This window comes from Peromyscus maniculatus, chromosome 6 (assembly GCF_049852395.1).
Source record: "Peromyscus maniculatus bairdii isolate BWxNUB_F1_BW_parent chromosome 6, HU_Pman_BW_mat_3.1, whole genome shotgun sequence".
NCBI classification, from domain to species: Eukaryota; Metazoa; Chordata; class Mammalia; order Rodentia; family Cricetidae; genus Peromyscus; species Peromyscus maniculatus.
In genome coordinates this window covers 65,465,661-65,537,749 of record NC_134857.1, presented here as the reverse complement: position 1 = coordinate 65,537,749, position 72,089 = coordinate 65,465,661, and the positions used below count along the sequence as shown (strand labels likewise).

The window sequence follows — 72,089 nt, the reverse complement described above, 5'->3', positions numbered from 1 at the left end:
AACACCGCCAGACTGCGCTACACCTTTCCCAGACCCTGTAACCTATCCCTTCACTTATAAGTTACCCCACAAAATAAACCTCCCTTTTAACTACGTGGAGTGGCCTTAACAATTTCACCAATGATAGTGGTTTCAGAATTAGCTTCATTTCTGCAGGAGGAAGTCACAGTGAGGTGGCCAACAAGTTGGAGAAGAGCTGACGTCTTCATCCTGGGGAAGCTCCCTGTCTGTAGACACAGTGGCTCTCTCATCTTCTTCTTCAGCTTTCTTTCATCAAGATTTTACAGTTAAAAAACACAGATCTTACACACAACTCACAACTTTTAAGACACATTTAATGCTCTGAGATGCTATTATAAAATGACACTTTAATCGAGAGTGCGTTTATTGAATTTCAATGGTAAATGTTGATTGCTTTCACACAGAAATGATCCTGCTTTGCTGTACTGCTTGCTCCTAAATGTGAGATTTCTATGTGGATTGGTATGCCGATACAAGTAGAGACTGCTTTACTTTTTGCTTTCTAAACTACATGTAATTTTTTCTTGTCTTACCCCATACTGTCTAGGACAATTTAAATAGTGGGAACCAGCTTTCCACGCTTGTTCTCTGTCTTGGGGGAACTTGCTTAGTCATTCACCACTAAGCATCCTGTTGGCTGCAGGCTTTTTCACCACGCCTATACAGATGGAGAAATCTAGTCTATTGACGATTTTATTTACTCTACTATTTTTATCATGTGTGGATTTTTAAATGCTCTCTGTCTGCTGAGATGATCACAGAGTTTTTCTTCTATAGTCTGCTTATATGGAGAATTACACTGACTTATTCTTAAAATGTTTAGTCAACATCGGGTCCCCAGAGTACAGAATGGTCCATCTTGTCTGTGTTCTAAGTGTATTTGATGAGAATGGATGGTATGCTATTGCTGGGTGGAACAGCCTGTGGAGATCACTCAGGACAAGGTGGCTTGTGTCTCCTCACTGATTTTGCTGTGTATTTGTCTGACCTAGTTGATGCTGAGATAGGAGTGTTGAAATCTCTAATTACAATTATTTATTTCTCTTTTCAATTTTACTAGTTTTTGCTTCTTGTGTTGTGAAGTGGTATTCCTAAGTATGTGTTTCTTTTCTTTTTTTTGGTGGGGGGGGTGGTGGCTTTTTTTGAGATAAGGTTTCTCTGTATAGCCTTGGCTGTCCTGGAACTTGCTTTATAGACCAGGCCAGCTTAGAACTCAGAGAGCCTTCTGCCTCTGTCTCCCAAGTGCTGGGATTAAAGGTTTGTGCCACCACCGCCAAGCTAAGTGGGTATTTCTTTAGGGTTGTTAGGCCACCTTCTTCTGGAGTCAAGGTTTTGCTATGTGGCCTAGGCTGGACTAAAATTCACAATCCTCCTGCCTCAGTATCTTGAACACTACTATCATAGTTATGTGTCACCTGACTCATGATACATCATCTTAAACCTCCCCTATATAAAACCTACTTTTATATAAATATATTTGGATCATGGTCTTTTCATTGGCATTTATCTAGTGTGTCTATTTTAGTTATTTTATTAAGTCTAATGCCTTGCACTCTTCTTATTGTAAATTTGTTTTATCAGATGTATCAAGTTGGATCTTATGTTTTAGCCATTTCAACAATTTCTGCCATTCAATGTTCAACTGAATATGTTTAAATTGAATACAATGTGTAGTTGTTTAACTAATGATCTGGTTGAACCTAAAACTCTCTGTTTCCTCTTGCTCTGTCTGTTGTGTCTTTGCCCCCTTTATTTCCTGCCAATGGATTGTTTTTATTCTATCTTATTCTCTAGCATTGACTTATTTTACTTTTAAAAATTTTAATGGACGCTTCAGAATTTATAGTACCATAATTAATTACAGTCTACCCTCAAATAGTATAAGGCTTTATGCATAAATGTCACAAGAGTAAAATTTCAGACCCTCTAGACCTTTGTCCCATTGTCCTATGCATTTTTAAATATATTAAATACATAACACATTCCTATTATTTTGTTTTGGGTAACTATCTTTTGTTTTACAGATTGACTAAAAATTATTTTTTGATATCTTGACCTCCATTTTAACCATTTCCAGAGATCCTTATTTTGTGTGTGCAGAACTAAGTTTCCGTGGACGTCACCTCCCCTCTGCCAAGGAGCTCTCTAACGTTTCTTCGGGTGGACAGTTGTGGTCATGAATTCTCTCAACTTTCACTTATCTCCCGCTGCATTTTCTTCCTCCATTTGGAAATACGTTCTGGCTGAGCTGACAGTTTTGTTTTCACATTTTCACTTTGCTGTCTTCTAGATGGTTCAGGTTCAGAATAGAAATCAGTTACACTTTTTTGCCGTTTTCTTGTGTCTCCTCTTTTTTTTTTTTTTTTTTGGTTTTTCGAGACAGGGTTTCTCTGTGTAGCTTTGCGCCTTTCCTGGAATTCACTTGGTAGCCCAGGCTGGCCTCGAACTCTCAGAGATCGGCCTGCCTCTGCCTCCCGAGTGCTGGGATTAAAGGTGTTCGCCACCACCGCCCGGCCTTCTCTTCTGTTTCTAGAAGTGTGGAGTGTGTGCAGCTCCTGTCCTCATCATCTCCCTGCCTTGTTCTCTAGGACCTTTACCTTCACATAGTTCCACCCGCCCATTCTCTCTCCTACCATGGAGGATTTCAATTCCAGGTACATTCGAGCATTTGATATCGCCCTGCACCTCTGAATTAATTTCTTTCTTTCTTTCTTTCTTTCTTTCTTTCTTTCTTTCTTTCTTTCTTTCTTTCTTTCTTCCTTCCTTCCTTCCTTCCTTCCTTCCTTCCTTTCTTTCTTTCTTTCTTTCTTTCTTTTTTTCTTTCTTTCTTTCTTTCTGTCTTTCTGTCTTTCTTTCCTTCTTTATTTATTTATTTATTTATTTATTTATTTATTTATTTATTTATTTATTTATTTATTTATTTATTATACACCATGTATGCCTGCAGGCCAGAAGAGGGTACCAGATCTCATTATAGATGATTGTGAGCCACCATGTGGTTGCTGGGAATTGAACTCAGGACCTCTGGAAGAGCAGCAACCAGTGCTCTTAACCTCTGATCCATCTCTCCAGCCCCCTCTTTTTATATTTCAGTTGCAGTACTTTTTCCTGTGTTGGTGGAAAAAACCAGAGCCTTGCACACAATGGGCAAGTGTTCTACCACTGAGCTACGTCCTCAGCCCCACAGTTTGAATAATCCGTGTTGACTTGTTTCCAAGTTCACTGACTGTCAGCGGTGTTAATTCTAGTTGTGAGTCCTCACAGCCTCCCCTTTTCCCATCTCCTCCCTTCCACTCCCCTCTCTTCCTCTCATCTCCTTTCCCTCCTTCTCCTCTTCTCTCTCTACTTCCTGGTTTTTGACACAGGATCTCACTCACTGTAGAGCCCAGCCTGGCCTCAAACTGGCTTCTCTCTCCTCCACTTCCTGTGAGCCAGGATTACACTATGCCTTTGTCTCTGTTACCTTGTTCTTGTTGAACTCTTGGTGTTTTGTTTGAGTTCCACTCATGGTTTCCATCTCTTTGATCAGCTCTCCCATCTATTCACGCACACTATCTACTGACTGACACTTTGATGTTCACAACAGTTATTTACTGTGTGTGTCTACTCATTTCCAGGTCCTCCTGGAGTTTGGTTCTATTCCAAATCTCACCTGTTTAGCTTTCCTTTTCTCCTCCCAGCGCTAAGGATTGCTGACCTTGAACATGCGGTCCTCCTTCCTCGGCCTCTCAAGCAGCTGAGGCTGACAAGAACCAGCTGGTGACTTCACCCTTAACAACCAGTTTGCTTCTCTTGCTTCTTTGTTTTATAATTTTTGTTTGTTTGTCTGTTTTGTGGAGCAACAGGCATTGTGTGAAGAATAGTAGAGCCCAAGACAAATGTTACTTAGGATTGGAAACAAGCATGCCAGGCCTTTAGGTGGAGATATAGTTGATCAGAAACAGAAGTTGAATTTGGTTTTACTATTCTTACAACATGGTTTAGTTCACAACTGCCTTCAGATTCCTATGATGTACCTGGACATTTGACAATGACTGGAGACATTTTTTGTTTCACACCTGAGAAGAAAGGGATGCTAGAATCTAGTGGGAAGAGACGGGGGCTGTTGTTCTGGGTTACTGATGATCATATCACAATGTACCAGGAGCCCTACAGCAAATAATCATATGGTCCAATGCATTACCATGACAAGGCCTGAGAAGGCATTGTCTATTGAATTATGTCTGCATAGGGGGTGGACTCAGCTAATAGGACTCTAGAGGTTGATTCTCAACGATCCTGACCCTCCATCATTTCTCAGCCTATGCATCTAGGAATATATTTGAATAGAAACTGTCTGTAAAAAGGAAGCCACCAATGGTTGCTGGAGACAGAGAAACTTCCTCTGTCATCTGGCATGGGGTGTACATGCAACTTCATGCAGGTGTGTGTAGGTGGGGTCTTAGGTTGCTTGGTGCATCACTAGGCAGTGCTGATGTCCCTTCATACTACATAAAGATGGGGGCAGGTTTTAGGTTGCCAAGTGCATTATTAAGATAAGAGGAGGGGGGGCTGGAGAGATGGCTCAGAGGTTAAGAGCACCGACTGCTCTTCCAGAGGTCCTGAGTTCAATTCCCAGCACCCACACGGTGGCTCACAACCATCTGTAATGAGATCTGGTGCCCTCTTTCATATACATAATAAATAAATAAATCTTTAAAAAATGTTTAAAAAAAAAAATAAAAAAAAAAAAAAGATAAGAGGAGGGTTGTCCCAAAACAAGTGGAGTCCAAGATTGCTTAACTCTTCACTCTGCTTGTCTGCCTCATCTGTACCTGCAAGAGGTCTCCTTCAGTGTTCCTGAGCCTGGAAGCTCCAGTCACCTGGGACTTGTTCCTGGGGTCTGATAGTCTGGTAGTAGAAGGGGAAAGGTGTGGTATCTCTTCTCCTGACTTATCTTCAGTCATAGGTAAGCTCTGAGTCTTGGGTCTGTGTTGGACTTTCTCAGGGTTCCTGTCCCTCCTCACTATGGCAACCAAACTCTGCTTTGCATCTTTGGCAGCTCTTGAGAAGAAAGCTTCCTACTCTCTCCTGGCATTAGAGAACCCCTCTGAGTATTGTAGAGGACCCGATGATGCACCTTGCCTCTCCCACAGAGATAGATGGTGTATGGGGATTTCCCCTGTTTTCGTGGTTCTTCTGGGTCCCTGCTCCCTCTAATCTTCCACTTTAATTCCAATCTCACTCGTCAACACCTAGAAAGGAGACTGGAGAAGAACCTGGGAGTATATAAAAGGCCCTGTGCCTGTGAATTCTATATGGTCACTCTGGCCTGGCCAAGTTTGCAGTTCATTTCGGGGAATTCTGCATCCATGAATAGGGCACAGACATCTCTCCTGATACACTGCCCTGGATGAGTCCATGTGTGGCTTATCTCTCTAGGAAGAGCAGCCTCTCCTTACATTCCAGACTATGTGGCTGCTCTTGCAACCTCGGTTCCTCTCTGGTTTGAGAAAATATTTAATTTATGGTTCACCATGGTTTTCCTCTTTTTTTTCTCACTGTTTCCTGCCATGTGTGTTCTAGACTGGTGATCCTAGACTTCTGAAGATGGTCTATTCTGTGGCCACACTTGTTTCTTTGTACCGATTAGCTCATGAAGGTCAGCAACAAAGGATGAGGCCAGCATCACGCAGCAGTGTGCTGTTCTAATACAGCTTCTCCCAGCATGCCAGCTGAAGCAAGGGTTCCCAAAGCCTCAGGTCTTAAAACATATAGGAAACTTCGGGGGAGAAAACTGGAAAGGACTATATATGGTCTTGTAAACAGTGCTGGGGTCCATGGCTTGTGTTCTCTGTTGTTTTAGTTTGCTCCTCTGTTGCTATGATAAAACACTGACCCAAAGCAACCTGGCACAGAAAGGATTTATTTGGTTTTCACTTCCATGCCACAGTTCATTGTGAAGGGAAGTGATGCATGATCCTAATTAGTCTTATCAATAAAAACCAGGAGTTAGATTTGGGGGTTATAACCTGAAAGAGTAGAGAAGCAGAGCAGCCATCAGTGACTTCTTACATCTCCGGATCCTCAGAATGAAAGGTCCCCTAGATCCTGTCTCCACCTGCCTTATGTTGCTCTTTCCACCTCCCGAGTGTGCTGGGATCAAAGGCCTTAGTCTCTCAAGTGCTGGGATCAAAGGCATGAGCCTCCCAAGTGCTGGATCAAAGACATGAGCTGGTGAGATGGCTCAGCTGTTAAGGGCACTGACTGTTCTTCCAGAGGTCCTGAGTTCAATTCCCAGCAACCATATGGTGGCTCACAACCATCTGTAATGAGATCTGGCATTCTGCAGGCATACATGCAGGCAGAACACTGTATACATAATAAATAATTAAAAAAAAAAAAAGACGAGCCTCCCAAGTGCTGGGATTAAAGGTTTGCACCACCACTGTCCAGCCTCTATGACTAACTAGTAGTTAGCTTCACCATCTGATCTCCAGACAAGCTTTATTTGTCAGAACATAAACAAAATATCATACAACAGTGAAGTTAGGGCAGGAGCGCTAGGCAGGAACCTGGAGGCAGGAACTGAAGCACAGACCATGGAGGAGCACCTCCTACTCCCTCCCACGCCAGCCATTCATCAAGAAGATGGTCCACAGACTTACGTGCAGGCCAGTCTGATGGAGGCATTTTCTCAGTCGAGATCCCCTTTTCCCAGATAGCCCTAACTACATCAAGCTCACACAAAAACAAACAAAACCTAAAGCCACAGGACAGACTAAGAGTCCAGATAAAGAAGACACCGAACCCTACACTAAACAACCTCATGAAGAAAGGTACACATTTTAATTCTAATGGAAATTCTCCATCAGAACAGATGTCCTACAAGATACATTTCAAAAGAAAATACTAGCCCCAGGTCTTTACTTATGCCAGTATTTTTTTATTAGGTTTGTTTGTGACTTTTTATAAGTGTTCTGGTTTCAAACTTTATGGGCCTGACTGACTTGTCCCAATTCTATTTTCCCCATAAGAACCGTTACTTTTGCTGCATGATTTTTCAGAACTCACGAAGGGCAAGATAGATAAGAAATGCCTATGACATATATTTTCTTCTGATCATAAAAGCATGGCATGTTCATTACTGGAAAACTGAAAACCACAGGAAAAATAAGTAGCCAATAATTATCCCACTCAGATATAATTTTCAAAATATTACCAATTTTTTTCAGTTTACATATACTTACTTTAAATATGAGCATCAAGATGCTACCCTCTGCAAAACTAAAGAGAAAAACCACTTATAAAATAATTTCTGTACCAATGAGGGAAACAAATAACTTAAGGAAATTTCCCATACAAATTAACACCAAAACCAGCCCTTCCACTTTGAGAATATAATTTTGTACCACAGAGAATAGGCACATTCAGACTTCAATCTACCTGAACTTAAAAACATATAGACCCTGATCCATGCTTGTTTTAAAGCGTCAGACTCTGTGTTAGCTAGGAATGTCTAGAGAGGCATGACCAGTAGATCATGTGCAGATGGAGGTATAGATGTAGGTAAGAGGGTATTTGGTGTGGAAAGTGACTTGTGCAGTTATGGAGGCCAAGGTGTGCCACTTGCAAGCTGGTGAAAATAAGACAGCTGGTAGTTCAGCTTGGGTGCAAGACCTCAGAACTGGGTTGTAGGGAGGAAAGGGGCTATAGGTACAATTCCCATAGTCAGAAGACCCAGCCTCCCCACCTCTGAGGCTGGAAGGCAGGAGGAGATGGGCATCTAAGCTCAAGAAGAGAGTTCTCCAAATCTGGATGTCTTGACATCTTGGACTTCTAAATTTTAAAGGACTACATGTTTATGACTCATGCAGAATCCATTAAAACTTTTTTGGCATAAATATTTTGGAACATAATCCATACTGCAGACTTCTAGAGCAATTCAACATCCGCTGAGTAATTATGTGTGAACAGGGACTCTCTTGCTGAATCTGCTGGAGGAATGAGCTACAGTACTCTCTACTCCCCAGCCTCGACCTTGGGAATCCTGTAAACATCCAGGAGGAAATGATATCTGAGATCATTCAGTAGGAATTGAGTGTGAACATTTCATTGTTATAACGGTCCTCCTGCTGCAAATCAGCCTTTAAAAACCCCCATCACACAGGGAAAGAGCCTCCCCTTCCCCTGTCAAGGAGAAGACTCACAAAGCAAAAGCAAATACTCTGGAAACTGACCTCCAAGTGAAAGTTAATGATGCTTTCCTTTTTTGGTCAAAAAATAATCTTCACAGCCAAGCAGAGTGGCTCACACCTGTCATCCCAGCACTTGGGAGGCAAAGGCAGGAGGTGATACTGAGAGCAAGGCAAGCTTGCTCTACATCCCCAGTTCCAGGCCAAAGTCAGCGATCCAGGGCATCACTATTACTCTGCCTCACAAAAGCACACAGGAGCTCTTCGGGCTCAATGCGCATAGCAATACACAGGCATAGATACACACAGACACATACACACACATATACAGTCACTGCTAAAGAAAGCAAAGCTGTCATTGGGCTTAGAAAAGAAGCCACTAAACTCAGAGACCTAAGGGCAAATGCTGTGGTAGATATGGAGAGCATAGCACCACTAGACTGCAGGAGTTTGGGTCTGATTGCATTGCTAATTGACTTTGATTTACTACAACTAATTTGCAATAGTGACTGGCAACCTGCCCCTGGTTAAGGGTGCTTCTAAATTTAAAATTCAATTTCAATTCATTTCAACAAATGCTTATTAAGCCCTTCTAAGTACCGGGCATTATGCTAGGATCTGGGGACAGAGGTTTGCCCAGGGAACATGGTGGTCCTTCCACAATTTACCAAGATGCCAGATTACCTACTGACATTCTTCATTAAATGTCACCCACCAGACATGTCCTAGTGTTCCAACCAATGCCTTCCACTTGGCTAGTTGTCTAAGGCTGTATGCATGCATACATGCCCTCTGCTAGTGACAGGGTTTGTAAAAAGATGCTGTTTCTGGTCTGGCAGAGATGTCCTCCCACCCCATCCCATGGTTGAATGTGACCAACCACAGCATCTGAGAATCAGGGACTACCTAGTAGAGCAGGTTCTTTCACTAGGCAAACTCTACAGCTAATATTATAGTGGGATATTGTTCCAAAGGTGCAGCCCTGTAAGGCCCTATCAAGTGTGTGACCTATGCTTTATCCTTTCAATACATCTTTTCAAGCTAAAATCACTCTTTCTGTTGCTGGCAGCGCAGAATCCTGACTGACACTCAGGTTTCTGCCCAATGAGAACATTCTGTACCATCCTAAGTCACGTACGGAAGAAGCTGGGGATGGAGCGGGGACTGTGTTGTGTTTATATGGTAAGGGCATGGTATCCAATTAAGAAAGTCCTTTCAGGGGCTGGGGAGATGGCTCTTGGTTAAGAGCACATTTTGCTCTTCCAGAGGACACAGATTTGATCCCTAGTACCCACATGGTGACTCAACCATCTGTAACCCATGCCCTCTCCTGGCCTCTTCAAGCACCAGATGTGTTCATGGTATACATGCAGGCACTCACATATACACATAAAATAAAGTAAAAAAAATAAATAAACAAATAAAAAGAAAGTCCCTTGAGCCATTAGTGATCAGCTATAGGGCAGGTACATACACACTGCCTTCACCAGCCTGTCACAAAGAAAGAATAGAAATACAGGCGTTTCATTTTTTTTCTATCAAATATGAACAGATACAATGCATTGCATCACTCATTTGATCCAAATGTGTTCTCTGGACAGGAGAGAAAGCAGCATGATGATGCTATGGAGTGCTTCATGGATGAGGGTTTATTCTGTCTGGGCTGTAGCTTGAGGCAGGTCACAGTGTGGCGAGCATTTGCATAGAAGCTTTGGGAATCATTCCATGCTGGGAGGGGCGAGGACTACCAGCACACACTGAGCCAAACCCTGACTTGACAGGGCTGTCTTTGCAGAGTTTTGTCCCCTCCAGGGTGCACGTGTCCCTGCAGGTGCTCGGCCGCCCAGCTTTGGTGGCCACAGGAACAACACATCCATCAGCAGCTTTTCATATTAAGTTACAGAACACATACCACGGGGCCCAATTTAACTGGAAGACAAGGAAATGTTTTAAATTCTAGAGCTGCCCCGAGCCATACGAGACCAGTCATGATGTGTAACCTTTCTTTACTGTCTATGCCTCCTCTGCACCCAGCTGTTGCAAGGTACAATATTATACTTTGCCCAGACCCTGGCACCTGTTGTAGGCAATTTGAAATAAAAACAAGTTGGTGGGGAACATGAGAAGATATCTGAGAGCACATTTCATTCACTACGAGTACCCCTGCAGACTATTCCATTTCGGCAGGTTCTGCAGCCATCCTTCTCTGCCATCATCTGACACGGGGGAGGGGGGGCGGATAACACATCTCTCTTCATAGAAAACAAATCAGCGAGCACTCTGCTGGTCCAGGGGCTGCAGAGAGCTTTGCTTCCTCTCCCCTGGTCCACTCTGCTTCTCTGCTGCGAGCTAATATTTCCTTTCTGCCTTTCAATTTGTCACAGTCGCCTTTCCCCAAAGAGCTTCCATTTCCTCTTGTTTGTCCATCCTGCACTCCATCCCCCCTGGCCTTTCATCAGAGGACACCCACCGACAGCCCCTGGAAGACTAGAGAAGGTTTGCAAATGAACGGCAGGGGCCCTGGCAAGGTCAGACACCATCCGCTGGCACCATACACAGAGAGGCGCCTCAGTGTGTGCGGAACCCTGGAGGCGCCCTGCTCTGGGGTCACCTGTCTGTTCTTGATCTTGGGTAGCTTTAAGAGGGGACATGGAGGTAAGCAATTTCTACTAGGAACAAAGGGAGATTCAGAGGGCCAAGAGCACACAGCTCACCTCTCAAGCCTCCCAGAATCATTTGCCAAGGCCTGGGCTTTTTTTGTTTATTATTATTATTAATTTATTTGTTTCTGTTCCAAACATGGTAGTGCTGTATCTAAATCCTTCATTGGCCAACATGGTTCTTGACAATCCATTATAAGACTGGGCATGCAGAGCCTTGGCTTGGAGCACACACACAACATTACCCAGGGGAGGGCCAGGGAGCTGTAGAAGAAAGAGAGAGATTTGAGCTTGGCATATCTGAGTTCAAATCCCAGTAGCTGTAGCTGGACAGGTTCAGAAGAAGTCCCTCTGCTCCTAAGAGCTTCACTGTCCTCATATGTAGAATGTGGCTCACACTTCCATACAGGGTACAATGTGGATCCAAATGGATATGAGTGAATGCAGTTTTTTTTTAGTTTATTTATTTTTATTTTATGTGCACTGGTGTTTTGCCTGCACACATGTCTGTGTGAGGATGCCAGATCTGGAGTCATAGATAGTTGTGAGCTGCCACGACAGTGCTAGGAATTGAACCCGGGTCCTCTGGAAGAGCAGCCAGTGCTCTTAACCGCTGAGCCATCTCCCCAGCCCCTGAGTGTAGTGTTAAGACTTAATAGCCTCTCTGTGAGTTCCCATGGGTGTTATCAATGCATAGAACCACAGCCAGTCCTGGTCAAAGCAGCTGTGATGTCAGCCGCTCGCTTCCTGTTCTTGCTGCCTTGTCCTCCTTCTAGACCTGCAGCCTCACAGAAGCAAGGCTGAGTGCTCCGAGCTGTGATTTCTAGTCTCCCCAAGGCACAAACGTCTGCCTACTCTTCAGAAATGACAATAATTGATTATCTTAGGGGTATGTATTCTGTAACTCCCACTGCACCCTAAAACTGCAAGCAATATCAAATCAAACATGCTGTCTTTCCCTATACATACTGTACATTCCCACGATGGTGTCTAACTCATAAATGAGTCCCAGCAAGAGCTTGGCAACAATGGTTCATAATAAAAAGAATAACTGTAGCAAAGCTTTGCACCTTCTGATTAACTGCCGCACTCACAGCAGGTGATTTGATAACTGTTGGAGCTACTACATGACTGACATTTGGGTAACAAACAATATGGACACCCTGGACATAGGTGACTCACGTCCTGGGCTGGAGTGGACATTATAAAATTTCATCATGTACTGGGTAGGCATGGCAGTGCACATAGGCAATCCTGGCACTTAGCTGCTGGGGCAGGAGGATCATGAGTTTGAGGCCAGCCTGGGATACAGAAGCAGGAAGGTTCTGTCCCCAAAACAAACAAAATATTTCATCATGCTACTCAGAACAGTATGCCATTTAAAACTTACAAGTTGTTTGTTTCTGGAACTTTCCATTCAGTATTTCTGATCTGTTGACCCCTGGCACCTCAGCTATGGAAAGAAAACCATGGAAAAGGGGGGACTACTCTGGGTCAGTCCTGAGGTCCACACCGAGCAGGGTTGCTCCTGGATAGCTCAGGTGTCGTTACTGTAGATGCCAAAGTTCTACTGTCTAGTAGTGGAGAGCAGGACAACACAAGGAGGGAGGAGGGCCTCTCCGCCCACCTCCACCTGCCCTCCCCTGCAGCCCTCTCTCTGCAGGCTGTGTGCACACCCCTCCCTGATCCGGTTTCTCGTTTGTGATTCCCTTCCGCCTCTGATGCCGCTGGGGCCTTGGTCTGCTGGCAGCTTCCTCTCTTTGCTGAGGACCTCGTCTCCTCCCCATCATCTGAACTCTCGCTGCTTCTCCCCCCACGGCTGCTGTCAGCCTCTCTGTTCCACAGAACTTCAAGCACCGGAGGAAGGAGCAAGGGCAGAAGAAAGGGCAGCGAGACATGGCGAGGCGCGGGCAGAGGGAGGCCCCCCCTGGGTTAAATGCTGCCTCATGGGCTGGAACAGCTCCAAGGAGAACCGAGCCACACAGAAAAGATGAATTTCACATCCTTTTCTGCCTGTGCCTCTGGAAGCCTTGTTATGCCCAAATGCCTGGTAAACAGAACCTCCTGACATGACTTACATGGAAACTGAAACCTGCAAAAATAGCTGTAAAATGACAAAGAAATGTCGCTCCAGAGGTAATTAGTACTCTACGTGGAAAGTTTCCGCCGAACAAAGAATCAATCTCCTTTCTTCTGCTGTGCTTCTTATTTACATAGACTCAAACACAATGGTTCGCACAATAAGATGAGCTGTGACATATAGACACACTTGTGAAACCTCCACAGCAGTCAGATCCTGAGTGGGTCAGTCACCCCCTGCTCTCATTTCTGGTTGGTTCTTCCTGCCCACCAGCCTACACAACCACTGATGTTTCTGGTTTGCTGTGATTGGACCATAGGGGTTAGTTTACATTATGTAAACTTTTATAAAAAGGGAATCGCGCACTATATATCCTCTTCAAAATTGTTTCAAAATTCATCCATGCATTGTGGTGTATCCACATAGCAGCTTATTTTTTTATTGTTGAATAATAATAAAAAATTCAACAGGCCACTTAAAAGAAAAAACACCCCCCAAATGTGTTTATTGTTAACACTGTTCCTGCCTACTTTTCAGTGAATGAGATGTTGGACTTCATCCTTCATTCCTGTACTCATAAAACGATTTCTTTTCATGTGTTTTACTTTGTGGCCAGGAAGTAGGTTTCCTGTGTTTGACGTAACTAATTACAAGTCATGATTCCAGGGAGTAGAGCAATGAGGGGAGCATGTAAGGAAGGGTGTTTATGTGGGAAAATAGAGCTTGTGTTGACCTTGCCATCTTGGAAGGAACAAAAGCGTTCAAACGCTTCCTGGATGGGGGAGGGGAGATAATTCTATCATAGTGCTTCCTGGGTACTTTTATTGCTTATTTTGTTTTTTTGTTTTGTTTGATTTTTGAAACAGGGTTTCTCTATGTAGCCCTGGCTGTCCTGGATCTCACTCTGTAGACCAGGCTGGCCTCAAACTCACAGAGATCTGCCTGCCTCTGCCTCCCAAGTGCCAGGATTAAAGGCATATGCCACCACAGCCCGGCTCCTGGGTAGTTTTAAAAGGACTGTTTCTTCAATCACCCAAAGTGCATGAACGTCAAGGATTTTCATTTCAACCTCCTCCTACTGATCACTTGGTTCCCAATAGTGTTTTAACAAAACATCAGAATTCATTTTACTTGTGACACAACGTAATGGAACAAATTTGAGCAGGCAAAAAGAACAATCAGAGAATTCACCCATCACCCATCTTCTGGGCTCATCCTAGTCCAAGTCTAGATGATGCATTTCTCTTTGTCTTCCTCATTTAATCACTAACATTGCATTCAAACCCCACCCAGCTGGACAGCCCTCTCCTTGCTGGGGATGTTTCCCTCCAGATCCATTGACTCGCCTTATTCCACTCGGCTGCAGAACAGAAGCCGCCAGGTCAAGTTCAGGGGAAGCCTGGGTATTTCTGATGAGGCTTCTCTGATGAAAAGTGAACTGCTGGGTTGAACTGTGGCAGTGGCGAGGGCAGGCTAGAAAATGATGAGAGCGGGCAATCTTGGAAAGTTCAAGAACAGAGGGCATAAGGAAGGTATGGAAGAATAGGTTAGTTAAGAGGCAACTGGGCTGGACAAGTAGAGGTCTTTCAGTCCTGCAAGCTGCCTTTCTCAAGTCAGAATACCATAACAGAGAAGTGACCTGCTGAGGGACAGTCACCCAAGGTAGACACCTAGGAGTCACTTCGGATCTGTCTTTCGATTTAATTAGAAATCAAGTCCTGTTCATTGATTCTCTTGGCCTCTGTCCCGCTCCGTCCCCTCTTCCATCCCAACTGCTCTGATTAATGCCCATCCCTTGTCTGTCAGCCATGTACCAGAAGAGCCATTACAATAGTGTTTATCTGATGGTTTCTAGTCAGGAAAAAGGCCAAGTCCTGGGCTGGGGGCCCAAAGGTAACCTGACCCCTGTCCACATCTGCAGCCTTGTCTTCAGCCATGGCCAAAGGTCACAGCTTCCTGACGCAGCAAGTCTATCCAAGTTGCTTTTTGAAAAACTAAATCCTCAGATCCTACCAGCTGCCAGGGCCATGCCATTCTGTAAAGCTCCTCCATTTTGGCGGACCTGTGGCGATTCTGAAAGGTGAAGTAAAATGGTTTGTGGAACTCAAGTAAGTTTGCATCTCTAGATTCTTGCCTCCCATGCAGTCTGACTCCAGGTGAGGTCAACCAGGAGAGACACCCGTCCAGTCCCTGAGAACCTTCCACTCACCACTCCCTGGCTACCCCTAGCAGCAGACAACCTGTCTCAGGGTCCATCTGGAACCCCAAACTTGAAACTTTCTCCTACCTTAGGAGACTCGAGGTCAGTAGGGGCAGAGTGAGACCTGTGACTGACTGTTTTTCCTAAAGGGATTCCCCCAGATGACCAATGAGCAACAAGATTTTGCAGCCCAAGATAATCCCATAGTTAGAGGCTTACATGGGTTTGTGTATACAAAGGGCCTTGATGATTATCCTTAGTCCAAACTGCCTTTGTTCTGTCCTGACCAGAGGTCAGAAATGCTGGGGGCGTGGGGGGAAGCTCTGATTTCTGCCATCTTCCTTCTCCGTTTCCACCACCTAAGTGAGCCCCACCACCTAGGGCTATAGTGAGGATATGACCAAAGCCAAGAGGCTTCACCTGGATGCTTCGTAGGTGGGTCAGCTAGACTGAAAGTCCTCCATGCCACACCCTGGTTTCTACAGTACATCTTATAAAAGACCCTAGACTAGCATTCCGATGGACCCCATCCTCTGAGACCTGCATGCTGCCTTCCTCTTGAGTTCCCACTTACAATCCTGTAATAAACTCCTTTCTAAATTTCCCTCTTGCTGTCTGTGAAATTCATTCTTTAAGTTCTCGAGACAAAGGACCTAGAAGCCACTCGGGGTGCTGGTGGCTGTTGATTTGTCCAGCTCCTAGTCTCTAAGGTATGCACACCTGAGGGAGGAAAACCTGTCATTCTCAAAGACCTCCTCGCTCCTCCAGACACACTTTCCCACTGTTTTATCAGCCCAATGGGGCCAGCCCCAAAACAGCAATTATTCTTTAGAGACTCAGCTTTTGCCCTAACTCATATGTACGAGGGGCTGTGTGCACACATCTGGAGTGCCTGTGTGAGCTAGACGATGTCGGAACCTCTGGAATTGAATTACAGGTAGTTACGAGCTGCCCAGCATGGGAGCTAGGAACTGAACTGAGTTCCTCTGGAGATGCTCTAAACCGCTGAGCCAACACTCCAGCTCTCCGGCTAAATTTTGTTTTTCAAGAAGAAAATGGTTTCAGTTGATTCATACAAGGAACCTAAATTCTAGTAAACATTGTGAGTGGAGTACCAACCTTTCTCCCCAATATTCCCGTTGGCAGAGCCCAAGTTTATTCACGGTCTGTGTCTTCCTCACCCTATAATTTGGGAAAGTGGACTAAGGTGGTTCTTTGCCAGAGTGTAGGCACACATGAGGTACAGTTCTGCAAAGCGAAGTGTCAGGGAACCCTTGCTCAAGGACTTCTGGGAAAATTCCTTGCCTGCTAAGAAGAGATATTTTACCTTCTCTCATTGGCTGTTTCCATGCATTCAAGGATGCCGGGAATTGTGGTGGCCATCTTGCCACCTCAACAACAGTTAACCCAAAGATAATAACCAAGAAAGGCAAAATAGGAATCGAGAGGAATCTGGGTCTTCTCTGATGTTGCTGTACCAGCAAATTTACCAGCTCTGATATTTCTTTTCATGAGCCATGACAAACCCTTCTTCAGCCATTTTGAGATAGGTTTCCTGAATTTTGAAGCAGTAAGCACATCGGTAGAGTGACACATAAAATGGGTTAACATTGATGAATTATTTTTAAGCATTTATTTTTATAGGCTTTAATTCATAACTTTTATTTATGAGGCATCAAGTGAGATAATAATAGAATCATCGAGACACCATTTGAAATGGGATTTAGAGATGTAAATTGAAACTGTACCAGTCCAAGCATCCAATGTACTTTATATCTAGCTTTGATTGTGTGATACAGAGGGAAGTCTCATTCCTACAGATGAGTAACTACAGACGTAACAGTTTAACTTTCTTTTTTCATTTTTTGTTTTTCAAACTCAAGATAGTTTTCCCTTACTAGTGGTAGCAGGGAAAACATTACAATATCTGGGCTCACATACATAAAGCTAGAGCAGTAGGTAAAGCCAACATACTGATTGTTAAATATAAGTTCTTGATTTACATTTAATAGCATATAGCATTTTTTTTTTTTTTTTTTGGTTTTCGAGACAGGGTTTCTCTGTGTAGCTTTGCGCCTTTCATGGGACTCACTTGGTAGCCCAGGCTGGCCTCAAACTCACAGAGATCCGCCTGGCTCTGCCTCCCGAGTGCTGGGATTAAAGGCGTGCGCCACCACCGCCCGGCCAGCATATAGCATTTTTAAATCAAAGATTCACAAAATGCCCGAAAGATCTCCATAGAGTCAGGTTCCTCAGAACATACTTGTAAAACCTGTGCCTTAAGTGAAGTAAATTGCATCTAATTAATTTAAAATCCAGTTTTAAAATGTGACAAACAAAATCAATTTCTCCCACCATGACTAATTTCCAAGAGCTCAAATCTAGACTTTATATGATATCAATCCAATCTGGCAACAAGAAAAATATTCTCTCACCCTAAGTGGTGCTCCCTGGTCAGAGAGGAATGTGTTCCGAGATCCACCATGGATGTGTGAAACAGCAGGCTGAGCTGAGCCCTCATACATACACTGCACTTCCTTCTGCAAGCACACCTACAACCAAGGGAAATAAGAGATTAATAATAATACCTAGTGATACAACAGAATAAGATATCGTAGAGTCCATGAGCATGTGGTCTCTCATATGTGCTAGTCAGCATCTGTCTCTATTATAAGCTACCTGAGATGACCAGCTTACACAAAGAAGAGGTTGGTTTGGCTTACACTTGAGGGGGCTTCAGTATGTGCCTTGCCTGTGTTCCTCTGAGTGATGCAATTTATCATGACAGGAGTACATAGGGAGCTGAATTACTCACCTCATGGCCAGGAAGTAAAAGACAAGGGGAGCTAGAATGTCATAATGCCCTCCAAGGTCATACCTCCAGTGACCTGAAGACATTCCATTCATCCCAACTTATTAAGGTTTCCATTATTTCCCAATACTCCTAGCTGGATATCAAGCCTTTTGCTCTGGTTAGTTTTCTGTCATCTTGACACAAGCTAGAGTCATCTGAGAAGAGGGACTCTCGATTGGAAAGATGCCTCTGTAACATTGGCCCATAGGCAAATTTATATGGCACTTCTCAATTAGTGATTGATGTAGGAAGGCCCAGTCCATTGTGGGTGGGGGCCACCCCTGGGTGGGTGGCCCTGGGTGCTGTAAGAAAGCAGGCTGAGCAAACCACAAGGAGCAACCCAGTAAGCAGCAGGCTGTAGCAAAATGATTAAGGACCAGGTTGAAAAGGAGAGAAAGTTGAGATAATGACACTGACCCAGGATTCACTGTGTGCCAGCTTTGCACGTGGCTTCATGGTCTACCTCTGAATGGAGTGCAAAGGTCCCTAGGAAAGCAATGATTCTCTGATGCCCTTCGTGGTCATTTAAAAACAGGTCCATGAATCCTTTAGAGGGTAGGATCTGCTTCTTCTCTCAACTTGTACACTGTATTTCATTACTTATTTATAAAGACGTGAATGTGGTGGTCGCGACAGTGACTGTCAGTGCTGCTACAAAGACCTTGGGAACTAGAACAGCAAGAGCAATGTGGCTTCCTTCTTCTTTTCTCTCTTAAGCCATGTCCTCCAGAAAAGTCAGCTGCCATGTCATGAGGATGCTCAAGCAGTCTTACAGGAGCCTGTGAAGGGGTGGAGCCAAACCCTTCTGCCAACAATCAAGTACATGATTCATCTTGGAAATACACCCTCAGAGTCCTGTCCAACCAAGCCCCACCCTCATGTCTTCAAGTTGGGCTTCCCTGAACAGGATGCAAATAACAATACTTAATGTCGGTTGGCTCCAGTTGGGCCATGGAGATAATGGGTGTAGTCATGTAGTCTCTCCAGCTGGACCAGCGTAGGGCCCCAAAACAGGACATAAAAACAATCGATAGCATTAGTTGACTCTATCTTGTCAGCTGGAGCATGTGTAGGTCTAGGTCAGGGGACTATGTGCAGAATGTTTTACCCTTTCCCCTAGTAAACTTTTAAACTCTAGGAGTACTTGAACTCCATACATAGTCTCGCATCTTATACACGTACTTACAACAGACTGAATTCTGGATAAAATAGACTTCTAAGAAAAGCATGTCCTTTTCCGAAAGTGCCCTCCCTGGGGGGGACACAGTGTGGAGATAACAGGGAAAGTTAATATAAAGCCCATGTCTGCCAGGGTTAAGGGCATTGCTGCTTGCTCAACATGCTTTTTCTGAAGACAATGTTCTTGCTTTCTGAATACCCTAATTAGTCTCTTAACTGCTGTATCTATTGCTATGTCCTGTTTGAATTCTTCTCTTTCCAGAGCCAAGGCTGCTGCTGGGCTGGAGAGCAGAGGACACTCGAGGCCTCCCAGTAACACAACTAGATAGGCTCTGATCCAGAACGTCCCAGCAAGGCACTCTCACAGACTCTGTGAAATCGTAAGTAGATACTGTTTAAGTCACTAAGTAGGGGGCCATTTGTCATTCATGATAGATAACTAATCACCCAGGCTATCAGATACTGCAAGACCAAAAGTAAGGGACTGGGAGGAACTAAGCCCTTCCTGAGAATTCACATGTGATCTGCAGGCCACACTGTATTTTACTGTAGACACACACCTCGCTCCTTGGAAAGAGTTGGATTGGAGCTACACCAGTCTACTGCATTGAAAAGAAATGTGGTACGGACACCTGAAGCTCGAAATTGAGTGCCATGAGGATCTTTAAAAGGTGTGCCACCTGGGCCCCTCTCCCATTCTATTTTAATAGTTCTGGAAGTTGTCTGGGCATAGAGGTGTTTAGAAATCTCTCAGGTATGCCTTGCACTGCCTGAAGTCAGAACCTCAGCTATGGTCACGCTGGGCCCACAACTCCTTCCCCTTTGGTATACAAGTTCTCAGTCAAACAGGCCCTTCCCCTCATGTGGGCCACCCAACATGGCTGAGATGGAAACTGATGAACTCTTTTTAGAGCAGTCCCTAAGGGATGAAAACTCCTGGCCATTTCTCAAGCAGCCCGTGTGCGTTTTCCTTGCTAAGGTAAAAGTAGAGGCAAAGAAGAAAACAAAGTGAAGCAGCCAGTTGGAGGGTCCAGCAGGCCTCTCAGCACGGACAGTCTCTTGTCATCTGCAGGTGCTTAGTCTGCAAAAGAGCATGTGACCCCCAGGGTTAGGAGACAAGGACAAGGAGGAGTCACAGGACAAGCGTGTTCCCCAACAGCACCACCCCCAGACTAATGCTAGACCTGCAACGCCAGCCCCCCCTCCAACTTAGAGCATGTGTGCTAAGCTCTGAGAACCAGTCATGGAAGCAGGGCCCCCAGTGGAGAAGGGTCTGACCTCCAGGGCTTGTGATGTAATCAAGCAGCTTTACTCGAGAACCATGGAAGCCAATACTGTGATCAGCCAAGGGTCCAGCTTCTCAAGTTCAAATCCCCATTCTTCTGCCAGAGGTCATTTCAGCTCTGGCCCAGTTTCCTCACTATGTACCATAAAATAATAACCAGAGATGGGATGAAAATCAAAGGTCATGTTGTCCACCACCGTCACATGTGAGGACACTGTAAGGCACAGATGGTGTCATGCAGAGCCTGATACATCCTCAGTGGAGAGCCATGGAATATGCGCTTAGAGAGAACCTATGGAGAATATAGACTTGTATTCCACTACTTCACTAGTTGTCAATAGGAAATGAGCTGCGGTTGTTTCATAGCTGGGCTGGAGTCCTCCTCCTGTGTACGACTGAGGACAGTGAGCTCAGAGAGCATTCAGGGTCAAGTGTCCCACATGACCTTACCTTAGTGCTACCTTCGTCCTGGTGCCTCACAGCCCAGCCACCAGGAGGTGATCAGGTCCCACTCGGCCTCTTTCACTTAGCTGCTGACTCCGCCTGGTGGACTTTTGACTAGATTTCTGGACCTCATTGCTCAGATGTAGACAGGAAAGTTCTGGTTTTAGTTAGGCAGGGCCACTAAAAATACAGTTCATCACACAGTATGCCCATCTCCCTGGGAAGTCCCCTCCATCACTGTCACAAGGGCCCTGGATTCCAGGAAGACAATGGCCTTCCATGAACTTCAAATTCCCAGAGCAGCCCAGCAAATGCCACATGAGCTATCAGGGCTGTGGCAACCTCTGAGTCTTCTCCACAAATGGCTACCTTCTCATCATTTCTACCCAAGAAGGTAAATGGTCTTAAGGCAATGTGTGGCTCTAACAGTTGGTAGGAAAGAACACAGTGGCCTTCAAGGAAGCTGTGTGGATTACATTAGCAGGCAGACAGATGTATCTTACCTCAGCCACCATCACTGCCTGTCTAGAAACCACCCTCTATTACCTGTGCACATCTGCTCCCTTCCCACCCAGGCAGAGGTAACACAGCAAGGAGGTCGTCTTGGTCTTTAGCTTATCCTCTATGAAACCTCCCTATGCCTACTACCACTTCCTACCCCACTGGGCACAATGATTTACTGCTCTCTAGCCTGCCCAAATGATTCCACGAGGAAAGGAGCTTAAGCCCAAACTAATTTTTAATTAAAACATAGATGTGAAGACCCCAAGCCAATACATGGAAACCTCAGGCCAAGACAGGAAGACCCCAGACCAAGATGTAGAGACCCCAGGCCAAGACATGGAGACCCCAGACCAAGATGTAGAGACCCCAGGCCAAGACATGGAGACCCCAGGTCAAAACATGGAGATCCCAAGCCAAGATATGAAGACTCTAGGCCAAGACATGGAGCCCCCAGGTGGGGTAATTTTTGCTAAGTAATGTGACTTCACTTTTCCCTACATCTCTCGACGGCACCTGAAATCCTCTTAGATTCCCCCTACCCAACCTCCCTGGAAGCCTCCATCTCACTAGGCTTTCTTTTATCTCAAAGACCTGGAAAGTCAAGGAGACTTTCCCCAGAGTTGGGGGAGAGTTCCCACAAAGAGAAGGCCAATTTGCTCAGGGGAATGCTTTCCTTGGTGGGGATGAGAGCTGGGTCTTCTGCCATAGACTTCCTCTTTCAGTTAGCACACATCCAGCTTTCCATGCCCTGTGCTGTGAGAGACCTGTGGACAGACCAGACAGCACAAAGTGCACCCTGGGTGCTTATGGCCTCTTCCAGGGCACGTGACTTATCTTGTCCTGCTTTGATAGGAGTCCTGAGACTAGACACTTTATAAAGAAACATGGTTTATACAGCTCCCATTCTGGGAGGCCAGAAGTCCAAGATGAGGCAGCCCCATCCGGTCAGCCTCTGGTGAGGCCTGTGGATTATGGCACTGCATGGCAGACGGCGTCTCACAGCGGGAGCATGTGTAAAAGCTGTGAGCCAGGTGTGCCATCACAAGATGGCAGTCACAGGGTGAGAGAGGAAGCAAGAACTGAGATGGTCACAGCTCTCTCTCATGCTACCAATCCAATCCCAGGAGACCTGCTTGGGGCTGAGAGACAGGTTCAGGTCCTAAAGGTTCTGCCTTCTCTCTATCCACCTGGGCCTCACCTTCCAGGACCTGAGCCTCTGATGACCAGCCACACCCAAACACGATGTTTCTGCAAGGCCCCTCTGCCTGGGAAAGGCAGGAAACCGCCTCTTCTAGGTCAAGGGAAGGCTTCCCTCCGATTTCCAGCTGTAAATGTCAAGACTGCACCTCCCAACCCCTGTGATTCAGAAGCCCCGTGTGTTGAAAGAGTCCAGACAAGGCTCTGGAGAAAATGGAAGGAGGGAGGGGCAGGAAGGCCGGAAGAACAGCGAGCATCATGTAACGGCTCAGCAGCTGATAAGAAAGTGAAAAATGGCTGCATTTGTGACATGCTTGTACCTCCAACCACACGCAGATCGATACATGTGTACTGGTGCTAACTTTTCTTTTTGTCTATTTCTTCATTTCTTCTCATTTTATTTTTTCTCTTGACAGTGAAAGGTATCTGTCCTAGGAAAGGAAAGGGTGTCATTAATTTAATTCTTAAAAATCCCACTTAATACACAGTTATCCAAAGTTAATTTTATTCAAATAAGAGACTCCAGTAAGCCTGAGGTTAATGAACAAGGAAGATGTAGTTTATTAAATTACTTTTTTTTTCAGTACAGAAAGACATCCTCTGTAAAGCAGTGTGGACAGGAATCCCAAAAACCTGTAGCAGTTTGACCAAGTGTTCAAACCAGTCCCAAGTGAAACAGCTTGTTGGTATCTGGAGGAGAAGACGGAAGAGGAGGAAAAGAAAGAGCAGGAAGAGAAAAAGGAAAAGTAAAAGAGGAAAAGCAGAAATTGCCAAGAGACATTTGCTCAATCCAACAAAGCAACAATCTGTGCAAACTCTAATTATTGTATTTGCAAAACAATGTGTGTATAATTTGTGGACATCACCCCCCCTTCTTTCTAACACAATAAAGGATTCATTTCACAAACACACATACACACACACACACACACACACACACAAAAACCTTTTGTGTTTTCTTTAGAAAATTTAGGAACAAAAAGACAATGCATCTCTAGCTCTGCAAACTGAAGAAGGGGTCTCTGGGAGATTGATCTGAAATCAAAAGCAGTTGTCATTCTTTATTGATCATCTTACTTATTCATTATCATATCCGGCCGTCATTTATATGCAGATGACGCCGTCACTTATGGCAGTAGATTATGCTGGGAGAAAGCTTCATATTATCTCCAAGCTGATTTAAATGAGCTTTAAGATCATCTGGCACAATCGAAATTACTCTTAAATATTAATGAAACAAAGATCATGCTATCTGGCTCAAAACAAAAGTTGGGGGAAACTGCAAAGCTGGCAGGCAGCATGACCTGGAGACAGCACACAGGCCTCCCGCTCCCCCAACCTTGGGATCTGTCCTGTTTTCACCTGTGACTGATAATGCATTTGATCGGCCCTGAAGGATAGAAAAATCTCAACTCCTTATTCAAGCGCACACAGTTCTTTTCTCCCTTCCTTTCTTTTTTGAAGAAAAATGGTTTCCCCATCTCTCCAAAGTTGCAATTATGTGCTTTGGGTTCTGTTGATTTTGTTTATCTAGATGCTGCCCGACATTTGTTAGCCGAGTAAAAGACGTTTATCCTCTCTATCTGGACAGATTTGCCTTGAATTATACATCTCATAAACATTACCGTCTGTCGTCTTTTAAACAATTGGCTAAAAATTAGAAGGCTCAACACTGTGTTGGCATAATAGCTACTTCCCATCAGCTCGCTTAACTCTTTCTTCCAGTCATCCATGTTTTCTCAGCAAAATTTAGTGAATGGGGGGAACAAAGTGCTGTGAAGGGCATTTTTCCACAAACAAGCACTTGTGCCCTGTGTGCGTCGCTGTGTGCGTCGCTGTGTGCGTAGGTGTGTGCTTCAGTGGGGGAAATGTCTCACATTATGCAGATGACCTTTATGAACCCCCTTTACCCCCGAGTATCTCATTTATCAATGAGACCTCCCTCGCTGTAGGCCAGGAGAACGATGGACTTGTGGGATGCTGCGGCTGAGGGGAGCACATGCCATTTCCCTGGTCAGTTTCCATGAGGGAGAGACGCAGGCTCATGGAACCAGCTTCTGGCTTCCTGGAGGCTGGCCCCCGGGTGCACCCATCAGAGACAGCCCCAGGGAGTCATGGAATGGAGTGTTGCCAAGACAGGAGCTGGAAGGAAGAAGAGGACGGTGATACCACTACTGTTGCTGTTATTGGTGTGCCTTTACTACAACCTTCCTGACTTGCCCAGCATTGGCTTAATTGGGCTGCATCTGTGGCGCCGTCACGGATCATCAGGGACCCTTGGAGGGCATTGAGTCTTGGATGGTATGTATGCTGTGTCTCAGCTCCCATGTTTATTCTGCAAACTGCCTCTCGTGCAGATCCCCGCCCACCCACCCAGATCTGGCTTTCTAAGATTACTAAGATAAAGCAGAGAAGGACTAAGGGTGTGGGTAGGTGGCTCAGTTGAAAGGTAGTGGCAAAACAGAGCAAAAAGTAGGAGTGTGTGCCTCAATGGACCTCTCCCTTTATGTCTTTAGGGAGGAAGGAAACTACAGCTAGCTTGAAAAGGCAATGGAAATGGTGCAGTCCTCTCTCTGAAGTCATGGCAGCTTGAACAATTCCACATCTGCTAGGGAAGTCTGTAAAACATGCTCATTCACAGGCAAAGCAGCGTGTGTGTGTGTGTGTGTGTGTGTGTGTGTGTGTGTGTGTGTGTGTGTGTGACTGTTCTTAATCTTTCTCTCCGAGGCTCTGCTCAAAGCCTCTGTTTTCTCTGACACTTCTAAATCTCCCAAGAAGATTTTCTCAGAGCCCTTGATTCACACCTCTGGTGTAGCCTTATGTTTTCCATGTGCTAGAATTGCATACATGTTGGAATCCCTGCTGGTCTGGTTCTGCGGCTGTCTACTCAACACCCCCTGGTACTCCCTTCTTTTGGCAGCATAGTCCAGCTTGGTTCAGCGTCAGCCCACATTCAGAGCTTCGGGAGCGCTCAGCCTTCCCGTGCCCGAAGTGTGAGCCTTGCGTGCCTTCTCGGGACAAAGCATGCGTTCAGTTCAAGAAAGCCATGTGACACCAATGCTTCTGTGAAGTGGGAAGAAAGTGTGCTGGGGGGAGGGGCAGTGGGGCTTCTAAGAAATGCTTGCTGCTGTGGCTGTGACTACCTGTGACTCGGAGAGGGCAAGCTTAAGGAAGAAACGAAATGTAAAGCTGGAGCACATCTGAGCCCTTGACGGTGGCACTGGACCAGCCCAGCCCAGACCACACCATCTCTAGACGCGCTCATCTCGGATTGTGTCTTCTAAGACTCTCAGCACAGGAATCAATGCTCCCCTAACCCTGTGATTGTCTAATTCAGTGACTGCATGGGGCTGTGCAGACGCTAATCAATTTTGATTTTATCATAGCATGTATAATTTACAGTTTACATCATGTAAAATTCAGTGTGTTACCTTTTCCCGCAAACGCAGTGTTTCATAGCCCCCCGTGGAGCCTCTGCCACAGACATGGTGCAGATTGTGCCATAGCTCTCTAGCCCTCAAAAAGCAGGTTGGTCAGCTCTGCTCTGAACTGTGAAGTCCTCGATGAGGAAACCAGACTGCCTGTTTTCATCTCTATGCCTGGTTCCGAGTGGATCATCAGGGCAAGGGAGAAAAACAACAACAACAACAACAATGAAGAGCAAATGGTTTCAGAGTTCTGCTTTCTGAGGGGGCCTGACCACTTTTTAACGGTGGGATGCACTGCCCCATTGCAGTGATTCTTGAGTTCAGGAGTGTGACAGTGTCTATGTTCACAGGCACTCCCCGGCCACCCCTTCCATCCCCCAGCCGTACCTTCCTTCACATGGCTCCCTTTTGCTTTCCACCGTGTCCAAGAGTCTGGCCCCTTCCAGCTTTACTCAGAGACGTCACCCATCTCATCTCCGCACCTCTGAAAGCAGAGACACAAAGGAAAAGCCATTTGGACCACACCTGCTCTGTTCTTCACCACAGTGTGGACTTTTTTTTTTTTTTTTTATAAACAGAGCTGCCCACACACAGGTTAGAAGAATGGCATTCCAGCTTTGCCTGTCTACCAGGGGCTCGTAGGTTAGTGCTCTTCACAGGGATCTGGCATTTGCCTGCTAGCCAAATGTGCTTCATCACAAAAGCCAGGCAAAGCCATCTCCAGGGAGAAAGTGTGTGCTTGGACCAGCCTCCTGTGCTGAGGAAAAGGTCATGGACCATGAGAGCCTCCTCAGAAGCACCAACTGCCCTTCCAGGACCCGCAGTGGGGACTTTGACCGTGCCTGAGTGCACTGCTGACAGAAAGCAGAAGACAGAGCCCCACCCTCCAGCCTCGTGTCTCTGGAGGGACACTCTGCCTCACTCCATGGCAGAAGTCTACCTTTCTGAGGTAGCCTGTAAGGACATAGATTGGGGTTCTACCGACTCCTTCTTCTAGTGAGGTACCTGCCACTTTAAACAACTGAGTTTAGCGATTGTACTCTCAAAGCTGCTGGAAAGCCTCTATCAATGGGACAGTCCAGTAGAGCAGGCCCCAAACTGGGGCCTCCACACACACATCAGGGTGGTTTCCCGCCTTCTAAACAGCTGTTGGGAAATTTATTCTCCAACAGGACCGTCAACTTTCGTCCTAACCCTTTGCATCAGATCCCCAACTCCATGTATGCCTGCACTCCTCAGACACACATGATGGCTTAGATGATGGGCTAAGGGTACCCGAACGGTCTAGGTTTTAGATTCCCATCTTTTGAGGATGCTAGGGCCCTATTTGGGCCCCATGGTTGTCCAGAGATTGAGGATGTGTTGTTCTCTCTGGGGGAGGGGGGAGGGGGTGGAACTCTGAAAGAGGCCTGGGATACAGTCCTGGTATTGCTCAGATAGAGACTGGACAGCCGTGTGTATAGCAGAGGCCTAACTCCACTTCAGGCAGAGGTTAAAGAGATGCTTCATTGAACAGCATCCAAGGCTCAGTTCCAGTTGTCCTTGCTGGAGCACAGATTTTATTGGGATAGATCTTATGAGTGTGGTCTTTGAACTACAGGATGTCATATGTGGAGAAAGATTTCAATTCAGGGAAGCCAGGGATAAACTGTTCACTGTGCAAGGACAGCTAAATGAAACAAGAGGACCAATTCCCCTGCCAGCCTGGGCCTCTGTAGAGACGGCCTGGCTACTGAGGTTGGGGCTAGTCTACAAGGTTCAACAAGACCAGAAGAGCCACCCAAAGCTTGGGAGGGAGCTGTGAGTCTGAGCTCCAGGCTTCTAGGCCTGGTCACTATCCGAGGGCCTGTGGTGTCCTGGCTCTCTGAGCCTCCATTTCCTCGATTCTTACCATTTAAATATAATAATGGAATCTCCCCCGCGCACAGATTTGAAGGGGCAGTTCATGTGCACTAATTAGCATAATTCCTGGCATCATCTCAAGTGCTCAATAAATGAAGATTCAGCTCTTTCAAAACATGGCGAGATGGCTCCGTGGGTAAAGGCACTGGCTGTGCAAGCCTGGTGACCTGAGTTCCATCCCCAGAAGCGGTGGGCAGGGGGGAGGAAACTGATTTAACAAAGCTTTCCTCTGGCCTTCATACATCTTCATACGAGTGCTACAGTATGCTCGCTCTCTCTCTCTCTCTCTCTCTCTCTCTCTCTCTCTCTCTCTCTCTCTCTCTCTCTCTCCCCTCTCTCCCTCTCTCTCACACACACTAGTAAATAATAATGATGATGATAATTAAAGTTTAAGTATAGTTATTCATCAGATCACATCATTTGTTTGTTCAAAACCAAACTTGGGCTCCTGATCTTTCTCAGAGCCTCAGACGCTGCAGTGCCCATAGCATCTTCTATGACTTGGACCTTCTTTTCTCTGCTCCACCTTCAGGTGCTCAGTTCCAGGCACATTGGCTTCCTTGTTATTGCTCAAACACCTAAAGGCCTTTGCAAAGGACACCCTTTCTTCCTGGATCACTCTTGCCTGTTCTAGATTTCTGATTAGATCACGACTTTATTTCCTTGACGTCATCTCCAAGAGGTCTTTCCTGATGCCTTCTTTAAGCCTCTGGCCACCCCTCTGTGTCCTATCACCTCTGTCTGCTCTACTGATTTCCCTCGCACTCTCCTCCCTGTACGCCAATCAACTTTCTCATTATTCATGCTCGTTGTTCCCTCCCACTACATTATCGGCCCCATGAAAACAGAGATGCTGCTGTGTCCACCCATAAGCCCTCAGCACCCAGAACTCACAGCACCCAAAACATTTCCATTGCTTAATAAGCGTCTGTTGTTATAATTATTTGTAAATACCCACCACACAAACAGCCTTGCCATTTTGGTTTCCCATGGGTTCTCCACTCCTTTTACCTTTGTAAACTTACATTTTGTTGGTTTTATTCTTTGACAATGCTGAGGCTCAAACCCGGGGCCTTTGTGCCCTCAAGGCAAGTTCTCTACCACTGAGCTACATTCCCAGCCCTCGACTTATAATATGTTTGTTTCAGCCAGAGAGATGGTGTTTGTGAGTATAATACGAGGGCTCCATGCCTAGTTCCCAAGAGCCTATTTCTGCAGCCTCTCTTCACTGTCAACACAAAGGCAGCAGAGTCCTGAACCTGGACTAGAGCTTGGGAAGAGTTTTTAATATCAAGGTCCTTTAGAGAGCCAAGGTCACAGGCCAGACTTAGACACGCAGGAGCCAGGTTGCCAGAGAAACAAGAGGCAGTGTCTAAGAATCAGGGCCCCGGAATGGACGCGAGTGGTGGCTGGCTGTAGATTCCTGGGTTGCAGGAAGGATGTGCCGGGAGCTAAAGCAGCATGTGGAGAATGGAGACAGGGCCACCCCAGAGCAGCACTGAGTCCAGTATTGGTTTGCCTTGGACCCAGACCAAAGAGGGAGACGTTACTGTCAAAGGGGCCCCATAAGGAGGCTGGAAGCTTTAAAATCAGTAATGGAGTAGGTGTCAGGGGTGGTGAGATACCAGGTCCTCATTCAGAGGAGGGGTCCTGTCAATCAGAGACATCTTAGCTCGCCTCACTCAAGGGAGCAGATGAGCACTAGGGAAGATGACCTCTTTGGGTCCCCAACTCTTTCCTCATTATTGTTTGGGGTACCTACATTATTTGGGGGGGGGGGTGTTTTAATGGTGTATTCCTTTAAATGTCCCTTGGTTTTAAAGCCAGTTTCCCTTTGAAAACTCCTGTGGGGAAAAGAGAGAGAGATGTGTGCTTTGGCAGTCGGACCCAGTAAGGCTTAGGGTAGAAGTAGGCAGCAAATGCATCTCCAAGATGACCACTCTCCGGTTCCACTCACAGCCTAACTCTGTTTCCCAGATCTCTGTCTGCGTGTAACCTGGAGGGACCTACATACTTCTTCGGGTGGCCTTTGGGGGACCAGGTTCAGAGACACGCTTCTGAAGTTTGCGAGGGGAGAGCCAGCCTGGGAGTGTGGACCACTGACAGGAACTAGTCATTCTTTCTTGTGAATAACGCGTTGGCCATGCTGACCATCCTGATGGGTCCCTGCATCACTAATGCCTCCTCGACCTCCTCTGCTGATTTAACCTAAACTGTGCAAACTGACCTGAGAAGGCAGGGGACGCCAAGAGGCAGGACAGGTGGAAAGCCAATGTAGCTCATCTTTGTAGCAGTCGAGCTGAGTTGTAGAACATGGGGAGACACAAGCAGCAAAAGGCAGGACTTGGGTGACCCAGGAAGCAAAACAAAGCAGATTGCAGAGGGTTAAAAACTGAAGTGCTTCCGGAGCCAAGCTTCCTCCGTCAGCCCTGTCTGCTCCCAGCTTTTTCTATAGTCAGCCAGACCACACCTGGGCAGACAGTCACTACCAGACAGAAAGGCTGAGGCTGATGCAAGCGTCTTGCAAAGGAGCATTCCATAGTTCTGGAAAGAGTGGGACTAATTCCCCTAAGCCATAGTGAGTTGATAGATACTTCCTCCTAGAAGTGTTTGATTTAAACAGAAGACATCAAGATCATTTCCCGGTCCCAAAAGCTTTTCCTTCAAAAAGCCAGTTGATAATTACAGAGCCTTGAAAACCTGCCGTGTCCTCTCCTTGCAGGTTCACCGGCTAACACCAGTAGCCTAACAGCTGGGCCAAGAACCTAAACTAGGAAACATTATTTAAACCTTCATCAGTTAACCCATTGTTTCCCAATTGCTTCCAGCAAGAAACTCTTCTGCCTTTCCAGGTGGAACTGTTAACAGGCCAAGCTCTAAAGATCCTCGGTCCTTTGGATAAAGGCAATATTGTTTTTGTTGGTTGGTGGTTGGTGGGTGTTGGAACTTGCCACTGAGGTGATGTGTTACACTGGAGAGATTTCAGGTGTCAAATAAACAAGGAACATCATCCCACACAGGCACCTCCCTTTCCCCATGTTAGTTAATACAGGATCTGAAAGGCTACATCAGAGCAGGTGGGATGACTCTGCAGATAAAGGCACTTGCCGTCAAGCCAAACTCACTGGGGTTCAGTCCCTAGGGCTCAGGTTAGAAAGAGAGCACTGGCTCCTGTAGGTTGTCCTCGGACTTCTGCCTGCACATAATGGCACCATCATGTTCCCCCTCTACATGCACACAAAATAAATACATGCAATTAAGACAAAACATATTAATGGCGGCTCTCTGCTCCTCCCCATTCCAGAGACAGCATTTCTTTTCATACAACGCCAGCCTCATCCTTGGAACACAATGGTGAAGGTCAGAGAGAACAGATTTGGCCTTTTTTTTTTTTTTTTTTTTTTTTTTTTTTTTGGCTGTCTGGCTATCCGGGCTGCCTTCAATTCTGGCAGAGTAGATATTGGTGTTATCAATAATCCCTTCACTGAACTCAACTACATGGTCTATGTGTTCCAGTATGACTCTACCCATGGCAAATTCCATGGCACAATCAAGGCTGAGAATGGAAAACTTGTTACCAATGGGAAGGCCATCTCCATCTTCCAAGAGTGAGATCCTGCCAACATCAAATAGGGTGATGCTGGTGCTGAATATGTTGTGGAATCTACTGGCATCTTTATCACTAAGAAGAAGACTGGGTCCCACTTAAAGTGTGGAGCCAAAAGGTCATCATCTCTGCCCCTTCTACTGATGCCCCATGGTTGTGATGGGTGTGAACCACGAGAAATATGACAACCCACTCAAGATTGTCAGCAATGCTTCCTGAATCACCAACTGCTTAGCCCCTCTCCCCAGCCAAGGTCATTTATGATAACTTTGGCATCGTGGAAAGACTCATGATCACAGTCCATATCATCACAGTCATCCAGGAGACTGTAGATGGCCCCTCAGGGAAATTGTGGTGTGATGGCCTTGGAGCTGCCAAAAACATCATCCTTTCATCCACTGGCACTGCCAAGGCTGTGGGCAAGGTCATTCTAGAGCTGAAAAGGAAACTCACTGGCATGGCCTTCCATGTTCCTACCGCCAATATGTCCATCATGGATCTGACATGCTGCCGAGAGAAAGCTGCCAAGTATGACGACATCATGAAAATGGTGAAGCATCAGAGGGCCCCACTGAAGGGCATCCTAGACTACACTGAGGACCAAGTTATCTCCTTGGACTTTTGCAGTGATGCTCACTCTTTTGCCATTGATGCTGCGCTGGCATTGCCTTCAATGACAACTTTATAAAGCTCATTTCCTGGTATAACAATGAATAGCGTGAAAGCAACAGGGTGATGGACCTCATGGCCTAGATGGACTCTAAGGAGTAAGAAACTCTGGACCGCCGGCTCCAATAAGAACACAAGAGAAAGAGAAGCCCTTGGCTGCTGAGAGTCCCTGTCCCAACTCGGTACCCAGTACTGAGCATTCCCCTCATAGATTCCATCCTAGACCGCAAGAAGAAGGGGCGGAACTTGGAGAGGCCTAGTCTCTTGAACACCATCAATAAAGTTCACCACAATAAAGTTCCTGCCCCCCAAAACTGTTTTAAAGGTAACACCCAAAGCTGGAGAGACAGCTCAGCAGTTAAGAACACATGTTACTCTTACAGAGGCCCTAAGTCCAGTTCCCAGCACCCATGTTGGAAGGCTAGTTTTGCCAATAACTCCAGCTTCAGGGGATCTAACACCCTCATATGGCCTCTGCACATACCCATACAGAAGCACACACATATACACATGTTTTCTAAATTATGTATATATATTTTAAAAATAGTAATGCTGGCTATCCAGGCTAGAGCTGAAGCCTCAAGTCCTACTTCAACAGCAGGGATGGATCCAGTAGCAGGCTCAGTGTGGAAGTATGAGATGATCTTGTAGACAGAAGTGGTACGTTTGGCCCTAGAGCACCTTAAACACAGTGCATGGCCTTTGAGTCTGGTACTCCTCCAAGTGTACTGTGAAGCCACTCTTGTATATGATAGAACATCTGGTGGAGTACCCGCAGTCACCACGAATAAGCAACCGATTCTAGCTGCTCTAACATCGACGTTCATAATAAAGAACTGTTGTTCAGATTCCAACCACAGAGCAAACAACACTCCCAGATCGCAAGGCAGTGACTGTCACATGGACCTAGATCACACTGGTCAGTAGAGCAAGAGATGACACAGCTCTCCTGTCTCAGTTAGGGTTTCTATTTCTATGATAAAACTCCATGACCAATACAGCTTGGGGACCAAAGGGCTTATTTCAGCTTATAGCTTGTAGTAGATCATCGAGGGACATCAAGGCAGGAGCTCAAGGAGGGAACTGGAGGCAGAAACTGAAGCTGAGGTATAGAGGAGAGCTGCTTACTGGCTTGCTCCTCATGATTTGCTCGGCCTGCTTTCTTGTAACATCCAGAACCACCTGCCCAGGATTGGCACTGCCCACAATGGACTGGATCCACCCACATTAATCAACAGCCAAGAAAATGCCCCCATGGGCTTGCCCACAGACCAATCTGAGGGGGGGCACATTTTCTCAGTTGAGGTTCCCTCTTTCCAAACGATTCTAACATGTGTCACACGGTGGCAAAATAACCAGCCAGGACACCCCACTACTCCAGATTTGCAATGGAGGACAAAGGAGCCAGGTGGCCCGTCAAGATCAGGTGGCATCCCATGCAGACTTTGGGCAGCACAGACCTGCCAGGATGAGGAAGGAAGGAAGTCATCAGGTGCATTTGCAGGAGCCTCTCTGGGTTGGAGTGGGTGAATGAGTTCCACATATTTTTCCAATAATAGAAACACTTACTGAATGATCACCCTGCAGCAAATACCTGGCTAAGCACTTTACCAGGATTACCCCCATTGAATCCTCACAGCAGCTCCATGAAGCTTAGAAGGTTAAGTAGCTGGCCCCCAGGCCAGGGGAGCTTAAAGGTAGAACGGGCATTCAGCACTACTAGTATGATGTCTCCAGAGCCCATGTCTGGGGTCTTTGTGTTCCCTTCCCAACCTGTGGCCACTCTTCTTCCCTTCCGACATCTGAGAGCTCTTCCATTTCTCACGTGACATCCTCACCCCACAATACTAGCTCATCTGCTCCTGACTAAACCAGTACTTCCTGACAGACCTGCCCATACTGGGCTGTAGATGAGCTGATGTCCTTCGGCACCCCTCAGTGCCCTGGGTGGCAATGGGGTTGTGCCTAACAGTGGCAGAAGACACCTTGTACTGACAGTCTAGGGTGCCAACTAGTCACTTATGGCATCCCAGTGCCAGGCCCACCTTCTACTCCCGGAGGCCAGTGTTAGAAAGCTTCATATGCATCTTTCCTTCTGCAGAGGACCTGCCCGAGAGGGCCCCGGGGAGGGCATAACAGGAGACTGGAGGCAGGAAGAGGAAAAACCAATTGGTTATTTCCTGCTTACTGATTCTTCAGCCCTGCAGTGGGGTGGAGCCCAGTTTCCAGCTTTTGCCACCTACCGGACAATACACTTCCAAGAGTGGACTCCAGAGTTTCCGGGCCTCTTCTCCAAACTCTGATGGTTCCGTAAGTCCCCAGTCAGCAAGCTTCAGAAGATTGGCCATGGGTCCCTAAAAACTTATCCAGGCTCCCACTCATTTTCCCTTCTCTCTCCCCAGCCTGGAAATAGCATCTTCAAGGCCTTTCATTAAATAACTTCTGAGTCCCACACCTTCTCAGCTCTGATGTCTATTAACCAAGTCCCCATATTCAGCTCTCCCAGCTACAGCGGCTTGAATGACTTCTGATGGACATGTCTGGTCATTACAGTGTTCCACAGAATCATCATTTTCTTTATGTGTCACAGCAGCGAAGTTTGGGGAAGCAGACTATCCCAGCCCCATCTTGAAAAAGACCGACCCAGGAAAAGCACTCGAGACTGCCCAAGCTCATTTGCTGATGCACTGCCAAGACAATCCCCATATTAGAGTCGAAAGGGGTGCTAGGGGGTGTTTAATTGATGTAGACACGTGTCTGCCACCTAAGACTGGACAGGCAAGCCAGCCATGCCTATTATTCACCGAGTCCCCATTCATTCTGAATCCCTTCATGAGTGCTGGGAGGAATCATCTTCCTCCTCCAGAGTTAAGCTCCTGAAACACTGGAAGATTTAACTTCAGACTTCTTCAAATATTAAAAGCATGTCTGGGACGGCAGTTCTAGGTCGGCTTCTTTTTTTCCTATTAATCAATCACCCAGTATTTATGGAACCCTGGTAGTTGTCACCCCAGGAAAAGCTTCACTCACAAATGAGTGTAGGAGGTCGCCCCTAGATGAACGTTTACTTCCCTTTACGGCCCTACAGGGTTTTAGCAACTGCTCAGTAGGAGCTTTTCATAATTCCCATTGTTGTTGAGCTATTTTTATCCTTCCCATATGACTCAAAATGTGGCATACTGTCCCACTGTTAAAATCCTGTTCCTGCGTAACCATGTGTTTCTTCACAGCCATGACTGCTTGTTTGGTAGCTTTAAAAAATGAACCATTCCCCTGTCTCAAAACAAATCAAAATGGTCTCATCATTAAACACCTTAGATCAAAATCAGGACATGGAGGGTATACGGAACGCTATGTAAGATGCGTCTTACAACCTAGACACCCTCATATCCTTAATATCCAGCTCTGGCCAGAACTGGTCAGTTCTGTGCAGGACACTAAAGAGCAGCATTTCAAATGGCCTGACCAGAAATTAATCATGAGGAGAAAAATGCATGCCAAGTAGTCATAACCTAATGATAATAATAGTGTTATTACGTTCAGCTCAAAAATCTCCTGTCTTTATTAGCACAATTACGAGCTAAATTGTGCCCTCCCACAAATTCACATGGGAAAGCCCTAATACCCAGGACCTCAGAGTGTGACTGTATTAATTGAGTTAAAATGAGGTCACTGGGGTGTATCCTAATCTAATTTGATCACTGCCCTTATAAGAAGAGGTGATTAGGACAAACAGACAGAGAGTCAGAGACAAGGCAGGTACAGGAACGTGGGCACTACATGAAGACACGGAGAAACAGCAGCCAAGGAGGGGTATTGGAAGAGTGTGCCTTCATCTTAGCCTGCTGGCCCCAAAAATGATGAGAAAATAGACTTCCGCTCTTTGAACCACATGGTCAGTAGTACTTTGCTATGGCAACTCATGGGCTTTCAAAATACTTCCTAACATGAGGTGCTCTTGGTCACAAGTCTTTGCTTCTCAGGTGAGTATATCACTTTGCCTGGCTGTCTCAACTCAGCCCTGGATGGATGGGCGCTTGGCCAGTCCTCTCCCTCTGCAGCTAACTCTGAGCTCCAGTCTGTGTGGTAAGATAGAAAAAGAGTCCTGAGCAGATATTCTCAGTGAGCAACGAACTCTTGGTTGCCCTTTGTTAGTGTGGAGAAAGCCCAGGCAGGGGGTCTAGGACTGCATACATCCCAAGCCTCAATCACAGCATCCTCGCCAGCTTCCTCAAACACCCTAGACTTCATCCACCCCTGCTGCTTTTCTTGAGGCAAAATCCTAACAGTGCTAGGAATCCGTCTATTACCACTAACTATTCCTAAAGTGTCTCAGACTGGGAAACCCAAACTCCTGTTTGATAGATACGTCCTAAAGTTTATATATGCTTCTTAAGGGACAATGGGAGCTTCTCTATCCTTGACTTATTTTTAAACTGCAAATGTTAAATTAGCATTTTGTAAGATGGCTCTGACATGCAAAACAGTTGATGTAGTCTTACACAAGCCTGTTTTAAAAAGAGGAAAATGTGTTTTCCTCAGCAAGCCACTAAAAAAAAAAGGAAAAAGAAAAAAGATCTTGAAATCACAGTGCCAAGAGCGTACTTACAGATCATCCAGTCCCAGTGTTTGTCTTTGCTTTTTCTCGATTTGAAGCATCAGACCCAGGTTTTTAAAAAGCGGCCTTTTGAGAGGTTTGAGTAGGCAAGAGATGTAAGCTGAGCTTCTTTGACTGGAGTGGGCACACTGGCCTTGAACTGCTCTCCGGGCCTCCGGGGAGCCTGGGGTTCTGAGGACAGCTGGAATGAAAACCATCAGCCCGGTCACGTCACTTTATGGATTTATCGGACGCTCTCACAAACTGCCATGGCCGAGGTTGAGCATTTGATAATGATAGAACCAAATCTCCTGATTTGTGACCCGTGAACTCTGTCGGTGTCACCGAGTGGGTCATTCTGACTTCCTTCTGCTGACTGACAAGTTGGGCTTCAGCACAGTGCTGTGCTTAACCAGCTCTCAGTGTGCGAGGCCAGAAACACACCTGGATGTCAGAACACATGCGTCAGCATTAGTTACATTAAGCAAACTCCAGTGTTTTTAGTCAGATCCAGGTATCAGGCCGAAAGTCCTGGGGCTAAGGTTATTGGCTTTGACAAACGTCTGTATATTCTGAGCTGTTCTCTAGCTTCAGTGTGCTTTGGGGGAGTTTCCTACAAAGATGGGTGCCAAATAGGTATGATCCAGGAATGGTTCCTTTGTCTCCTCTCTCTCTCTCTCTCTCTCTCTCTCTCTCTCTCTCTCTCTCTCTCTCTCTCTCTCTCTCTCTGTGTGTGTGTGTGTGTGTGTGTGTGTGTGTGTGTGTGTGTGTGTGTGTGTGTTTAGGGCATAAAGGTGGTTCAAACTTATGTTATCAAGTTCTACTGTAGATTCATCCTATCAACCCCCAGACAGGAATGCCTCACAGCAGCATCCTGATAAATGCCATAGTGACCGGGTGACTCTCCTAGGTAGTAGCCACATGGAGAGAAGTAACAGAAACAGATACAAGCAACCAAACTCTGGTTTCATAGATATGGTTTCTCTAGAAAACTAACCAAGCCGTAAAACACACAAAAATGGTACCCTGTATAACAATAACTGTCTCTTAGGATTGCTTGTCAAAATTTGACGGAGATGCCACCTTCCAAGGGTATGTGTTCAACTCGGTGTAGAGGTCAGTCCAAGGAGCTGGGAAGCTGAGCAAGGGTTAGGAAATTAGAGGAAAGCTCAGATTTTGCACTGAGAAATTCCTGTGTCAAGCTGTGCCAAAACCAGATGTTTTGACTGGTAATTATTATTATGATAATTCATTTAACTAGAAACAAAATCCAACATGATTGTTTACTGCGGCCTGCTTCCCCAGACATTCAGAGAAATGAGAAGAAAAATCTCAGAGGTTTTACTCATGGCTAAATGGAATAATTTTCTCAATTTACCAGAAATAGACATAGCAATAAAATCGTTTGCCTTTACATTCTGCAGTAGTTGTAAATAGGCTCCTTCCACTTCCTTGCATGGAAAAGTCGAGGTGGAAACAGGCGGCCAGTGATTTGAAAATGCCTTGGGTTTGGCTTCCATCTGAAAAACACTGTTCTCGGAAACACCTAGAGTTATCAGCTGTGGCATGAGACTCCTGGATGCTATTCTTGTCTTCTCTCCTTTGTGAGGAACCCTTTCCAAGGCCAAAAGATTGTGGTGGGATGAAAGACGCTTATAGAAACTTAGGGGGAGGGTTTCCAGGAACAGGGGTGAACAGAGAACACATCTCAGAGGACATAGACAGCAGGGCTGAAGTTCTTGATATTGGCTAAGAATTGGCACTAGCTGATGAATACTGTTTGCAGCAAGTCACACCAACCAGCGTAAGGGAACAACTCAACCTTACTGACTTGGGTTGATGGAGCCCAGTGAAGGGGGTGGGGCACAGTTACCTGTGACACCCTCACACACACCCCAGCAAAGGAAAATTACTTGTCGCTGTCAAATCTATACAAAGTTAAGAAATGTTGTATAGCATAAGCCATACAGTAAAACATAAGTCACAGCCATATTTCTTCAACAGCGAAGCAAAAATTGCAATTTTCCTTTTAAAATCAGCCCTTCAGAAAGAGAAACTGTGAACTCTTGTCAAATAAAGCCTTTATATTGCTAAAATTAAAAATGTTTTCTTCACTTGTCTTCCTTGAGACCTCTCTCATCCTCTGCCATCTCTATCCTTCCTTCCTGGGCACACTGTTCCTGGAATCAGTCTCCTGGGAGACAGCAGCATCCCATCCGAGGACCTGACGTTTGTGTTCAGGACCAAGGACAGTGGTTCCTGTGCGGCAGTTGCCTCTGCTCTGGCCCTTTTCCTTTCCCCTCCCATTAATATTTTAGACACATGGCCTGTTCTAGCAGGAGAAATACAGGTCTCACGGTTCCTTCAAAAGCCAGAACAGGACCGAAGCTGCAGGAAGAGCTGTTTTCCTAGTCCTTTCTTCGTTGTGTTTAAAAGAAGAAAACACATCCAAGTCAGAGGCGGGACCTGGAAAGCACGAGGCATCTATTCACTCCCTCCCCAGTAAGTTTCCCTGGGAAGGTCTTAAATCTACAGATGCAGCAGCAGATCTGGGAAACAGGTACTTGAGGACCCTTGTCAGATCCTCATAGTCCCAGTGACAGCCCACAGAGTGTGTCTCTGAAATCAGCTCAGCAAGGCATAAGGGCATAACAGACAACCCATCTGGCCACATCTGGGCTGAGCAGTGTCTCAGAAGTGGACATTCAACTCTAGGAAGCCCTGAGTGCCAGGACACACCTCTCTCTCTCTCTCTCTCTCTCTCTCTCTCTCTCTCTCTCTCTCTCTTTTCACTTTCTGGAGTAACATGGGAGCACAGGCATCTCCTGGTATAATGTGCTCTTGTGAGATAGAACAGAAGGTAGGGAGGATATAAATACCCTGCAATTCTGTTAAATACCCTTATTTATAGAGATGAAAGTTGGAAACCAGGATTGCTTGCTGCAATATGAAGAAAGTAGAAACTAATTAAAAATGAGCATTTAGCATGTTATGGAAGGGTCAGAGCTCCCTTGAAAGGTGCCCTTGCCAGCACAGAGAAAGGGACTGTGTTCAGGTTTAGTCTCTCTCTCTCTCTCTCTCTCTCTCTCTCTCTCTCTCTCTCTCTCTCTCTCTCCCTCTCTCTCTCTCTTTCTCTCCCTCCCTCCCTCCCTCTCTCTTCCTCCCTCCCTCCTTCCCTCTTTTCCTCACCCCCCATATGCACACACACACACACACACACACACACACACACACACACACACACACCTGTATACCTCAGCATCCTGAGGTCAAAGCAAAACCATAAACAGATTGCTGGTCCTGGCTCACAGCAGCTCCCTACCCATTGTCTCCACTTTATAGTGGCGGGGGGGGGGTGCATGAGTGCCCCTGTGCCAACCTCAAATGTCATTCTTCAGGTACTACCCACCATTATTTGGAGACAGGGTCTCTCATTGGCCTGGAGTCCACTGAATAAGATAGGCCAGCTGGTCAGCAAACCCAAGGATCCCCCCCATCTCAGCCTCCTCTGCATTGGAATTACAAGTCTGTGTGTTTCCATGCTGCCTTTTGTGGGGGGCGAGTTGGAGGCCATCAGGTCCTTATTCTTGGGAAGCAAGAACCTCACTGACTGAGTTGCTACCCCAGCTCCATTTTCTCTATTTAGAGATGAAAGACGGCGCTCAAGTGAAACTAGGATCTGTACCAAGCTTGCTCAGGCTCAGGGCTTCATGTTCCAGATCTCGACAAACAGAAAACGATCATGGCTCAGGAGCATATGGGAGAGATGCTACAGAGAAGGGACACAGTGACATGGCCCGGAGACCCAGCTAGGAATCTGTCCCAGCTGTCCACCTAAACTACTCAGGGCAGCCGTTTGCTTCTTGGGTGGCCTCAGTGAACTCTGTCATCCTCTCTTTTGACAAGCTTTTACTGAGCACTTCTGTATTAGTCAGGACTCTCTAGAGTCACAGAATTAAGGAATGCATCTCTCTCTCTCTCTCTCTCTCTCTATATATATATATATATATATATATATATATATGAATTTATTGGCATGACTTAGAGGCTGCAGTCCAACAATGGCTACCCGTGAATGGAAAGTCCAAGAATCTAGCAGTTGCTCAGTCCCACGAGGCTGGGTGTCTCAGCTGATCTTCTGTAAATGCTGGAGTCCCGAAGAAACAGGCTCCAATGCCAGAGAAGGAATGATGTGCTGACAAGGAGAGGGCGAGCAGACAAGAACAAACCATCGCTTCCTTCATCTATTGTTCTTATTATACGGGATTCCATCAGAAGGTGTGGCCCAGATTAAAGGTGTGTCTTCCCACCTCAAGATCTGGATCAAAAGCCTGTGTCTTCCAGCCTCAAGATCTGGATCATAAGTGTGCCCTCCATTTCTGGACTATAGTTCATTCCAGATACAGTCAAGTTGAAAACCAAGAATAGTCATCACAACTTAGTATGCTCAGCACCCAGGTTGTGCACTAAGAATGCAGGTAAATAAGAAAGGAGTCAGACCAGAACAACTGCATACCACCATCTTTTGATTATTATTGAAATAAAGAAAATACTGGAGCTTGCTAGATGGCTAAGTGGGTAAAGCCATTTTTGGGGCCTGATGACCTGAGTTTGACCCCCAGAACCCATGGAAAGGAGAGAATCAACTCCATAAGGTTGTCCTCGGACCTTCATATACATACTTATGGCATAAGTACATGTGGACCTAGAATCAATATGCTCTGAGCTGGATTGAGTGTAGAGGAAGTGACCCTTGGTCAGACTGGGCAAGCCCTTTCTATTTCTACCCTTAGAGGGTTCATCTGCTCTTGCCAAATCCACCACAGTGAAGGGAGTTAATTTTTGAGCAGCATGCTGCCTGCATGTAGGGTGCTGCCCAGTGAACAAGGCTGCTATGGATTGTCCAGGCCCATGGTACATAATGGCCCTTGAGTTTCAATATTGTCATAGAAAGCTGTGTTCCTGTGCCTAATGGACTCTGGTCACTCCCACAGAGGAGTACCCTGTCATCCCTCTGGATTTGCTTGGAGTGATTTTTCTCAGGCTATATTACCTTAGGAACCATCTCCTAGGGATGGATTGAATCAAAGCCCAATCATACTTACTTTTCCCTTCCAAAGGAAGATGTCTCCCTTGGGTCGCTTAAGGCATGGTTCCCATGCTTATTTACAGAGGGAATGCTCTGTTTCAGATAGCCGGTCATTTTCTCTCAGACTTGCAAAGTTGATTTCAGCCACCCAAGAAGTGTTATGAATGTATACACAATATATAAAGCTTAAAAAGCAGGTCAGGAGATGCCACACACCTCCCAACAAAGCTGGCTGCACAGTAGGGGAGAGAGGCAATCTTGCTCTTAAATAAAGCTGCCTTCTGCCTTTTCACAAGACCTACTTCCCTACAAATTCTCTGGGATTCCCTGTGTGGCCTCACCTCTGTCCTCTGACCTTGGAGGTCACCACGAAGACAGATAGATCTCTATCTTGGGAGAAAGTCTTTTCAGCCATGCCAGCTAAGCCCTGGGAGCTCCTTGGTTGGGTGCAACCTCCTTCCAATCACAGAGGGAATTAAATCAAGTCCTGTAGAAAAATTAAAATCCCGGATGGCCTCTACGGGGGCTAAAATGAACCATCCTATTACCCAGCACCTCTCTGATGGCGAGGGTTAATTTATCACATGAAATCCAATCACTTCTTATAAAAGCAGTGCAGGTTTCATTTAGTTTGATGAGGTATATTGCAAGATTTCAGAAAATCAATTTTACCGAGAGCCATATTAAGCCCCAGGGAATATAACACTACATGTACCTCACATAAGTTTTTGTTATTACTCAGAGGATCACTGGGGAAATTATATACTTAGCCTGACAAAGGGTAATGGCTACCTTCATTGTCTTGGGTAACTCCCACCCTGCTTACCTCTGTGAAATAACAAATAAAAATGGTAGCACCCCAAATTGGTCCCTACCTGAGCTTCACAGAGCCTGGGGCACAATAAGAGTGAGCAAAAGTGACTTGATTCTCCAAAGAACTTAACTGCTTATATTATGGGACTCACGCTGAAAAAAAAAAAATGAATAGGCAATGTGGATACCATCTATTTTAACCCAGGTCTTATTCCAACTGAGCTCGCTAGCTTGCATTCTCAGAGAAGCACCTGAAAAGGTGTCCATGGTGGCTCAAAATTGCTTTCAACCAATCTTCCAGATTAATATTTCCCCAGAGATACATTTTGTAGCCAGGAACTTTTCCACTGCGGCTAAGAACATTCCTAGCTTTGCTCATCTGGTCTCTTGGAGACTTGTATATGCAAAGCAATAAACCTAGCCAGCTCATTATGGGTGCCCCCAACTTGAAGCCGGTGGCAGGGACTACATACTGGAGCCACCTTTGCGGCAGCACCTTTCTCCAAAGGCTGCTTCCAGCTAAGAGCAGAGGACGTGGAGTGGGCATAGTAAGAGGGGTGGTAGTGTGGTGCTCCAGTTCTACAGGATCCACAAGTACCAGGAGGTGTCTGCTTCTCCTGGCTCTAGGACTGTGCTGTCCAAGGTGATACCATCTGTGGTGGTTTGAAAGAAAATGGCCCCAAAGAGAGTAGCACTATTAGAAGATGTGGCTTTGTTGGAGTAGGTGTGGCCTTGTTGGAGGAAGGGTGTCGCTGTGGGAGTGGACTTTGAGGTTTCATATATGCTCAAGTCATATCCAGCGAGACGGAGTCCTGTTGCCTGCGGATCAAGCTGTGGGAATCTCAGTTCTTCTCCAGCACCGTGTCTGCCTGCATGCTGTCATGTCCTGCCATGCAGATAATGGACTGAACTTCTGAAATTGTAAGTCATGCCCCTACCCCAGTTAAGTGTTTTCCTTTATAAGAGTTGTTGTGGTCATGGTGTCTCTCCACGGCAATTGAAGCCCTAACCAAAACATCATCTATCTATGTGTAACAGTAGCCTTTATATTACAATGACTTAAAATTAGAAATTCAGTCCCGCAGGTATACTAGTCATATGGGGTGAGAAGTAAGTGTACAGGACAGATATAGAATATTCCCACCACACACAATGTTCTATTGTTCTAGGGGCCTGGAAGCCATCACACGGGCATGATAGTTGAGTTATGGTTGGGGTTATTTACCATTTTCTAGGGCCTCCATCACTAGTATGAACTGAGGCCAGGCATGACCTCTTTATGGTCTTTAGCACTCTTCTGTTCCACCAGAGCCAGCCTCAAGGGAAACTGAGAACTGGCTTTGGAAATTAAGTGAGAATGAAAAATATAAGCTTCAGGATAAAGCTTCTATTTGGAAGACTACAAAAGAGGTTTTCACCCGATGAACAGATATCTTATGCCAAGAACACCACTGTTATGGACTGAATTATGTCCCCCAATGCATATGTTAGTTTTTAGGTACTGTACAAACACCTGAGATAAATCAAATTATAAAGCAAAAGGGAACTAGGAATATAACTTAGTATGGGACATGTGCTTGGCTTGCTCAAGGCCCAGGATTCCAACATGGCACACCTACATTCTCTCTCTCTCCCTTTCCCTCTCTTCCTCTCTCCCCCCCTCTCTCTCTCCCCCTCTCTCCCTCTCTCTCTCCCTTCCCCCCCCCTCTCTCTCCCTCTCCCTCCCCCGCCCTCTCTCTCTCTCACACACACACATACACACAAGGTTTACTCAGGCTTACAATTTTGAAGGTTTCTAGTCTTGGCCAGTTGGTGTTTAGGCTTAGGGTAGATCAGCATATTGTAGTGGAAGAATGTACTAAAGTAAGTTTACCTCTAACCAGGAAGAGAGAGAGAGAGAGAGAGAGAGAGAGAGAGAGAGAGAGAGAGAGAACTATATCAACTAAAGAATTTTTTACCTCTGGAGAGATGGCTGAGGTTAAGAGCACTGAATGCTCTTCCAGAGGTCTGGGGTTCAATTCCCAGCACCCACATGTCCACTCATAACTGTCTGTAACTCCAGTTCCATGACAAAACATCAATGCACATAAGAATTTTTTTATCATTGTTAAAAAAAAGTACCAAGTACAAGGGCCCTTGGGGGACATTTCAGAACCAAGTATAAAGTCACATACTGAGATCCTAATTCCCAGAACTTCAGAATGTGACTATATTTGAAGACAGGTTTTTAAAGAAGTAACTGAGTAAGACAAGGTCATTAAGAAGCCCCAATTGCAAGTGACTGGTGTGGCTATATGAAGGACACAGGACACATGCTGAGGGACGACCACAAGCAGACACAGGAGAAGGAACTGGAGCTGTCTGCAAACCAAAGAGCGAGGCCCTTGAAGAAACCGGCCCTGGTGACACCGTGATCCTGGCGTTCCAACCTTCAGAACCAGGAAGCACTACATTTCCATTGCTTAAGTCTCCAAACCGAGACACTTTCCCAGGAAACCAATATGCTCATAGTACGGGTTCTTCACAGTGTGGCTTCTTCAAGGAACAAAAGAGAGACCTGTGAGACTTGAGCTGTCAAGATCTCCTCAAATGCAGCGGGAGAGTTGTTTAGTTTACATTGCCCATCGTCACAATTCCTACCTCAAGCATAACAAAGCAGCTGTTTCTGTGCAGAATTATTGTTCTATGCCTTTGCCTGCAGGGAAATTCAGGCTTTGAAGCCGCTCACAGAGCCAGGAGGGCAGAGGCACGTCAGAAAGTGACAGACAAATTACCCATGAGGAAGGACAGAACATTTCAGAAGACTGTTTAAAAAAATCATTCTGCCTCCACGGATACTGTGCTGTGACATCTATTACCAGTTGGGGGACGTCAACTTTAAATTAGATCTGTTTGTTTGTGTACACACACTGAGTAGATCTACACACAGACATAATTCACCAACTTAGCAGCTGGAGGTGGAGTTAAGGCCTCTCAAGGTGTTTAACAAAAATTAATTAATACTACATGCAACCTCCCATATGTGTGATGTGACACACAAAAACCCAGAGAATATTGTGTAAACTGTGTGTGTGTGTGTGTGTGTGTGTGTGTGTGTGTGTGTTGCTGAAAATCAAACCTAGGGCCTCGTGTATGCTACATAAGCACTGTTCCACCTTCGTTAGCCCTCTTTTGTTAGTTATGTTTATTTATTTATTTTGTGTGTGTGTACACACACACACAGTCCAAGGTGCAGGTGTGGAGGGCAGAGGACAACTTGGAGGAGTCACTTCTTACCTTTTTCCGTGTGGGTTCTGGGGAATTGAACTCGAGTCCTCAGGCTTGGCAGCCAGTACCTTTACCCACTGAACCAACTCACCATCCCCATCCCCAGTCTTTGTAACTTGTAATCTTAAAACAAGGTCTCACCAAGTTGCTCGGACTGCTTTGGAATTTGTCATCCTCCTGCCTCAGCCTTCCAAGAAGCTAAGATTATGGGCATACAACACTAGGCCCAGCTATGATGCTAACTTTAAAGCAAAATTATGTTCTGTTTGATACCATTCTGAGGGGAACTACTTTGTAACTTTACACATGAATATTTAGCTGAGAGAGGGAATTAATAGTATCCACACAGTTATCTTTACACCTGTGCTTTTATCTGTAATAAGGACTTCAACCTTAATCGTTCCCCCTATTTCTTCTGACAGCATGGTGGCCCTGTGTTCTTGAATCCGTAGAAAGGTGCCAAGGGGCAGCGGTGAGGACTGCTGGCTTTGGCTCCTCCCGTGTATCACCCACAGTCTGTCCCTCCTGGCTAGCCTATTCGGAATCAGAATAATTGCAGCTAGAGTTTTCCTGGTCCTCCCTGGCCCACGGTCAGGACAAATCTCTCTCACCCGCCAGTCCTGCAGCCGCTCAGACCCAACCAAGTAAACACACAGAGATTGATATTGCTTACAAACTGTATGGCCTCAGCAGACTTCTTGTGATCTAGTTCTTAAATCTTAAATTAACCCGTTTCTATTAGTCTATAAGTTGCCACGTGGCTTGTGGCTTACCGGTACCTTACATCTTGCTTGTCATGGCGGTGGCTGTGTCTCTCTGCCTCAGCCTTCCACCTCCCAGAATTCTTCTTGTCCCGCCTACTCTATCCTTCCTGCCTGGCTACTGGCCAATCAGAGTTTTATTTATTCACAACATACAGGACATCCCACAGCAAATAATATGTTGTTCATAAAGCTTGTCCACCCTGACACCTGGTCATCCCAGGAGCACATGCATGTTCCCAGCATAGTGAGGGGCTACCATGTTCTCGACCTCTACTGAAGACTGTTGACAAAACAGTCTGTGTCTCCGATCTGTGACTCTATTTAGCTGGCTCTTCCAGCTGTGGGGTGACAGCAGGTCACACTCAGCATGAAGGTCCTACCAGTAGGAGAGGCTGATCACAAGGATGGCCACCACCTTGGCACCTACTCACCCCAACAGAGCCGTCTGATGTTGTATAATGAAAACCGACTTCATCTGATGTCTGTCCTTGCGCACGTGTATGCTAGCATGTGGGTTCGTGTCCCCTACAACCCAGGCTTCCTCCACTCGTCTGCCATGGCTGTGCTGAGACTCAAAGTGCCTATGACTCTGAGGAAACATGTCCAACTTTGCCCCTGTCCCCTGCATAGTGGAAGAAGCCATTCACCAAGGGAATCAGGGAAGGTGCTTTCTTGGATGTTCTGAATAACCCAGCTGGCTATGAGTCATTTCAATCACTTAGAGAAGAGTCCCAGGGGCATGTATGGGCAACATCATCAGCTCCTAAGAGGGACACTGGCGCTGGACATCAGTCATTAAGCTGGTCTTTCTACAATTGTGTTTTTGTTTCCTGCATCATTGGGCAATGAAAAAAAAAAAAGATACTAAATATTCTCCTCCAAAGGCTCCCCTAGAAAGCAGCAAGAAGCTGTCAGGGCAGATAAGGCCAAGATTATTGGTTTCTTTAAGGTCTGCTGCCTGGTTTCCCTTAGGGCCCTGCTGTGGACAGTGGGGATCTGCCTAGAAGTCAGGCATGTGTTAATTTGCATGATTGTGTTAACTAGCCATCAACCACTCCATCCCAGCCCCAGTATAACCTAAATTAATTCAACAGGAGCAGGTGGCTTAATTTGTACATTATTCACATTTGCTAATAAACAAGCAATTTGGATTGTAGAAAGAATTTCCTCTCGGGGACAGAGGCCAAGGATGTTCGCTCAGGCTTTGGCCAAGGGAATTCCACACTACGTGCTACCTACCCTCATTGGGGTACAAGTCCAGAGTCACTTTTCACCCTGAGCTGATGGGATTGGGATTCATCTCAAGTCCCCCCACATTCTGGCTCCCTGTGTTCAACCCCGACAATGAGGGTAATCACTGTCCTGGGTTCCAGGGTTTAACATCCATCCTTATTTCTGGTGGGGCCAGGCTGTGCTGGTCCAAGTAAGGGACAGGCTTGTGATGACGCAAGACCTAGGGTCCAGGAGTCAAAGCATTTGAATGGGATTTCTGATAAGTTTTAGTTTTATCTTGGATCCTTTCTGCTAAGCTTGTTTTTCTTCCTGAAACAGGGCCTTGTGCTCTGACTCTACCCGTCTTCTCTCTGAGACAAATGTCTCATTGTGAACTTATTCCTGGAGCTGAGCTCTGGGGACCCAGTAACTCTAAAACGACAGGCTGCCTGCCTGGCCACGGCGCTCCCACCCCTGCCTTTCATTCCTCCATCTCCTCCATCGCACACAACAACAGCACTCACTGCTAGAGCTGGTTTCCGAGGCTCGGAGATTTTGCAGAGGTGACTGTGGAGCAAACAGAAAAGTTAAGTCTTTCCTAAGAAGCTACTCACAACCGCGTTTGGGCTGCTTTGCATCCCATGCCTATGTCGTCATTGGCCAGTCCAGTGTCACCTCTCGACGCCACTTCAGCACAGAGAGTGTGGTTGGCGTGGTTGGCCAGGCCGTGGGCCAGGATGGATGTGAAGGAAAATGACACCAGAGGATCCCTGAATGTACTGAATGTGGCACAACTAGGAAGAACAGGTAAGGATGCTAGCTAAAAAGGAAGAGAGAGAAAAGACCCAAGTGCCAAAACTAGAGAAGTATGCTCCCTGGACAGAATACTTCAGAACATTTTCCTTCCATTACGTAAAAGGCTTAAAAACCCAGTGACATCTGTAGCTATAATCCTGGCCGTGGCTTTCTATAGTAAATGGCACATTGAGTGGAATGTTGTCTGAGGCCAGTCAGAGAAACAATAGCATTCTCTCTGGAGTTTGGATCTGCAGCCTCCCCTCAACACCCAAGTGTTAAATACTTGGTCATCAGCGTTGTGCTACTGGAGGCTGGTAGAGGCTTTAAAAGGTAGAACCTCGTAGATTTTCTAATCACCGGGAGTGTGCTCTTGGAGGCAAGCAGTAGGACCCCAATTCTCCACTTTCTCAGTTCCTGGCTATGAGATAAACGACTATGCTCACCACACATTCCCATCATGTCTTTCCTCACCACAGGCCTGAAAGGAATGGGGGAATTGACCATGGACTGTAATCTCTACACGTGTGAGATGTAGCAAACCTTCCTTCTTCGTAAGTTGATTGTCCCAGGCTGTTCGTCCTCTTACAGTAACAAAGAACCAACTAACGCAGCCTTACTTCCTGGGAAGGATCACGTCCATCGCCAAAGCGCTTAAGGAGACAGTTTTGAGGATGTCCCAGGAACCGTTCTACAATCTGTTCTCTACATATTATAGAGAATAGAAATGCAAGGTGGTGATTATAGTGACCCCTCAAAAGCAGCCTGAGAGCTCTGCATAACCAAATAACATTGGGGGCTTCTCAACCTCAGCTATGGCCCTGAGCCATCACACCTTCAATGTATCTATTTATTTTTATTTCTTTTTGCATTGGGGGGTATACACACTTGTGTATGCAGAGAAGTCAGAAGACAGTGTGAGACCTCTAGAAGCTGAAATTACATATGAAATAATGTCTGACTTGTTATGTAGGTACTCCAAACCCTGGTCCTCATGACTGGACAGCAAGCACTCATAACCAAGCTCTCTCTCTCTCTCTCTAGACCCTATCTTTATTTTAGAACGAAAGGACCAGTTCTATCCAACAAACCTACATGAACTGCCCTGATAGATCTCTAAAAGAAAATGGAGCCTTTATTTACAGAACCCTCAGCCTCTAGGTTCTTCTTAGTAGCTCCTAGGACCCAACAAGAGACTTGGGCTGTTAAGGACCAGCTACAAAGAGAAAAGCAGGAATTTTTGGGCACTGAATATGTATCTTTCCCAGATCAACAAAGAGTATCTGGAGGTGGCACTTTGGAAGTGAATTCAATCGTGGTATAGAGCCCTCGTCTGATGGAATCAGTGTCCTAAGAGAAGAGACGCCACAGAGTTATTTTTCTCCCCCTCCCACCATGCTCCCTCTGTGAGGACACAGTGAGGAAGCAGCCATCTGCATGTCGGGACAATCCTCACAGGGAACTAAATCCTTCAAATCTTCCAGCGCCTTGATCTTGGCTTTCCCAACCTCTTGAACTGTGAAGAAATTACTTCCCGTGATTTAAGGTAACTCAGTCTATGGCACGTTGTTTCAGCTATCTAAAAAGACTGATACAAGAACGGAAGGGATGGAGAAAGGCGGGTAATAACCATGCATCAACATACCCAGTCTACAGGAGATGGTGAGGTTCTGGTATCTCCTCCAGGGAAGACCTCAGAAAAGACCGGCCATAGCTACAGACAGAAGTTGCCACCCTTGTTGAGGCCCTACAGAGCTCTGAGAATTCTGCCTGCCATACACGAGTCTTCTACTGGCGAGCCAGGACCACCTCCTCTCTCAGCTGACTGGCAAGTCATCCCACTGAACTGGCTAATAGGTTTGGAGGAAGAATACTGAGATGGATGAAAGAATGCTGATATGACTGAGCCTCTTTTTTTGTTACGGGCATCTTCCCATGGTTCTCCCAAGCTATGAGGGCTTCCCTTTGAATCATTCAGATGAGACTGGGGCTGGTTGGCTGGCATCTTGACAAGGTCACAGAGGTCTTCAGATCTTAGGGTTCAGGAGCTCAATTTTGTGAACTCATTGAGGTTCTGGGTGATTGGTTCAAACTAATCAAACTCATGAGACACTAGCAGCTGCTGAACAATTTTTTTTTAAGTACAAAGTATTTTTGAAAATCCAAATTACTGACTCCAGGCAAGGTCACAGAGCAGGGCATGGGAAGATTTTTAATGGCTGGTGTCATCAAGCTGTAACAATTCTCTGCCCTGCTGAGTGGCACCTACCAAATGGGCCAGAGGACCCCCAGAGCCAGCTACGACTCCCACCCATTCAGACAGGCCCAGAGAAGACTCTTCAACACAGACTTCTCATTTTTATTTTTAATACTGCAGGTGGAGCACAAAGTCGTTTCTATCATAAATCTGATGCTGTTTCCATGATTACTATTTACCTTAGATTAAACTGTGTTCTGACAAGGTCTTTGTGGTGAGTCTGGGGAGACTCTCTGAGCTTATCTGTAGTCTATTTCAACTTGTCTCTGCGGCAGATGGCTGATGTCATCCATGAGATGCTAAGGCTTTGAGGCTTCAGTTTCAGATGGTGCCATTTCCCAACCCTGTCTCCATTCCATCCTCCTGGGTCATGGCACTGAAACAGTGAAAAGTTTAATGAATAAGAGATTGACAGGAAGGAGAACAGTGGATAAAGATTATAGCTGGGCTTGAAGTCACCCGAGCCTGCTTCCTTCAGTCACCTGAGCCTGCTTCCTTCACCGCAGCCTGGAATTGCGATCTAGAGTCTCTCATGGACTTGCTGCTGATAGGTCTTACAGGAATGCTGTTACGATGTTCACGTCCCACCTCAACAGTCCTGTTCTACGTTGGCAGCCATTTTCTGCTGTGGCAGGGAGGAGACTAAAGCAAACTCACAAGGAAGAAGTAAAAAAATGTCCTGTAGCTAAACAGCTACCTCCCTAGAGCAGCCAATGTGTAAAGCCTCCGGGCAAAAGAATGAGCGTGCTGGTTTCTTTGGGGGGAGAGGTCCTACTCTGGTTTCAGGGATGGATGAAACTCACCTTGCATCCCTCTCACAAAGACTATGCAACTGCTTATTTTTTTTTTCCATTTCATTTCTCTCTTTTCTCAAACTAGTGTTAATAGCTATCCTCCCCCTCCCCCCCCCAGCAATCAAATGACTTTAGCTGGGACAGCCAGGAAAGTTACAATAGGCCAAGTTTTGTTCGTGGACCAGGAAGGCCACAGTTAAGTTAGGTAACACCCAAAATAAGTATAAGCTGTAGGTAGGGTGGTTTATACAAAAGGAGCATCATCTAGGGAGCAGGTACAAGTAGGGAGTCTGTGAGAATCATCTAGGATGAGGAGGGTTATGGGAAGTGATTCAAAGTACTTGAGTTCAACTTATGCAATTCATAATGAACCCAGCTACTAATCAGATCTGCAGCAAATGACCGCCATTAAGGGAACTGAAATTTCCACCATTTAGCCCCATAGAAAGGAGGGCATTTAGGAGCCCAAATACCCCAGTAGTTGAAGATTAGTTAGGAAGAAAGTGAATTGGGTACATTTTGGACTTACCAAAATAGGATAGATAATGGAATTATTTTCTTTGAATTTGTCAAATACAAATGGACTAGACATTGTTTAGGCATTTATTGTTTGTATATATGGTATATAGTTATTGTACTTTTGTATATAGTTTTTCTTACATTACTTACAACTTTTTTCCTTTTTATTAAAATAGAAAAGGGGAAATATGGTGATATTTTATTTGTATTAAAGTGTGATTTGTATATTGATAAATAAAGTTGCCCCGAGGGGTCAGAGCAACTAGCAAACCATAGCAGAAACTGGGTGGTGGTGGTGGTGGTGGTGGTGGTGGTGGTGGTGGTGGTGGTACACGCCTTTAATCCCAGCACTTGGTAGGCAGAGCTAGGTAGATCTCTGTGTGTTCAAGGATACCACCAGCATTGGAGACACACGCCTTTAATCTCAATACCAACCATAGAAGACCTGGAGGTCTGTACAGACAGGCAGTAACTAGGAGGTCATGTGGTTGGGTCTACAACCAATGAGAAGGCAGAACAGAAACACTATAAAAGACAGACACACAGGAAGTAGGTCTCTTTCAGAGAGGTAGGACCACGGCGACAGTGAAGGGTGAGGTTTTTAGCTCTTAGCTATTGCTCTGACCTCTTGGCTTTCATCTCTGTATTGGCTCTGTGTTTCTTATTTAATAAGACGGTTGGTTACATCTACACCCCAGACTGGCACTCAGCCCTAATTCCACCCCTTTGGTAGTTGCTCAGCAACCCACTTCTCTGAGCCCTTGTAGCTTGCTTACAGGGATGTTAAACACCCATGCATTCGCCATTCCGGTACTGAATGAGAGCCAAAGCGATTTCTTTCTCACCCCAGTCATCCTTGCCTATAAAAGCCTGTCTATTCTCTGAAAGTTTAAACAGATTGAAGGATTTTTGCTCTACCATAGCTTGGAGAAAAACTCAATATTTGTTATTCTCAGATCTTAATGCCTGCTCATGGTGACTTTAGCGTTGCTCTTTGAAACGACTGTGGTGTTTTAATAATACAACATTCTTCCTGGTATTGTTGAAACAGTACATTATTCAATGTATCCAATTGCAATACATTTTCCCTGCCCTTGCGGTGCAGTACAACTGTGTACCCTTTGCAGAAGTACGTGTAATTGGGGAAGCAATTTTCTAGCAAGCCATTGAAGGTGTTGTAGTAGAAAATGTGAGGGGATGTGCCACTCTGCTCATGGAAGCACATCGGAGGGCTGAAAGCCTTTTTCAGGGGTAAACACTGTTTTAGCCCCGTGATCCCCACGAAACTCCCTCCTCCCTCCTTTGGCCGCCCATCTCTGCTGGCTGACTCCTATGTCTAGCCTCCGCTTCCTCAAATGCACTGCCACACAGGAGACCCGGTTCAGTAACGGCATCACATTCTCCCTGGAGTTTCTTTGTCCTTGGAGCTGGGGTCCTCAGGCCAGGACATGTCTGCTACTGTGTTCAACTGGATTTGCCTTTCCCTAAAACTGAACACACGCATTGGTGGTTGGCCGATCCACTTTACTTCTGACCCATAATGGTGGGGGCTTAATTAAGTAAAACAAAGTTAAAACATGAACTTTCATAGACTAATTTTAGGTTTAGGGCAAATATAAGTTGAAGACAGTCCTCACATACCACAGCCCCAACACATATACATCTTCTCCCATAGCAGCACCTCCCTCTATCATGATACACTGACAATCATTCTCACCTAAGGTCCATAGTTTACATTAGATTCGCTCTTGGTACATGTGGTGATTTGGATAACTGTATAATAAGCTGCATCTACCATCATATTACATAGTTTCACTGTCCCAAACATCCTCTGTATTTATTTTTTTAATTAGGAAAATTGAAACTGCTATCCTCGCATGAAACACAGAACTTCTGGGTTGTGTTGGCAGTTCTCGAGCTTGCCTGCACTGGGTTCTTAGTCAAAGGTATTCCCATCAGAGATTAAATGTCTACTACAGGTTCCTGTAAGCCCCCATGTTCCCTGTTGCTCACCGCTGAACCTTTTCTGGGTCACTATGTCTGTTGATCCTTGTAGGCATTGAGACTGTGAGTCCTGCCTTCAAAGCTGCCTTGAGTAGGGTCCTAAGAACCCTGACTCCCAAGTCCCTTTTATCTGAGATATTCACTTATAGAATTTTCTACCCTGGAGTGCAGACCGGACCTGTAGACACAACAGAGTCTCTGATTTATGGCAGATGTCATCAAGGTTCCAAATCAGTAGACACTGAGTTAATTAAAGGTGACGTTTTTTTTTCTGGGTGAGTCTGACCTAAGCAGAGGGCCATTCAAAGAGACAGAAATAGCAGCAGGTGTCCTGCTGCTGGGTGGAAGAAGTAGCTGCCTGCTTTGAAAGGGCCTAAGGGTACTTCTAAGAGAGAGACTCAGGCTGATGGCCAGCAAGAAAACAGGAGTCACGGCCCAACCCACAGAGGATGCTTAGCCTGTCCCTGCTGCCAAAACATGCTACTTTGTCAAAGGGCAAAGTCCCAGCAGATAGAACTGGGATGACTTAGAATCGGGCCGCATTGTGTCCCTTGAGCTGAGCTGAGGAAATGGTGTGGAAATTGTCCTGCATTTTAAAGTTTGGGGTTGATTTTCACCTACACTTAACACAAGTGACTCCATTAGGGTTTGGTCTGATCTGTTGAGCTGAGGGCAAGAGCTTAAGCCACAAACAATGGGGGCGCGTACATTTTCTTGAACAACTTACACTGGGTAACTTATAAATAGAAATTTCTTGCTCACAGATCTCTGGAGGCTGTGAAGTATAACATTTACAGATTCAGCATCTGGTGAGGGCCTAAGGGAGCTTGTTTACCCTTTACATCATAAGAGGACTCAACTATAGCTAGCCTCTGTAAACCAGAAAGATAGTCTTCACCAGACACTGGATCTGCTGGTCCCTTGATCTTGGACTTGTTACCTTTTAGTGTGGAAAAACTATAAGTTCATGTTTTGCTATAGCAGCCATAACTAAGACACAATGCTGCCTCAAAAGGAAATTGCAAACTCAAATGTCTCAGATAGATAGATAGATAAATAGATAGATAGATAGGCAGATGATAGATAGATGATAGGTAGGTAGGTAGGTAGGTAGGTAGGTAGACAGACAGAAGATAGATGACAGAGATAGAAGATAGATGGAAGATAGATGACAGGTAAAGATAGAAGATAGGTAAGTAGATAGATAGATAGATAGATAGATAGATAGATAGATAGATAGAAGATAGATAGATGACAGAGATAGATAGATAGATAGATAGATAGATAGATAGATAGATAGATAGATAGATAGATAGATAGATAGATAGATAGATAATAAAGATAGACAGACAGACGGATAGATAGAAGATAGATTAAATAGATGATAGATAGATAGATAGATAGATAGATAGATAGATAGATAGATAGATAGATAGATAGATAGATATGACAGATAGGTGGGTAGGTAGGTAGATAGATGACAGAGAGAGGGATGATAGATAGATAGATAGATAGATAGATAGATAGATAGATAGATGATAGATAGATAGATAGATGATAGATAGATAGATAGATAGATAGATAACAGCTGGCTAGATAGATAGATAACAGCTGGCTAGATAGGTAGGTAGATAGATGGATGGATATATATATATATATATATATATATATATATATATATATATATATATATATATATATAGAGAGAGAGAGAGAGAGAGAGAGAGAGAGAGAGAGAGAATGCTTTAGGGAAAGAGCTGCTTGATTATCATGGACTGTCATGCGGTAATATGTTAGATATCATCTAGTGCGACTCTACCCCCACAGTCAAATGAGGAAACCAAGGCTCAAGGAGGCCCTGCACCTCGACCAACCATCCTTCCCCACGTGGCCACCAGCCTACAGTCTGGACTTAGAGAAAGAACCTTTGCCTCTGACTGGGGTGTGGGGTGTGGAGAGCTTTGAGGAGTGTGCTTAATAAGAGTCCCCTTGTGCTTTCGGGATGAACACACAACTCTTGCTCGTTACATCAGGTCTAAATGGTTATGAATTTAACAAGTATCAGGCTTGGGCCTTAGCTCAGTGGTAGACTGCTTGCCTACAAGGTCATGGGCCCCAGCCCCGGAACCAAGAGGGGAATGGTGTGGGGAGATGAAAACAAGTATCTGTCACCTGGACAGCACTAGAAGCAGCTGAGAAAACCTGACATGGGCTGCATGGCCACTGTGTTCATGAGCGCCTGACCTACTTCGAGACAGGTGCACTGCTCTCAACAGGAACCCATTGGCAATTCAGGACTCACCGGCTACAGCTGCAATAGCTTTCCTCTTACCACTCATGCTCTCATCTATCTCCACACCCAACTCTCTCCACTCCTCCCGGTGCCTAGTGGCAACTCATACCTTCCAGACCTTTCCATCTGCTCTTTCGCAGGGGCCACATTTTATAATGCAAGATAGGAGTGGATAGAGGTCCCAGCGTGGGGGCTCCCGGCCCTTGAGATTTAGGAAAGGGAAAGATGGGGGCTCTCCTAAAAGGAGCAGGGAGAAACCTGCAGCGGACACTACAGGTGTCAGGGTTCCGTGAAGGGAATCGCAGGCACAGTGAAGGGAGTTGCAGATACTTGTTGGGACCATGGGTGGCTGGGTAGCTTCTCATCACTCTCCCTCAGCCTCCCACTCTCGTTCAATTTTGCCTTCAATCTCTCCCACCTTATACCCAGGAAGAACTTTTCGCTGAGCACCCTGGTGCAGACAGGGCCTCGCCCTGACCAACAGCAACAGCTGCCTCCTCTATTATTAAACGTCTCCCAGGGTGGAGGCTCCAAGGCTTCCTGGGCCACCTTTGCCCTCCACCCTATCTACACACCAGCTGTCCTCCCAGTTTCCCCAACACTGCCATGATCTCACCGCTACTGACCCACCCCTCTCCGAACTCGTGACTCTCTCCAGTCGTGTCCCTAGGAGCAAACAGCAACACAACTGGACCCATCCTGTCCCTGAATGACTCTGCAGGTCTTCCCTGCCATCCCCCGGGCTCTCATGAACCATGGGCCATCATGGTCACCTCAGGCAGCAAGACTCCCCTGCTCTCTCCAGCATCTTTCTTCCAGGGGGTTTACTTCCGCTTTAAGCCCCACCCACAGAGGTCTAGCGGGTCACATGACTCTTGGGTCTAGTTTGCATGTCTCTGTTTCTGTAGCTTTGTGACTCAGTCTATAGCATCTGAGTTGGGAGAGAGGTGTCAAATCCAAGTTAGCCTTTGCGGTGATATATTTGTAATCTAAGAAATAAAGCTTGCCTGAAGATCAGAGGACCGAGCTAGCCACAGAGTTAGACACAGAGGCCAGGCAGTGGTGGCACACACCTTTAATCCTAGCACTCCAGAGGCAGAGGCAGAGATCTGTCTGGATTTCTGTGAGTTCAAGGCCACACTGGGCTACACGAGATTAATCCAGTCTAAAAGAGAAACAGTCAGGCAGTGGCGGCACACACCTTTAATCCCAGCACTAGGAAGGTTGAGACAGGGAGTGATATGGCTGGGCACAGAAAGGAATATAAGGTGAGAGACAAGAACTCGGTCTTTTTGGCTGAGGAGATGGTGAGGTGAGAGATGGCTGTGGCTTATTTCTTTGTTTCTGTGATCTTTAGGCAAGCTTTATTACAAACAATATATCACCACAAGCCTTAATCTGCAAACAAGTCTCTTGGCCTGGTTTCCAGCATCCTCTTCCTTCTCTTTACAAGGCATCAGAGATGGAGTCGATGAACCGACAGGTCACAAAGCATAACTGTCACCTACACGCCCATTTTTGGAGTATTATGTGGGGAGGAAAGGGGTATAATTTCAGGTATAATTGGCACCCTCAAAGTGCACAGAACTGAGATGATTCCTTCACTAAGTGTTGACAGTTGTAAGTCAATCACACCAAACAAGGAACTGAAGGCCTCATCTGCGTTATAAAAGCCAGGGTCTTCAAGGGTCTGTTGGTTATAACTTCACCTGTAACCTAATGTACTGGCTGGTTTTGTGTGTCAACTTGACGCAAGCTAGAGTCATCAGAGGAAGGAGCCTCATTGAGGAAATGCCTCCATGAGATCCAGCTGTAAGACGTTTTCTCATGTAGTGATCAATGGTTTAGTGCCCAGCCCATAGTTGGGTGGTGCCATCCCTGGGCTATTGGTCCTGGGTTCTATAGGAGGGTGGGCTGAGTAGGCCATGGGAAGCAAGACAGTAGGAAACTTGCCTCCATGGCCTCTGCATCAGTTCCTGCCTCTGGGATCCTGTCCTGTTTGAGCTCCTGTCTAAATTTCTTCAGTGATGAACAGCAATGCTGAAGTGTGAGCCAAATAAACTCTTTCCTCCCTAACTTGCTTTTTGGTCATGGTGTTTCATTACAGCAACAGAAATCCTAAGACACCTAACTAACATACCTCATAACCACCCCTCTGCCTTCAGCCCTCTTAATCCACCAAGATCTTCCTCATCAGCCAGGGTGGGTGCTCTGCATTCCTGTCCGAGGCCTATGTCTTCTTTGTCAATACTCTCCCTAAAACCAACCCACTGGATCCTTAATTCACGTGTTCCTTTTCTGTCCTAGTGAGAACTGTCTTTCTTTCTGCAGGGACGATGGCTTCTGACTTGTCCCACTCACGGTCAGATTTGGTAGGGACCCAGGTCGTGTTTTGTGCAGGCCAAAGTAAGTGTCCTCGACACCATGTGTTTTTAGTTTTCTCTTAGTAAAATAAGAAAGGTAATTGAAATAACTAGCTGGAGCTTTCAATAATTGCCCAGAAGTCACACCAAAATTTATATACATGTGAATTCTTTTTATATACTTAATATTTGAGTATTACTTGACAATTTCATACATGTATCAACATATCTTGATCATATCTACTCTCAACTCCCTCTGGACTTCAGGCATGTATGTTTCTCCCATCTTCCTATATCGTGGTCATCCCCTCCTCCTCTTCCTCCTCCTCTTCCTCCTTCTCTTCTTCCTCCTTTCCCCCCCACTGAGATCATCAGTGCTACTTGCATGAGCATGGACAACCTACCAGCTGCCGCATCCATGAAGGAAATTGACTCCCTTCCCTCAGCAGCCGTCAATCGCCTATAGCTTCTTGGCGAAGGGTGGAGCCTCCTGAGCCCTTCTGTGAAGATATTGACTGGCTTGATCTTGTGCAAGCCTCATGTATGAAGCTATTTCTGAAGTCTAAATCTGTGTTATTGCAATGAATGGTGCATATAGGGCTTATGAAGCTGGTGTGAAAAATCGCAGGGCAAAAATCACTTTCCGTTTAATGCTGCTACAAAAGAACCGAACGAGACCTGCCCAGGAAACCCTTCATTGAGGTAATGGGTTTTGATTGAATGCCACACCTGCCAGTTATTTCACCCTTAAAGATGAAAAGGTAGGTGGGTGTCACATGCTTTGGGCCTGAATTCCCACGGTGACTAAAATCTGTGGGGTCCACATCCCCCAAAAGAAAAAGATGGGTTAAAATTTGCCGAGACTTCGGCTGAAAATATTTGACTTACAAATAGAAGGCTGAGACAAATATGGTATTATCTAGATAATGTTATCATTTTGTTTTGCTAGAAGATAAAGGGACAGAAAGTCTGCTCTTATAGGTCTCCTGGAGTCTTGAAATTTCATAATTATGACTTAGTAGAAAAAGAACCGGTTACTAGGCCTGGTGCAGGGACAGAATCGCTCCTGATTTTAGCAACTGTCTGATCCAGCAGGGCTGCAGAGGACCCAGAGGGACAAGTGCATTCTGTCTCTCTGGATCAGCCTGAGCCTTAACTCAGGCTTTATCCCACACCAGCCTCTTTTTCACCGCCACCCCCACCCCCCAATCTACTGTTGCAAGAACTTGCTAAGAAAGGCTTAGAGTCCCTAAACCCTAAACCCTAGGGTCCCTGCATGATAAACGCTGCTGGAGCCTATCTCAGCCTTGCTCTGCGGGCTTCCCTCCCTCTGCCATGCTGACGCTAGGAGAGGACAGAAAGCTGCTTGGGGACTGGAGGGGAGAAGGGGCAGGTGGGGGCAGGTGGGGGTGGGGAGTGCTGCATGACCACAGCTGTGTACTAGCATGGCCAAGGCACTGCTGTCGGCCTCTGCCACGAAGCACCTGGGCGATGCACCTAGGAAACACATTTCTGCTAAATGTGGAAGTTTCCCATCATGCTGAGTTTCCAAGTGTTGAGGAAGTGGGTGAGGCTCTCGTCCCTGGACCCATCCAGTGGGTGCTGCCTGACCTTCCGCCAAGAGATTTGCATGTGCCATTCTTGCTTTGGATGAGAAAGTTTTGAGACAGGATCCCACGTAGCCCAGGCTTCCCTTGAACTTGTTGTGTAGCCGAGGATGACCTCAAGTCCCCAGTCCTCCTTCCCCACCCCCCTGATGCTCGAATTACAGACTTGTGCCACCATACCCAGTTTATGAGATGCTGGGGATTGAACCCAAGGCTTTGTGTATCTTGGGCAAGCCACAACCCAACTACACCCCAGATCTTAGAAAACCCAGCCACACCACGAGTCTTGAGAAACAGTAATTTCTCAAAGGACGTCTTACTGAGGATGGCAGGCTTCTGTCCCTGAGTCCTTCATTCTGTCCCCTCAGTCTACAGTCTGACTCACTCCGTGGCATCCACTACAGGCTTGGTCCTCACCCAGGCTCTGGATGGAGGATGACTTCAGCCAAGGGAGATCTGGGGAGGCTGGGGCAGATTTTACTACCCAGCTGTGTCACCTGAGATGCTCCCTTGTTCCTACAATCATGTCACCATGTGAACTCCAGTCCCGGGCTCAGGATCCTGACCTCATCCCTATCCAACCTCCTGCAGTAGAGTCTGTACAGGAAAGGGCAGGTACTTTCCATGCCCACCCACCCCCCAGAAACCAGCCAAGACCCAAGAACTAAAAACTGAGCCCACATGTGCACTTGTGTATACACACACACACACACACACACACACACACACACACACACCTTCATATCCAGACTCTGCATTTTCAAAATCTAGAGGAAGGCCTACAAACCCCACCAAAACTATTGAGCCCAGTGACCAAAAAGCTAGGACTCAGAGAGGCACTGACCCCAGCAAGCAGAGTCCCAGAAGGCCTGGGCTGTAGGAGCAATGTCATCTGGGATTATGGAAGATGCCAGCCAGGGGCTGCCAAGAAATAGTTCTGAGGCTGATGGTAGCCAATAGAGTCAGATCTCAGATAGCCCTGGCAGGGAAATGCCCGTTGCCAGGCATTAAAGGCAGTGAACAACATACAATTCCTCCCTCTGGCCTCTCTTGTAATGATCTGACTGGAACTCCAGGCCTTGGTGGGAGCTTAGACTGGCTTGCCCCTCACAGGGGAGAGATAACAATGTATGATTTCACATTCCATAATGTGCACGTGTATAAGCAGAAAAAAGGAGAGGCAGAACCACATCAGTGTAGTTATTCTGGTGGTGAGACTGGGGTGCTTTTCATGTTTTGTCTGCTTTTCTGCATATCTCAAATTCTCTGCCATGAATATGTATTACCGTTGTAATCTGTAAAGGGTTGGTTTTAAAATTCATACAAAATTACAGTTTTATGGTAGTCATTTTGCAATCAAATCTATTTTGCTTACATGTAGGATTCTTGTGTTTATGAACAAGAATTCCTTCCTGCTCTTCCCCATCTCTATTTTTATGGCCCTGGTTTTAATGTCTCGCTAGGCCAGCTGTCCCCTCCAGCCAGGCACTACTGGACATGTGGGTGATCAGTGTGCCTAGGAGATCATTCTTACCACATAGCACAAGCCTCAAAACAGGTACACCCCCATTCAGGTGTACCTGGTCCTCCCTCCATCTCCTGCCACTGACTTTCTGAGAAGCCCAGTCCTTTCCTCCCGTTGTTCTCTGTCCAGCCTTCTGTTCCTGTAAGAAAGTTTACACAGTTCAACTGACTCATTCACAGAGTATCTACTTAATATCCGCCACACACCAAGTTCTGATCACAGCTGGAACAGGCTGCTCCTCTGCCCCTCCCCAGATGAGAGCAGAATCCTCTGCGAGCATGTTGGGAAGGCTCACAAGCCAGCCTAGAGAGCTATTTGTCATCTCTGGGACCAGCAGCAGCCTACATCATTTGCCCTCTGCACATCATCAGATCTCTACGCTTTGGGGGGCCATGATCTAGACACAACTGGGGAACAGGGTATTGAAATTCTCAGGATGATGTTAACCAGTCATTATGACAGCATAACAGTGATATGCTGCATGGATTATGTAGTGTTTGTGTGTATGCTGTGTGTGTGTGTAGACAATAAATTGTTTTGATTATATTCACAAGCGATCATTATCCTAACAGCGGCTAACATTCACAGAGAATGTGCTCCACCTCAGTCTAAATGCTTTTACACATATAATCTCATTCATTTCTCACAGAGACCCAAGGTCATTGCTTCTGCCATTACGCTTGTGTTACAGATGAGAAAATAGTGGCACAGTGACAGTTACGAATTTTCCTGGAGGCCGCAGAACCTGCAAATGATGGGTCTGGGTTTCAAAACTCATCTGGTTCCGAGCAGTGCTAACTGTGGCCTCCTGAATATTCACACTGAGAAGGTCCTACACTAAACGGCAGGGAAGGAAAGTTCCACTACAACGGAAGACACTGGTCTGGTCCCCAGGAGTTGGAGGTCTAGTGGAGGGGTGAAGCTGAAACCCAAGAGGTTTCATGAGAATGGTTTGGATGGAGCAGAAGCCAGCTGTGAGGTCTGGAGAAGCTGAGTCTCGGGGGAAGAGCAAGAACTCCTGTCCATGCTTTGAGAGCAGACAGGCTTGTGTTCTGTAGCGCTAATGGGGCTTTTTGTTAAGGTCAATGGGAAGCTGCTGAAGGATTTGCTTTTTCTTTTGAGGAACAAGCTGTAGCACTGAGCTCCACCCCCAACCCTGCTGCGGCCTTTTAAGATGGGAAACCCCAGAGTGGATGGCTTTCAGAACGACTCTTTATGGTGTCAGTGTGGGAAATGGGTCAGAAGGGTCAAGCCTACAAATGCCTACAAGAGCTGTGGGTCATCCTATGTCACAGTGATCCAGAGAAAGAAGTCAGGAGTGCCACAGGGCAGTAACCACTGGGCAGGAGCCCCAGTGTCTCCTACTTGTAATTAGGCTGCATCCTAGTTAGAGGACTCGGCCATGCCAACTTGTCCTGCCCAAGTGACATCTCAAAGAGCCTTGTCTCATAGCTGATTCTCCTTTCAACTAGACTGGATCTCCTTTGGGGACAAGAAGTCTTTTGACAAATGTATCTGTTAGTCCTTGGCATAGTCCTGGACACAGATGAGCTATATCTGTGCTCGGAATGAATAAATGATCACATTCGCTATCTTACAACCCTTATATCAAGGAGTTTTATAATCTAAATGCATCTTGCTGAAATCAAAGACTGTCTTGAGCTGCTTCCTTTGGACTTCTATGTGCTAACATGCCAAGCAAAACTAGATAGATATCTATGTAAAATGCCCAGCACCAAGGGTCCATAGGAAATGGAAATAATGTTGTTATAACAAATTAATTACAATATTAATTAAGTTAAGATTGCAAATTAACTGTGTGCAAATAGATGTGTGCACACATGTTCTCCACCATGTGTTTTTATGTAGTAAACAACCAGTGCGCTCGGGTGCCTTCTTTTTGCCTGGATCAGCACCTAAGCTGGAGTTAGCTTCATGAAGTCCATTTTTCTCTTCTTTAGACCTTCCGAAGGATTCATGCACCAAATAACTAAATTATAACTTGGTAGCTAAACAAATTATGCAAAATTATACTTCATGAATATTTTATCATTCTAAACCCTGAAGCCAGACTCCAGACAGTTTTATGTCTGCAACAATCTGTATCATACTTCACTGAATTCGGCTAAAGACAAATGGCTTCTTTCTAAGACCTAACTTTCTCCCCCTTGTTGAGTTTTTCTTAAGGGATGCCTTAAAGGTTTTATTGTAAGTAACGGCGGTAACTGCACTCCAGCTTTCCCTTGCCTGCTAGAGCAGGAACTGGGGCCTGGCTGAACTTAACCCTCTAAGTCTACATGAAGTCCCTTAAGGTCAGCAGTGGCCCACGTCTGAGTGCCTGGAGCAGATGATCAGTAACAAACAGCTCGTGATTAACCATGGTGCAACTGGTTTCACAATTTTGTTTTTGGTCTTAGAAGTTGTCTTCTATGTTGAAATTGACTATGAAGTGTTGAAATTGACTATGAAGTACATTTCTTCTAAGTAAGTTTGGCTTTAGTCATTCAGTGTTCAGAGCCCTGGAGGGCGGGGCAGCGATGTGTGTGGTCTCTGCTAAGATCAGAATTGCTCATCCGCATTGCAGCTGGTAGAGTTCTCCTTCTTTCTCAGTTACCTTTGTTAGTTTTCACCCCATGACTCCTCATTTTAAAAGAAAGAGCATTCCCCCCCATCCACTGCCCCTGCCAAAGGCTCGTGGCTGTGTTCTCTAAGAAGCCAGCAGAAGAAAATGATGTTACTGTCATTAACAGGATCCTGCTGCCCTTCTCGTGGGCTCTGGGTTGTGAAGTCTTACTGAGTAAATGTCCAAATGGAGTGACTTCAAAATGGCCTGGAATCCAAGGGACAGAGAGAGACCAGGGTCCCCCCACCCCCTGCTTTGCCTCTTTGCTTTGCAAGCTCAGGGAAGAAATAGAACTGAAAGAAGATGTCTGTGCATCCAGCCAGAGGGACAAAGAATAACAAGAAATGGAAACAAGTGTCTCTACCGTGGAACGCTATGAAAGCCTCTGGCCAATGACACAGGAAAGGATACATGGATGGCCATAGAGTGGGATGGTGGAATTCTTGGTGAAGATGACCCCTTCCCCCCACCCCAAGCCTCTGATAGTCCTACTGTAAATATACTGTGAAACAAATACATATTTTTTTTTATAAAGACACTGCTGATTCATGGGTGTTCAATAGAGGTTATCAAATCATCTTTGTCTAATCAGCAGGCTGAGTTTCCAAAGATAAAGTTCCCATCGTTCCCAGAAAAGGGCAAAGGGAGGGTCGGAAATGAGCAGAGGACTTGCTACCCCGAGGGCACAGAGTGATCCCGACTGCCCCTGAGAGGCCAGATTCTGGGCACAAGACTTAAAATGTGTCCCGAATCAGGCTACAGTGAAAACAGAAAATCTGCCCAAGTAGGGTTTCATCCCTCATCACCCTTGTCAAGCAAGCATCATGAAGGGGTGTGGGAAGCAGCAGCTATTGGTAGAAAGATCTAGAAGCCAGACTGCTTATTAGCTGAGTGACCAGTAACGAATGACTTCAGCCCGATTGAGCCTCTGTATTTTACCTTTAAAAAGGCTATAAATATGTTTCCTTCCAGGGTTATTAGATGATTGGGTCCACCGCCTTACCACCCGGAGTGAATGCACTCATGCTCATCGTAGACAACTAAATGGCATGATGGCCTGAAGTCAGCATGTGCTAAATAGCCCATCACTAAGGGACTTTCCAGCCAGCCCATCCCCAATGATTCTGCTCTTCCCACGCTGCGCCGTGGATGCCTCCCTGGGACACAGCCACCCCATCATTTCTTTACCTTTCCCTCTTTCTAAAACTCTGACTTGGGAAGATGCGCTGGATAGTTTTATGTCAACTTGACACAGGCTATCGTCATCTGAGAGGAGGGAGCCGCAACTGAGAAAATGCCTCTGAAAGACAGGGCTGTAGGTTAGCCTGTAGTTCGTTTTCTTAATTAATGATTGATATGGGAGGGCCCAGCCACTGTGGATGGTGTCACCCACAGACTGGTGATCCTGGATTCTGTAAGAATGCAAGCAAGTAGGCAGCACTCCTCCATGGCCTCTGCATCAGCTCCTGCCTCCAGGTTCCTGCCCTCTCTAAGTGCCTGTCGTGACTTCTGTCTACGATGGACTATGGTGTGGAAGTGTAAGCCAAACAAATCCTTTTCTCTCCAATTTGATTTTGGTCATGGTGTTTCATCACAGCAATAGAGGTCCTAGCTAGGACAGAAGGGATTCCACAGAGGTGGCAAGACGAAGGTCAAGGAGCCTAAAATGTGGCGGGCACCTTGAAGGTCCCTTTCTGACCGTTTGCCACTGTCTGTGTGGCAGGTGTCAGTAAAAGAACCTCCCGACGACCTCCTCTGAAACTAGGTCTTCCGTGCGGAGGAGGAGCAATGTCTCAGAGGAAGGAATGGCCGTTTCTTCCTCAGACTTTCCTTGGATCTTTGATCTACCCCCAAAGGCTCACTGTCTCCTAAAACCTCCTTGACTAAATCTGTCAGTCTGATGCGATGGGGTGCCCGCGGTGTCTCTGTGAAGTGTGAGGGAAAGACACGCTTTCCTCCCCTACAAAGCTTTCACACTGAGGAATGGGTGCCTAATAAGTTTCTCCTTTCCTAGGAGTATTTGCATTTTAATTGAGAATTCAGACAGAATGATTCCAGCAGTGCAATTTTAAGTTTCACTCAGCTAATAAGGGAGGCATGTGGATTTTGTTTGTTTTGTTTGTTTGCAAACAAGGAATTCTTCAGTGGGTCTTAAAAATCGTGCACATAAAACATTTTTTTAAATGGCTGGCTGGGTATATTAGTTGTTTGTCTATTTGCTGTAACAAGTGTGTGTGCATGCGCGCATGTATCCCATATAAGCAACCAAAGGAAGAAAGGGATATTTTGGTTTAGTTCCAGGGTACATTCCATCCTGGTAGAGAGCAGAAAGGTAGCTGGTCACATTGCACGTGCAGTGAGGCAGCAGAGACCAGTGGGTGCCGTCCTCTTTGTTCAGCCCAGGGCCCAGCCCTTCTTCCTCCTGCAGTTAATCTAATCAAGAAAATCCTCTACAACCTGTCCAGAGGCTAACCTGATCCAGGTAATCCCTGCAGGCATCACCAGAAGCTCCTGTCCATCCTAGGTGATTCCAGGTGCTCCCTGGTATAAACTCTCTCCCTGAGCCTCATCAAACCATGAATTTATAGGAAAGAGGACAGAGGAGCATGTTGGATGACACTAGGGGAAGGCAGCCAGCATAGCCCAGGATCAGATCATCCAAAGGACCGAGGAGAGATTCTAAAATTAACTGTAAGAAACAGAGAGAGAAATATTAGGAGAAATCTGTGCATTCAAACATATAAAACATTTATTTAACTAATCACAGGTATGGACCATAGCTGGAGCCTAACTGAAATTAGTACATTGTAAAATTGTAACCTATGAGTGAATGGAAAAGTTAAGCGTTAATTTCCCTTGATATATAATTATATCAAGGACAACTGTTAGTTTATCAAGTGTAACAATGTAACAGTTGTCTGGAAAATAACCCTTCTATTTTTTTTATTAATCTTTGTTTTTCAAGCTTTTGTTCATTTCTATATTGTTCATCGTTCATATTTGAGATGTGTGATCTGAAATAGCTACTAGTAATATAGTTTGTGTGAGCTCATTTTGTGTGTCTCCTTGGCGATGCTGTGGTGCCTGGCAGTTTCGTCAAATAGCAACCAAGCTATTGAAGGGAAGGGACTTTTCAAACCGGACTCTTACAAAGCAGGGAGAATGAGGAAGCAGACTGCTTTTCCTAGGCCAAGTTGCCCTCCTCCGGGTGATTGAAAGCCGCTAAGATCAGAGACTGGTGATGAAGAAGCAGTCGTGTTTTAAGACAGCGACAGAGAGGTTCGAGCTGAGTTTCAGACCTGTAGGAGTCGAACTTAGGACTGTAACATCCATCCGGTGTTACCCAGGCTCCCAGTGCTCTCACCACTTCAGAGGACAAAAGTCATAGGCCCCTGTATCAGTCAGCTCTTGATCACTGTACCAATATACTTGCGGTATTGGCTCAAAAAGAGGGAAGGTTTATCTTGGGCTACAAGTTTCAGAGACTTCAGGCCATGGGGTTGGCAGGCTCAGCAGCTTTGGGGGTTCCTGGCAAGGAAGAACACTCACAGCAGGCAGCATTCTATGAAGTGAGCTGCTCCCCTTGGGACTGGAAATAAAAAAGAGATGGGAAGGAGAAGAAACACATCTCCAATGTCCCAACTTTGTTCCCTGAGGCCCCACCTCTAAAAGTTCACCATCTCCCCTAAATAGCACTGTCAACACAAGGCCTCTAGGAGACACTCTCAACCACAATGACTGCGCAATCCTCTCCTAAGACTTCCTTAGCGTTTCTCAACCCATCCTCAACAAACTGGGCCCAACTTCTCCTTCCACTGCCTGCCCTTTGGGTTTTTTGTCAGGTAGTCCAGACATACTGAAGGCGATAGCTAGTCATAGTATGTTGACCAACAATAGCATTGATAATACCCTGTGAATTTATCATGCAGCTTAAAAAATAAACTTTACAGACTGAACAGTCAATGGGGCAAAACAGAAAAGGCAGAAAACCATGGGGCCATAGGAGGGGAGGGGACCCCCACCCTGAGTGAGTCCCATTGAAGCCTCTTGCCAACTGAGAATGGAGAATTCCAACACAACTAACGTTGAACGCAGGTCTCTTTCCTTCCTCAGCAGTGACCCTGTTAACTTTCAGGATGGTCACTAACGACCTGTGTTGTAGTAACAAGACAGTCCTCAACTCTCTTGTGCAACCCCAGTGGTCCCCGGTTTTATCTTAGCTTACGGTAATCCCATCTAAGGTGACCCCAGAACCATGTGATGATAATCTCACTTGTCAAAGGGAGGGAGGGGGGAAAGTGTCTTGGGTCCTCTGGGTTGGAACACAAGAGCCACCAAATGGCATCCATCTTGACACATTGAAGGGCAGTTCTCACTTGAGAAGCCCACACACACTCTCTCTCTCTGTGTGCCTCATTTCCCTGTGTTCCAGTTTGCTTTCTGTTCCTGTGATAAAACACTATGACCACAAGGGATTTGAGGAGCAAAGGTTTTACTTGGCTTACATGTCAGGATCACAGTTCCTTATTGAGGGAAGCCAAGGAAGGAACTCAAGCGAGGCAGAAACTGAAGCAAAGACCACGGAGGGGGCTGCTTATTGCCCCCATGGCTTGCTCAATGTGCTCTCTTCTACAAACTAGGACCACTTTCCAATCCATGGGCACTGCCCACAGTGGGCTGGATGCTCCCACATCAATCATTAATCAAGAAAATGACCCCACAGAATTGCGCATAAGACAATCTGATGGGGACATTTTCTCAGTTGAGGTTCCCTCTCCCCAGATGACTCTAGCCGTGTCAAGTTGACAGGAAACTACTACCCACCACAGTCCACACCTCTCTTTCCATTTCCATAGTCTCCGCCTCCGCTTTGTACCAGTTCACCATGAAATCCCCTTCCACGCTGAGGCCAAGGATCCAGTTTTGCCTGAGTGGAGGTCTCTGGAAAAGAACTTCTCAGGCTTCCCCAGGCAACAATGTGGAGCTGTGCCTCCATCCCCACCAATGCTGTTAGTAAACAGGTCTCCCTCCTCGGAGTCACTCTCTTCCTTCCTGTGGTGACAGCGTGTGACATTGTCATGCATTTTATTTTCTTAAAAAATATGTTTTCTTTTATCACTGTTCTGTCTCTTCTCTCAAAAGAAAAAAATGGACATCTTTGGAGTTTTTTTTTTAATGATCATGACTTAAAAAAATACACCATATACATGCTACCCATAAATAAGATACATTATCATTACCAAGCCATTTTATATTTTGGCAAATGTTTTCATATCCTCAGTACCTTATGCGGCTTGCTTTGGAGGCTCAACGATGTTTTTAGAGTTCTCTGTTTGGATACATGTGATTCTCACGCATTCATGCTCTTCCTGCTAAATTGTGTCCCATTGTGTGAATGCACCAGAATCTATTGATCCATTTCTCCTCTCACAGAAAGTTAGATTATTTTCAATTTTACAGACAAGGGGGATGGATACACTTGTAGTTTCCTTGCACTGATGAGATCCTTTCTCAAATCCTTCTTTTTTTTTTTTTTCAATCCCCACATCCCCCTCCATGCTCTGTCCCTCTGAGCTCAGCAGTGAAACCCTGCAGCTGGCTCACACTCTGCCTTTGGTGAACACTCTGCCTCCCTGGGCACAGTGAAGGGAAGCACAGAGCAGTTATTTAATGAGCCCAGGAAGGCGTCACTCAGTGGCTGGCCCTCTCCTCTTAGGGTGTCACTATAAGAATGAGTTGGGGGAGCTTAGTTATCTGAATAATTGCCCCGTCTAGACTCAACTGCCACCTCCCTGACGTTCTTGGCACTGTCCAAAAGAGGTCAGCGCTAACGGAGCGCAGTTAAATATAGACATCTAGGAATAAAAGGCCTAATTAAGAACCAGGAAGTGGCTCTTGGGAAATTAACAAAGTTTGCCAAGGCATCCTTAGGTGTGCCAAAGCCCAATTTGGCAGAGAAATGCTGATGAGAGCCCCAAGCTGGGAGGTAGGAAGAACAGACTCGTCCCCCAGTTCACTAGGGCTGGCTGGCTGGCGGCATGCCATGTCCCCCAGGCCACACTTTCTCTGATAGGCAAAAGGGAACATGTGGCACAGAAGTTGGAGGTTCCTTCCTCTGGTATCAGACCTCTCCCCGCTCTGCTTTCTCCCAATTACTAAGTTTGCAGAAGAAAAATAAATCTGAGCCGGAGTGAAGCTGTTCTCATCATTTGAAATATAGCGTTCCTCCTTCAGACTTGGGAAGGACTTTCAGGGAATTCTCTCGGTGTTTCATTAGTGCAGTGTAACGAATTCCTCATGCTAATCTGGGTGTGTGGCCACATTTCTAGGAGATTCACAGGGGTTAAAAATAAGCTTGAGTTAGAGATACTTATTCTTCATGGGCAAGATTCATAATATGAAGTCTCCATTTGTATCAGGTCACGGCCGCTGCAGGGCAGAGTCCATAGCTGTTCCGAGCCATTGCCTCCGGTGAAGGTGTTCGCAGTGACCTCTCCTGTAGAATGGGGTTGTCTGCCTCCTAGGGTGCCTGAGCAGATCAATGGGAATAATGTACTGGAAAGCACTTTGAAAAATGCGAAGTGCAATTCAAATGGATTATTGACAGCCCTTTGTTAAGTGTTCGTTTGATTGCCGAATGTCCTTGAATGCAATGAAGCATCATTTCTTATAAACCGTTTTATAACTCAGACGTTTTTTACTAATTCTGAGTGACCTTCCCTCCAATCAGTTCAGCCCTTGTAGTTCCACTCTAAAGCCCAGGGAGCGATGGCATAGAATCTTACGAAGTAGAGGAAAGGCTTTTGAGTTACCTGGCGTGCCACCGCCCGTCGTACCTCATGCCTGCATCCTCACAGACAGTGCCTGAGCCCCTGGCTGCAAAGCTCTTATCAGAGAAACTTCTGGGGTGTCAAGCAGCCCTGGACTGATGGGTGCCTCTCCCTCACCTGCCTGAATTTCAGAGATTCCAGTGCATTTCCACCTGCCAGTTCCAGGCTGCTGTCTATACCAGGAGTCGGCTGACCATGGCCCTCAGGTGGAATCTGAACAGAACGTTGCTTTATAGCCAGTAAGCTAAGAACAGTTTCTCAATTTAAAATGGTTTTACATTTTTAAGGTGTAAAACCCTTCCACATTTTAAGAAGATTTCATGACATAAAACTACATGAGATTCATATTTCTGCATCCATAAATAAAATTTTATTGAGACTTGGCCACACCCATTCGTTGTCTCTGGCAGCTTTTGCACTCCAGGAACAGAGCCCCTGCATGACCTAAAATATTTACTCTCTCCTTACAGAAAAATGTTGCCAACCCCTACATCAGAGTTACATAAGTAATCCTAAGCCTTCTCTAACTAAGC

The 72,089-nt window shown here is 45.9% G+C and overlaps 1 pseudogene; it reads left to right on the top strand.

The window, feature by feature from the left end:
• The first annotated feature begins 31,339 nt into the window (after window positions 1–31,339).
• On the top strand, window positions 31,340–32,252 carry LOC143274031 (glyceraldehyde-3-phosphate dehydrogenase pseudogene; annotated as a pseudogene).
• The last annotated feature ends 39,837 nt before the right edge of the window (window positions 32,253–72,089 follow it).